The sequence below is a fragment of the Populus nigra genome, chromosome 3 (genome assembly GCF_951802175.1).
Source record: "Populus nigra chromosome 3, ddPopNigr1.1, whole genome shotgun sequence".
NCBI classification, from domain to species: domain Eukaryota; kingdom Viridiplantae; phylum Streptophyta; class Magnoliopsida; order Malpighiales; family Salicaceae; genus Populus; species Populus nigra.
The window spans coordinates 10,946,990-11,019,078 of record NC_084854.1 but is presented as its reverse complement, the minus strand read 5'-3'; the positions used below and the strand labels follow the sequence as shown (position 1 = coordinate 11,019,078).

The following is a 72,089-nucleotide window of genomic DNA, read 5'->3' as shown; positions in this document are numbered from 1 at the left end:
AAGGTGTTAAGATTCTTGCTTGAAATCAAAAACCATTATTGCATCACTTCATGTATCCATGGCATTCTTCTTTGATGATTTCCTAGAATGATTTTATTCTCTTAAATCCTGTCTAAATTATTATAAAGCTTGTGCCACATACAAATGCAAGTAATATATTTTTTACTATATCTCTTACACATGCCTAGACATTAGATTTAATCATCATTTAACTTAAGCACTAACACATTTTCATATAGGCATAAACATGTATAACTTGTATTTATACATCATCAATCAAATATTTTGTTATCATCAAAACAACTAACACATGTTTTGTACAAGCATGTTTCATATAAGCATAAACATGTATAACTCGTATTTATACATTATTAATAAAATATATTTTTTTTATCATCAAAACCTTAGATGATTAGTGTGCATCCAAGACTAAGAAAGCCTAATTTGGTTTTTTTTTTTTTTTGCAAGAAAGAAGTTCTAAAATACCTCAATAGCATTCATCTTGTCAAAAGAAATTCATTGAGCTTTTTGTTGTTGGAATATAGCCATTAAATACTTTTTGTGTCCTTTAATTTTTATGATTTTCTCTCTCCTCTCCCAAAACTTAGGCCTAATGGTAAAAGTCTAAAACAAAAGGAATAAAAGGGACCAAAGATGTATAAATGAAGTCTGTTAGGATGAAAATGACATTCTCTGCACAAAAGTAAGAAAAGCTTTGTAATTAATATTTTGTTTAATTTTTTATCCTTCTTCTTCTAATTATTTTTGTTTCTATAAATTGAGATTTTATTTTATTAAATTGACCTCTAATTCAACTATGTAATCTCTCTAAATATGTTGAATTCCTTAGAATGTTAAAAAAAAATCTCAATACTTCAAATAACACAAACACCACATACAAGGATGAAATTGAGAAGCATACAAGTTTGATGATAAAAAAAAAATTTCAGCATTGTTTATCAATAGTAGATAAACAATGAAAAATCAAAATCTTTAAGCTTATTAGATAATCTCTTTTTATAGAATAATGTTGATTATTTCAAATTCTTAATAACAAACATTAGATTTCTATATCTTCTATTTTCATTATATATCGAAATTAAAGTTCAAATAGGGTATATACTTATTATTATCAAAGGGTTATAACATCACAAGTTAAACCCAAACTCTATGATGAGGTATTTGAGCATTGGTTAGCCCTTGTTGATATTTGTTTAGAAAATAAACTAGGATACTTCCCATGCTATGATACGGGTTAGACTAATTTTTTTTCAACGTAACAAAATAATGTTTAGGTTGAAAAAAACTCTTTATCATTGTCATTAAACCCAGTCCAACAAGTCAAATTTGAAAAAAAACCCCCATTTTTTATTTACACAAATTTGTTTATTTTTTTTAAAGAAGAAAAAGCAGACGACATGTCACGTCCTAAGGTAGTAAAAACAAATAGCCCTAGAAACTCATTTTTAACTCATTTTCATCTAAAAAACCTAATAAACAATCTAAGAACTTAAAAAATAAACTAATTTATCAACCTAAGAAACCCAAAAAAGTCTAAAAGTATGAATTCAAACCTTGTAAAATGTTTTTCTTTCTCGATCTCGATATGTTTTCTCGCAATATTATTGTTAAAAAAAATCACCATTGAACACTTTTCATCAAATAGAACTCGTTGACATTGAAATTGACTTTTTTATGGTTAAAATCAATGACAACTAATGACAATTCTCTCATTGCAGAAATTTGGTCACTTTCTCGCTTCTCTGTCTAATCTAAGGACTAAAAAATAAGAAAAACAAATTTTTAGACCAAAATTAAATAAAACAAAACAATAAGGGCTTTCAAGGAAGAAAAAAACAAAGTAGAATGTTTAAAATAAACTTTTCCTAAAAAATCAGATTGACCATGGGAGTTCTTATTTTACATTGTTGTCCTCTTAGTTTTAATTTTTCCTATCTTGAATAAATTTTGATTGATTGGTTGTTAATTTGTCTATAGAAGGATACAATTGAAAAATAATATATGAAAAAAAGGTCAATTAAGCTACAATGAAATACCTAGACATTTATGTTTTAATATATTTATTAAATATATTAGCCATTTAACCCGTGTTTCGACGTGTGTTGTAATTTTGTTTTTCAAAAAAATATTGGGTATACATTCTTCTTCAATGTGTTTTTTATATAAACCTATAGACAACTAATGAAGAATGATAAGATCGCATGAATCAGAATTCCTAACAAATCAAATGTGAAAAGATGAAACTTGAAAAACAAATTAAAAAAAAATTAATTAGAAGGCAATTCAAAATTTTTAGTTCGAAGGTTAAATTGAATTGAAAAATAACTTTACAAAATAAAAAAAATCAAAAGAATGAAAGCTAAACTAGAAAAAATAAATTAAGATTTTTTAATCGAAGGACTATATTGAAAATCAATTCTATAAAAGGAATAAGAAGAGAATAAGAAATTAAAAGAATGAGGACTAAAATTAAAAACAAAACAAATAATAAATTGTAATTAAAGGACTAAATTGAAAAACTAAAAACTTCTTTAAAAGGAATAAAAATGAAATAAGCAATTAAAAAAATGAGGACTAAAACTATAAAAGGAATAAGAACAAAATTGAAAATTAAAAGAATGAGGAATGAAATTAAAAATAAAACATCTGAGAAAGTATAATTGAAGGACTAATTTGCAAAACAAAAAAAACTAATATAAAAGGAAAAAGAATGAAATAAGAAATTAAAAGAATGAGAACTAAAACTAACAAAAAAACTAACAAAAAGGATAATGGTGCTCTTTAGCTATAAGGATAGAGAAAATAAGGTAAAGAAAAAAGAAAAACAATTGCCAACGACAATTTGACCACATTCAGCTACCACGCGCCACTCCAAATAGAAGAGGAGATGGTGGAGTATCTAGGGAGACAATGAAAGACCAGTTTTGGCCACTAGGTGACATTAGATGCGCAACCTGAATGGTACAGACGCCACCCATGCGCTAGCACATACAATACACGCATTAGCAGCTTTTCCCAATTAAAAATTAATAAACAATGTGAAAATACTAACACCCCCCCACCACCCCCCCTCCAAATAACTTTGGCAATTATAGAAAATACCCATATGAAAGTTTAAAAATACCCCAACATGCAAAACTTCTTTTTTATCTCATCCAAGGTTAAGTTCGCATTTATATTATACCATGACAATAAAAAAAACTGAAAAAGCCCTTGTCTAGTAGGTCACTAATTTTTTTTATTTGGGGGTAAAGAAGTATTTTTACGGTTAAGAAGTTTGTGAAAAGTCAAGAAAGTCTTTGACCAACTATTCTAAATTTTGTTGACTTTAGGGGTAAAAGGATATTTTTACTATGTAAAAAAGTGAAAAGACAACATACACCCTCAAGCAAAGCTTAAAAAAATAAAAAAGTGAATGGTAATCTCATTGTAACACATGTGAAAACTACAATCCTACCCTCAAGCTAAGCCTAAGAGAATAGAAATGATGGAAAGAAACTCTCATCAAGAGGAAATGGAGGAAATCTCGGCTAATTTTCTTTTGTTAAAAAGGAAATCATTGACTTACGCTACACTATGAGAAAATTAAAAAAAATTTAATTTTAAAAAAATCTAGGTGTCACTAACATTTTTTTCTAAAAAAAAAATTAAACTATGTGGAGGTTAACCTAATATAACCTTGTCAACTTGGAGATTTAAATACAATCCGAACAACTGATAAAAATATAGATTTAACTAAAAAAATTTAAGACGACATTTTTTTTCAATATTACGACAACAATATATTGAATTGACCTGAGTTAATGTGTCAAATACACAACCCTTATCATAAGACCATGAAACTTGAACAGAAAATAAATCAAAATAAATTATGAAACCTAATTCCCAATGAATCCAATATTGAAGAATAAAATTGAAAAAAAAATCATATGATAAAATAACCAAAAAAATGACATAAGTCAACCTATAACCTACCAAACTCGCAACTCAGGTTATGAGATCGAAATAACCTATAGAAAGTGAATCGAAACAAATCATGAAACTCAATTCCCAATCAATCCAATATTGAAGGATAAAATTGAAAAAAAAATCAATTAAAGAAAGGACACATAAAAATGATTCGAGTTAACCTAGGTTAATTCACAAAACCCATGACCTAGGTCATGAGACCGAGATACCCTCGTAAAGTGTTAAAAGATGTGCGGCATTGGAGTGATCATCTTTCTATATCAGTATTTTGGGTGTGTGTGGAAAGAACAAGGAATTCTTGTTCTTTTATGGTTAAAAGGTTTGGAGTTGCCACTGATTAGTACTTAAAAGTGTATTTTTATCAAGGTTTTATATCATCATTTTGCACTTGAAGTATCAATAACTCCTTAACTAAAGCATGTTTTATAATAACATGTCTAATAATATAAGATACCTTTAATTTATGGTAAATGTTCATATTAAATGCAGGCCTATCACATAAATGAAAGAATTGATTGATGAGTTGAAGTACTGAAATTGAAAGGACAAAGAGATGGCCAAACATAGAAAAGAGATGTTGGTGCAGTCCAAACTGGAACATTGTTTGGTAATCGGGTCATATCTGGAGCTGTAGATCTCGAATTTAGGTCTACTTTATATGGATGGAAAGGTATGACATAGGCCTACAACTTTCATTGGAGCCCAAGATTTAACAAGGCTGTTTTCAAGTCCAAATTGTAGTAACAACGAAGAAGTCCGAATATGTCCTGCAGCCCAGACACTTTTCAGTGTTCAGCCCATATCTCGAGTTCTAGAAGTCCAAATGATCTCAAATTTTTACCCTGGAAAGATGAGATAATTTCCTAGAACTTTCATGATGAATTCTGTTCATATTATGACGTTATCAATGATGTTTTTGGCAGACAAGAAGATAAGAATTGTCACCAAGTCAAGATGTGGCCACCCATTCATCAATTAGTCAACAAATCAATAGATTTGAATTTTGGCCTATAAAAGGAGGCATTTGCCATGTATTTAGGCATCTTGGTGTTGAGATCAAAATCATGCTCTTGCTTTCTCTCTTTGTATTTTTAATGTTTAAGTTTTGCTTTCATTAATATCTAGTTTATGCCTTTCATTTCCTTTTCTTTACTTAGTTAACTTCTTTCTCATTTATGTTCTTTTCTTGTTTATTTATGTTTCTTTCTTTCATTATGTTTAACAAAGTTAATTATGTCAAGGTGAAAATGGTACACTAATGGTGTAAGAATAAGTATAATATAAACTTAACATGGACCTTAATGTTGGATACTAACATGCTTTATATTTGTTATCTTGTTCACTTTTAATACTTTGCTTGTTAAATGGTTAATCTAGATTTATGTTGTATAACACTTGGTACAACAAATACTTGACACTTTCATAGCCCATACTGTATGGTATGACCGACACCTGAGCTATGAAAGAAACTTGATTTGTTGTTAACATAAGTTATAATGATGAATGCCTGACAACATTTACAAGTATTAGCATTATTCGAATAAGATAACTAATGTAATCATGTTAACAATTTATAATCTGATTGGAACCTTCTTTGTGTGTGGTTTCCAATTGAATAATAAGAATTTATACTATACTTGTTTGAAATACCATTAGTGGATCCTCTAACCTTGACATTTGTTGTTATTATTGTTTAATCCTTACGTTAATCTTCCATCTCAAAGTTCTCATCAACTTCTTCCTCTTCATCATCTTTATTATTATCATTATTAATAGTATTATTGGTATTATTACTATTACTATTACTATTACTATTACTAGTACTATTATTATTGTTATTGTTATTGTTATTGTTATTGTTATTGTTACTATTGTTGTTGAATTATTGTTGCTTATAATTTATACAATTAACCTCCCTGTGGTTCGACCTCGGTCTTGTCGGGTTATTATTACTTCGACACTCCTGCACTTGGGAGAAGACATCAATCTTTTGGTTGTGTCAAGTTTTTAGCGCCGTTGTCGGGGAAGTAAATTCTTGTACAAATTATAGTATTTATTTTCTTTTCTTTTTTCACTTTTCACTATTCTTGTATCTAACTTTGTTTATTTTTTTGTTTTGTTTTGTTTTCTTCTTCTTTTTCTTCTCTTTTTACATGTGTATTACTATTGTTATTGTTATTGTTATTGTTATTATTGTTGTTGCATTATTGTTGCTTATAATTTATACAATTAACCTCCCTGTGGTTCGACCCCGATCTTGTCGGGTTATTTATTACTTCGACACTCCTGCACTTGGGAGAAGACATCAATCTTTTGGTCATGTCAGCCACCTATATTTTATCACTAAAATCTCTGACTTATCTTAAGAGTCTGGATAAGGGGATTGGTTGTATATAGGAAGGATAATATCACCTATAATACACTCTACCTAAGATAAGATGCATTGTTCATTTGTTTAATTATTACTAAAATATTATTGTATTTTTTCTAACTGTTGGTCTATCTATTAGTTAAAGCAAGTTCACCCTAGTTGAGAGGACAATGACTTTCCCTAACCATTCTAAATTCAAAACATATTTTTTGCATTTGTTTTTTTTTTAATATTAGAAATACGTCTTACATATAAGTTCGTATGACTTTAACAATCTTGTTATTAAATCCATAATGTATGCTAAAAACTATTTTCTTGAATTTTTAGTATGCTAAATCATGCAATACTTTCCTATATATATATTTTTTAGATTTTTTTATTAAAAATGCAAGCATGATTTTTTTTGAAGAAACTTGGTCATATACAATTTAAATCATAAATGTATTTTTTAAAAAAAAAGAATTTTTGGTATTTTGAGTTTTGGTTGAGTTTATATTTTAGTTTTGGTTGCATGTGACAACACTCCATTGGGACTTAACTTGCCATTAACTAACCTAAATCATATAAAGGGGATGTAGACATGCCAATGAAGACAAACCACACTTGATTCAACATTTGATTTGGAGCTCAGTAACTCTATGTTCATTGATTGGAAGATTGGTTCCTGATAAGTTCGGATTTGTTCAACAAAGAGAAGGCTGAGTGAGGATAAGATGTTGTTAATTTCATTGAGCGAAATGAAGTGTAATGTAGGTGGCTGAAATTTGTATTGAAAGTGTTTCTTAGTAGTTTGATGTCAGTTATATCTCTTGAGATGGTCGGAGAAGGCATGTTTATTCATCTAAAGATAGCTTCTTAATCAGCTTTTTAGGTGAAGAAGAGGAAGAACAACAATCGAATGAATTTTGAATGATGCAATGCCAGTTACTAAACCCTAAAAAATAGGGTTTTTAATTAAGGTTTTTGAATTTTCTATTTTGCCCTTGTACTTCAAATTTCAGTACCTGTATCCTCAATTAAACCAAAAAACTTCTCAGTTATTGTAATTGTATTCTTGCAAATGTTGATTGGAATCCTTTAATTCATAAACCTTTTATAGCTTAATCCTTGGTTCTGACTTTCATCAATTTGATCATTAATCAACCTTCAAACTTTGTATTTCTTTTAATTAAGCCCCTAGTTGCACTAATTAGGCTCACTTTGTATTTCTTTTAATTAAGCCCCTAGTTGCACCAATTAGGCTCTCCAAAGTTCAATTAGGTCTATGATATTCTAATTATTGCAAATTGATTTGAATTAGGCCTCCAAGCTTAATTTCAATTCAATTAAGTCCTTGATTAAGTCAATGAAACTCATTACAAGTTTAATTAAGCCCTTGAACTTACTTAATTCTTTCAATTTTGGTCAAATTCACTTTTAAACTTAATTTTTGCTTCAATTAAGTCCTTAATTAAGTCAATTAAACCCATTATAAGTTTAATTAAGCCATTAAACTTAATTAATTCTTCTAATTTTGGTCAAATTGAATTTCAACCTTAAACTTTGCTTCAATGAAGTCTTTAGTTAAGTCATATAAACTCATTGGAGTTTAATTAAGCACTTGAACTTAATTAATTCTTTTAATTTTGGTCAAATCGACTTTCAAACTTAATTTTACTTTAATTAAACCCATTACAAGTTTAATTAAGTCCTTGAACTTAATTAATTCTTTTAATTTTGATCAAATTAACTTTTAAACTTAATTTTCTTTCAATTAAGTCTTTTTTTATCCTATCTTATCAACATTATTCCATTGTAACTATCTTTTTGGTGTTTTAACTTATTGCAGCTCAAAAGCTCATCTATTTGTGTTCTAAAAATATTTTGGATTTTGAAGTTATAAGTTTTTTGGATTTTTAAATGATAAAAAACAAAAATATAAAAGAATTTAGAGGGATCCAAAATTAAGTTATGACAAAAGCAAACTAAAAATCAACCCGAGTCAAGTACTCAAGCTAACTTATTAAGCCTGCAACCTAGGTTATGAGTCTGAGATAACCCCGTACAAAGCAAACAAAATATATTATGAAGCACAATTTACAGTTAATTCAATGAAATCAAAACAAAAAAACTAATTTAAAAAATGGACAAGAAAAACAACTTTGACCAACTTGGGTTAACCTGTCAAGCCTGCAATTTGGGTTATAAGATCGAAATAACCTCATAAAAGTCAAAGCAAAATAAATTATAAAGCCTAATTCCAAATCAATAAAATATTGAAAGATAAAATTAAAAAAAACTCGGGTTACCTTGTCAAATTTGCTACCCAGGTCATAAAATTGGAAACTTCATAAAAAGAAAATTAAAACAAATCATGAAGCACAATCCCTAACAAACCAAACATTAAAAAATTAAATTAAATTTTTTAAAAAATATTGATTTAAAAAAAACACTATTGAAATGAATAGTATTTTGTGAGGTGGTATATAATAAAAATAATATCTCTTTTAGTGTCTCGCGACTCTGATTAAATGACTAGAAAATCTTATAGGAAAAAAATATAAACAAATAATGAAGTAGAATCCTTAACAAATCAAGTATTAAAAAAATAAAATTATTTAAAAAAAATATTCAAACAAATAGTGTTTTGTGAGATATTACACAATAAAATTACTACCTCTTTCAATGTTTTGTTAATATATATACACACACACGTTTACTTGTCAACGTAATATACAATAAACAATTGTTTTAGCAATCAGATCAAAACCATCCAATGTTTTGATATGTTTGGTGAATATCATCACCCTTTGATCTTCACCAAAATATCATAGCCAATGGTCACATCTTCTCAAGCCTAAAAGTTACAAGTTATTTGTATTCCTTTAGCAGCAACAAAATACCCTTCACCCTTCAATTTCACACCCCTTTTATGGAGTGGGATTTTAGTCCCAGTTAACTAAAAAAGGCTCTAGCCTACCCCTCTCCTGAAGTAGGAGGACTCGGCCCTCTGCAGCCACATAGACTAGTTTTATTAAGGATATCAGATCAGATAACACGAAGGCCTTGTTTTCATGTTTTCTTCGGATTTTATTTGGCAACACAACTCCATTCCGCTCCAATTATATTTCTATATTTTTGCCTTTCCTGCATTCCTTAGTATTCCTGTTGAGTCATATGATGCTGGATTGATGGCCTTTCTTATCTTGATTAGATTCCAAGCAGTGTTGGTACAATGGCCAGTAGTCGCAAGCACATCCTCTGCAATTTCCCCTGCATTCTCACCTAACCTGATGAACATAATCCGGGAAAAAGCCATCAACAACTTGCGTAACAATTTACCTCAAGAATTGAAAAGAAAAAAGAAAGAAGCTTCGAGATTTCAAGAAATCTTATTGTTACCAATTCTTAATTAGTTTAGCGCACATCAGTAGTAGAAAATCACGAGTACTTGCATTTATCAAGAGACTCATAATTGCAAGGAACTACTTTCAGAAAGTTATTGTATCTTAGAAAATTTAGAAGAATATCTTCAATAAAAAGAAATTTAGGAAATCTATCTGATTCTGTTTCTCTTCAGAAATCCTGTATAAGATGATACAGTCAGGAATTCATTTTTTAGGTCATTTACCTGTCAGTGACAATTCTAGTGGTGGCAATGGAGGTTGCAGAAAGAACTTGTTTTTCAGCAACTTCAGCTGCGGATAGAATCTTATCTGTTTTCAAGGTTGTAAACGTAGTTACCACTTCTTTTCCTCAAACAATGTGTGCTACACAGCACTCTGAAGTCTGAACCATGAATATATACAAATTGCAAGTGTGTTTTACTTACTAACAGCATCGAGTGAAGCAAAGAGGACCTCGCCTGGAACCGAAGCTAGGAGTTTCTTTCCTGCCTGGGAATTTACCATGGGTGTCATCACAGATCCAGTGGCAGCCCCAACAACATCAAGTGTGACTTTGCTAAGATTTTCTGTCATCTTGGATAAATTTCTCACGCTATTCAATCAAATAGCAAAAGAGCAGATTCGTATCAATTTAGGCAGAATTTTGAACGATCACATAAACTGATGAAAATCTATATTGGTGCACTTATATGGGGTTAATTACTTACCGTTTTAAGCTTTGGTTGGCTCTACTCTTGTTTGTGTCCCCATCATTCGTATTTCTGTTAATCTCACGAGCTTTGAAACCATTTTCCTCCTCTGCAGCACGAGTTAAAAGCATTTCTCCAACATTGCGAACCTGGTTTTCCCAACTCTCCTCAGTATTCAGATAATTTAAGTACAGATGTGAGGTATCACGTCTAATGTTCTTCAAAGCAAAGAATTTTATAGTATGTGATGAAATTTGTGATGTTCCTTTTACCAATTTAATCATATCAGCGTATGATCTTCAATAAATTTTCAGTTACCAGAATCAAACCGTGTAGCTATGCCATTGTTCTAGTAAGAAAAACTTACCTGAGTGCTATAAATGTTGCTACATATGAAGATACCCTTGACAATCTGACCTGTACCCTGAGCAATAGCCTTGGCCAAGGCATTATTATAATCTTCAATTCTAGGAGCAAACTGTTTCCAATCAATAGTTTTAGTCCTAGTTGCTGTAGAGGCAGAGAAACATGAGTGTTCACTTAGAAATGAATCAAGCGAGGACAAACTGCTACGACACTGCTCTGAAAAAGTAACTCCGTAGCTCAGAGAACCACCATCCATCATTGGTAAAGAAAACAAATAGTTGAGAGAATCAAGCTTCACAACTGGCTCATCTTTTGTCAGTGGCCACTGGAGATCACCAGCTTTTATTCTGGTAGCAATAGAAACACTCTTGTCCAAGACACGAGCAATCGTGAATTTGCCCTTAGCAAGTTCTAGAGCTTCTCCTTCATCCATCAGATAAACTGTGCATCCTGGAAACTGAAAAAGAACTTTTTGGTTGATAGGTTTGGTTTCTGAGTTCTTCTGTTTCGGCGAGAGTGTGATTTCAGGCCCACCATGCCGGAAAAAGCCCATTTCTAATTCTACTCTTGCTTTCTGTCCGAAGAGAAAATATTTTGCTTATGAATAGACAGGAAGAAAGACAGACAAGAAACAGATGGAATGACACAAAGTTATACCCCAGGTTATAAAAAGTTATACTGCAAGGATTGATTCTCTCTATCTTCAACTAAATTATATTCTATTCCTGGTTCCTGGTGAATAATTTTATCGTCAGGTAGAGTAACCTTTTTCACTTTATATTGAAAGGCTGTGCTACTTCTGGTGGTGCAAAATGATCAGAGCTTGAAATGGAGTTTCCATACATTAGGCACAGGAAGAATGAAATAACCCAGTGGCATTGTAAGGTTTTTGTATACAAATTATTGATTCTGAGGAAGATGAGACTTCAATAGCAATCTACACTTTCTGCAGCATTAGAGCGTCGACTGTTCACATTTTGGAACACTGATCAGATTACGAATATCAATGAAATAAAATTTTTAACAGAAGAAATTCGTGGATTGTATGCAATGCTCACATTAGTAACAAGTAATTCTGGCATTTTTGTGAAGACATATCAGCAGCATGATTCTCTCCGTATAAGTTGCATGATTCTCTCAATCTTACATGGTATTAGAGACAGATTCAAGAAAATCTATTTCAAACATGTCTTCCTCTATTCCTTCTCAAATTACTGATGTGGATGAGCAAGCCCCGTTTGATCTTTTCTCTTTCAAAACTATCTACTCGACATTTCAATTAAACTAGCCTCTATACGTTATCTCTTATGCAAAGAGCAGGTTGTTCCCATTTTACATGGATATGGGCTCTTGAGCTATATTACGAATGACTCTCCTTGTCTAGCCACAACTGTTACTACCACTGATGGTACTGTAATCCAAAACCCAGCCACAACCAAATGGTTGCATATTGATCAACTAATCCTTGGCTAAATCAATAGTTCAATGTTCGGTGCTCCCTTGTCTTAAGTGATCAACAATAAGACCTCCTATGAAGCTTGAGAGGTGTTGGAAATGTTGTATAATCGACATATAAGGGATCATGTTAAACAAATAAAAAGTGAACTTCAATCCCTCATAAAAGGTACTTCTTCTAAGGAAGATTACCTTCACAAGGCAACATCTTTGGCTCTCGTACCTCATGGTGTTGGCAAACTGATGGAAGATGATGATTTTATCATCTGCTTACTTAGAGGATTAGGATTTGAATTTGATCCAATTATGGTTGTATCAATGCAAGAGATAGTTTACCTCCCTTGAAGCTATAATCAGCAAGCTAAGATACTTTGATCTTCGACTTCAAGCAAGAAAACATTCCACTATTGCTTTCTACACCAACAAAATTATCACCTCTCCACATCATACTATAGGAAACTCCTCTCATGGGCATTATCAAAATAATAAGACAAATCATGGAGGTGATATGTCTCAAGGTTGCATCATTTCTGGACGTCCTCAACATCTCTCCCATGGCAATAGCAAGCCTCATACACGTCATAAGCGTATAACATGTTTTTGATGTAGTTGACCTAATCATAAAACTGATAACTATTATGCTAGTGTTAAACAAGCTGAAAGCTATCGTGCCTTTCTTTCTATCCAAACTAGAGACACTTCAGTTGATGTCTGGTACCTAGATATGTGAGTAAATCAACATATGACTCCTACTTTTACTAATGTTAAAGGTATAAAACAATACTCAGGTATAAATTCTGTGATGGTTGGGAATGGTCTTGGTTTTTCTATTTTAGCTATTGGTACTTTTCAAGTTCCTTGTACTTTACTCAACATTAAAAATGTTCTTATTGATGAATTCTACATTGGTGATTTTGAGCATTAAAATTTGTCACAGATTTGGTTTTGTTAAATTATCTAGAAAAGTGCATTTTAAGAATACTATTCTTCTGATCACTTTTCTGCCATTCATGTGATATTGATTTGTTATCATGCTAACTTTTTTACAATCAATACTTTTTTTAAGGGCATCAAGCAATTGTAGATTTATCCATTTAACTGTGTGACTTGACAACATATATACCTTGAGATCTGAAATTGCAAGGTCATTAACATGAACGAACATCATAATCATCAACCAAGTTTTCAATCACTTGTGGCTTTCCATGTATCTATTTACTCTCCAGGGGAGACACTAAAATAAGACGGCCTAATTGTGTTAATTCTCTTAGACTAAAATCATGTCGTTTGCACCATCTCACTTTTAAAGATTTTTTAACTTTATAAAATTAGGGTATAAATCCATAGAAATTCAAATGATGTTTAACCTTGAAATTGTCACAAATTGCAACTACTAATGTGGTAAGACAAAGAACAAGAGATGATAAAGGCTTTGGCAATTTGAAATTATGACCATTGTTGGAATCCACTAAGGCATCAAATGCACTGTTTAACTATCCTGTTTTTATTGTTGATAAATATTGATTGTAATAGAATATGAAAAACAGAGAGAAAAATAATGCATGAAGAGAGAGAGAGAGAGAGAGAGAGAGAGAGAGAGAGAGAGATTCGGGTGAATCACTCCATTTCTATCCATTTTTCCTTTCTTTTTCTTCTTCTTCTTCTTCTATCCTTATTACATGATTTCATTAACCATTGTTAAAAAACCAGTTTCTCACTAGATTCTTTAACTCTTGGTAACATTTTCATTCAAATCATACCAAGTGGTATCAAAGCAGACCTTCCTTGGATCAAGACCATGGCACCTGACACAAGAGCAGCTGAGATTAAAAGGCTAAAATACTCTATTGACTTGGAAAAAAGAGAAGCCAGCTAAAAGTATGATCAGCTAGTAACACTCACAAAGGAACAAGGCCAAAAGCTAGACCATACCAGTGACAATCATGGAGCTCAGATTGGTGACAAAAAGAATATGATCAGTGGCCTGACATAATAGATAGAGTTTCTCATGCAAAGGTTTCCTTTCATATTAAGAGAATCCAGTCAGGGCAGAGATAAGCATACATCTCACTAGAATGAGTCAGCCTTCAAGACTAGCTATACCAATGAAGGTTTCCTCTCATCTTAGGGGAATCCAGTAAAGGCAGAGATAAGCATAAATCTCACCAGAATGAATCAACCTTCAGGACTAGGTATACCATTAAAAGGAGACCAGCTGCTTATAAGTATGATTTGAAATAAGTAGGAGATTTAAAGAGCTATATTCATGACTTTGATATCCTATGGAATAAGGTTGGCATTGGGGAGAGACAAGTCTTAGTCATCCTCTTAGGGGGTCTTAAAGTGGAAATAAAAAACAACATGAAAATGTTTGAACCTAAAGATCTTAGACAAGCCTATAACTTTACTAGGTTGCAAGCAAATACCTTAGCTCACAGATAAACTTCTGGATATCTATCAATATACTCAGTTTCCTCCACTTCTCACTTTATTCAACCTAAACCATTTAGCAACCAAACTCTACTAATACCAGCTTTACAACAACAACCAACTTAACCAAAACAAACCTTACCAATTGGCCAAATAAAACTACTCAAAACTCTTTCAATAAAAAAACTCATTAAACCCATCAAATCTATTAAAAAACATGAATTTAAAGAATGTAAGCTAAAGGGATTATGCTTTTAAAGTGATGAGAAATTTGTACACAGTCATAGATACAGGAAAAAGAAGTTGTATTCTCTAGGTATTCTAGAGGAGGAGGAAGAGGTTGTGGGTGAAGAGATTCAAGAAGAAAGGTGTCATGTTGGAGAAGTCATACCTCACATTTCTATGTAACTACAAGCATCTTTAAATGTTGTTTGATTGGCAAGGCCAGAGAGTATTGCTCAAGAGGGAGAATCCAATCAAATTTCAAGCTATTAAGCTTGAAAAACTAAACTATTTATCGGGGAATCATAAACAGGTGGCAGAATTCTATTTATGCAGTTTAAGAATCCTAGAAGAGGATAACCATTCTATTAGTTCTCTAAAAGTTAAATCACCTTCTTATCATAACAGTGATACCACATTAACATCCTTACTAGAGAATTACCAGGATAAATTTAAAGAGCCTGAAGAATTACCCCCTCCTGATCATGTTATTCCTTTGAAGGAAATGAACCAAACAATAAATTTGTGACCCTACAGGTACTCGGGGCTGAAGAAAGATGTTTTAGAAAAAAAATTATAAAAGAAATGTTGGAACATGAATTATAAGGCCTAGCAACAGTTTTTTTGCCTCTCTAGTAATGCTGGTTAAGAAAAAGGATTCTACCTGGAGGTTGTGCATGGATTATAGGGCCTTAAACAAACTCACCATCAAGGACAAATACCTTATTCATGTGGTAGAACTAGAGGATAAGAGCAATTATCTTTTCAAATATTGATCTTAGATTTGGATATCACCATATTATAATGGTTTCTAGGAGGAATTCAAAACAGCTTTTAGAATACATAGTGGCCACTAAGAGTTCTTGGTCATGCCATTTGGGTTAACCAATGACCCAATTACTTTTTAGAGTTTGATGAATGAGGTTTTTAAAGAACACCTCAGGAAATTCATCTTGGTGTTCACTATGAACACTTAAAGATAGTTTTTGAATTGTTAAGAGCACATAAGTTGGTTGTTAAGACAAGTAAATGTAGCTTTTACAGTGAACAAGTAGAATATTTAGGTCACATTATATCTAAGTATGGAATTGCTACCGACCCCAATAAAATCAAAATTATACTCGATTGGCCACTTCATAAGAACCTAAGGCAACTAAGAGGATTTTTAAGGCTTACGGGCTACTATAGAAGATTTCTTAAAAGGTACAATTCCATTTGTAAACCTTTAACATAGCTATTGAAGAAGGATGCTTTTATGTGGGATCATAAAGCTACCAAAGCTTTCAACTTGCTCAAAGAATTGATGACTAAGCCTTCAGTCTTATCCCTACCAGACCTGAATAAATTGTTCATTGTAGAGACAGATGCGTCCATGGTAGGGGTGAGAGTAGTACTAATACAAGATAGACATCGTATTGCCTACAGCAGCAAATATCTAGGCCCTAAACAACAAACAATGTCTATTTATGAAGAAGAGATGCTAGTTATCATGCATGTAGTCACCAAATTAAAGCATTACATGTAGGGAAAACATTTTAAGATTCGCACTAATCACATAAGTCTTAAATATCTCTTGGATCAAAAAATAATTACTCCTATATAGCATTAGTGGTTAGTTAAGTGATGGGGTATGATTACGAGATAGGATACAGGTTGGGAAAGGAAAATATAGCAGCAAATACCCTCTCAAGAACTTTAATCAAGAACTCTACCCAATGGTTATCTTTTCAGTCTCTTCCAATATCATGGGTGAGATTACAAGGTCTTAGGAAAAAGATCAATACTTACAAACCATCATTCAGGACTTACAAGCCACTTTAGGGTAACACCCTCATTACACCTAGGTCAATGGTCATCTGAACAGGAAAGGTAAAATTGTTGTAGGACATGATTTAGAACTACAAGTGAGGTTGATTTCATTATATCATAGCTTAGTTGTGAGAGGACATTCAAGAGTTATAGCTATTGCGAAAAGAGTGGGGAGTTTATTCTACTAGAAAGAGCAACTGAAGCACATTCGCTAGTTTGTTAGAGAATGCACTATCTGCCAGAAGAACAAATATGAAAATATGGCCACTCCTGGGTTACTACAGCCTTTGCCCATTCCCTATACTCCCTTCATTGACATTAACATGGACTTCGTCGAAGGGCTACCTAAATCTGAAATGAAGGATGTTATAATGGTAGTATTGAATCGATTCAGCAAATACGCTCACTTCATGAGCCTAAACCACTCGTATTTAGCCCCTACCATTGCTAAGCTATTCATGGATAATGTGTATAAATTACATGGCCTACTAACATCAATAGTTAGTGACAAGGATCCTGAGTTTTTTAGCAAATTCTAGAATAAAATGTTCAATGCCTAAAGGGTCAATTTGCTCTACTCATCTACATACCACCCTCAAATCGATAATCAAACAAAGGTATTTAATAAATGAGTTGAAAACTATCTCAGATGTATGACTAGGGACAACCCAAACCAGTAGGCAAAATGGCTATTATTGGTAGAATGGTGGTATAATACAAACTTTCATTTTTCTATCCAACTGACACCCTATAAGGTATTGTATGGTTTTCCTCCTCTTATCCCTATTTTCCTAATGACTCTATGGTGGAATTTGTTGATGATCTTCTAACTAGAAGGGAAGAAATGATTACACAAGTTAAGGTTCATCTTCGAACTACACGAAACAAGATGGCTCAACTTGCCAATAAAAAGAGAAGTGAAAGGAGTTTTTCTATCGGGGACTATGTATACATTATGTTACAGCAATACAAGTAGCAATTAGTGATTCGCAGATCATCACAAAAATTATTAGTTAAGTTTTTTGGGCTTTGCTTAGTGATAGACAAGATTGGAATTATGGCATACAAGCTAGAGCTTCCAGTCTGCTTTACCATCCATCTAGTAGTTCATGTATCCCAACTTAGGAGGCATGTAGGGAACCGATTAGTGCAAAGTACCCTGCCAAATCTACCTCAGGTTTTTGGCCTGCAACTACAAGCAATACTGGATAGAAGGATTGCAAAGTAAAAGGATCAAGTTGTTACCTAAGTCTTAGTTCATTGGAAGGGGCTTTCACTTATAAATGCTACCTAGGAGATTGTTGAGTAAATGACATTGTGTTTTTCTCAATTCAACCTTAAGGATAAAGTGGTTGCGAAGAGGGGAATTATCATGTATTGCAACTACAAGTGTGGCAAGAGATAAAGAACAAGAGATGATAAAGGCTGTGGCAATTTGAAATTATAACCGTTGTTGGAATTCATTGAGACACCAAACACACTTAACTTTCTTGCTTGTAGTGTTGTTAAGGCATGCTATTCCTACAATTATGGGCACATCAATTATTGTGTGATATATTAGTTGTAACAGAATATGAATAACTGAGAGAAAAATAATAAATGCATAAAGAGAGAGATTTAGGTGAATCACTCTATTTCTGTCCACTTTTCCTTTCTTCTTGTTATATTTTTATTACTTTATTTCATCAACTATTGTTAAAGAACCAGTTTCTCACTAGATTCTTCAACGGTTGGTAACATTTTCATTCCAATCATACCATAAGCAATTATAGATTTATACATTTAACTATGTAACTTAATAGCATAAACCTTGAGATCTGAAATGGCAAGGTCATTAACATGAACGAACATCATAATCATCAAACAAGTTTTTCAATCACTCGTGGCTTTCCACATCTATTTACTCTATAGGGAAGACACTAAAATAAAAAGGCCTAACTAAGAGCTTGTTTGGAATTGTGGTAGCGGTTGCAATTCAAAGTATTTTTCGCTTAGAAATATATCAAAATAATATTTTTTATTTTATTTAAAAAAATTATTTTTAAAAATCTGAAAGCATAAAATATAATAATTTTTAGTAAAGAAAATCTCGTTCCCAAACAGACTGTAAATCCATGTCGTTTGCACCATCTCATTTCTAAAGATTTTTTAACTTTATAAAATTAGGGTATAAATACGTAGAAATTCAAATGATGTTTAACGTTAAAATGAAAACCTTGCTTGCGATTGGCTTCTACTTTCTGTCACGTAACTGCTGCCTTTGCTGATGCACCTTTTTTTTTATGCAATGCTCAGATCATGCCTTCCCTTGCAAGTTGTTGCCAGTCCGTATCTAATGAAACTGGTTTCTGGCAGCATTTGAATTTTAGACTTGGGAAAAACAACAGAAGCACTATGAGTTTTGCAAACTGCAGCGAATACAAATAAATGTCATCTTAGGGCAAAACAAATGTGTGCATGTTACAAAATCAACCCAGACTGAGGGGAGATGAAGAATCAAATTTGATTGAATGGAGGAATCAAAAAATGAGACTGAATTCCTAAATTACTAAAATCAATCAATCATTGACTAATCCAACCTATCCAAGAGTACAATTTAATCCACCAAAAATATTTGTTACCCAAACCTTAACTACCCACCAGATCTTAAAAGGCGGCCAAGGAATTCACAAGATACTCCTGAACTCTAGCCATCAAATTTCTTAGGTTGTCGCCACTGTTCCAAACTTCTAAGCAAAGCACCAAGAAATGATGTTTTGGGAGGAGCTCCCTTCTTCCCATATAATTTTTTCCACGCTAGGTCTGTGTATTTGGGGCCCGTACTTCTTTCAATCTGCAGAATTTAAAAAGAACAGCAGCTGAGAGAGTGCCAACAACACAGTTTCTCTTCGTTGCTCAATCTTGTACCTTTTCTAGCCATGATAAATCTCATAATACAACCCAAGCATTGGTGTATAAAAACAGAACTAAAATAAACCAGTTCTATGGCGCTTCAAAAATTATAACAATTAAACTTCATCTAAAAAAAAGAGCGTGAACGACTTGACCTATGGAAAGTGAAGGGAATCTTTCATTTTGGACTCCCTGCCCTTTAAAAAGACCACCCCCACCAGTATACAAACTAATAAAAAGGGGCATATAACTCGTTAAAAGTTGAAACCTGAGCTACTCAAATGCAATTGCTGCTACTTAAAATGGGAAAAGATTACACTTTCGAATTTTTTGTTCTTTCTTTATAAAAAAAAATTATTTGTGGGCATACCTTGCTTATCTTTCCATCCTTCAAGTGGTACCGGATACCAGACCAATTGATAGACTGAGAAAAATGGGAACGGAATGCAGATATTGGATATAAGAAGTTATCCACAAGCATTGCAATAAATACCTGCCCAAGACAAATCATTTTGCTTAATAACAAGTAAACTGTCAGATTGGCCCAAGTACAGTACTTGGAAATATAATTAGCCTAATTGGTTATTAGCCTTCAATGTTTAATTGGTGAATCTTTGATACAAATTTAGTGCAATGGTTTTCTTTAGAAATATAGTCACTGCTAGCAATTGTTCACAGAAAGGGCCCATTTATACTAGGCAATACCAATTTTTTGAACCATTAATATCATGTCCACAAAGAATTTTACCAAGACTGCAATTGTGCAAAATAAACTAGAAGTACTTACTAGGACCCAGTTATAAGTAGCAAGGGAGAGTCGGGGTGCCTCAGGAGAAAGCATGTTGCATAGTTGAACTTCTATCCTCGTCAAGTTCCACATTGAAAAAAGTTCTATAAAGGTGCATGCAGCTAGGCAGGTGACTAGTAACAACCCTGGGAAAAAGCATTTTTCTTAGCTGTAAAACTGCAAAATTTTTTGTGTAAGAACCATGTCAATGCCCTAACATAACAATGGGATCTAGCTCTAGCTTTCTATTCCTAGTATTATGTACTTTTTTTCAGGGCAAATTGCAACCTGTGCATGTGAAAGGAAAGATGAAAATTCTTAATTATCGGTTCCATAGACAAAGGAAAAAGGTGCCAATGTTGTTTAGTACCCTGGTTTCAAAAGCCAGAAACCCAACCCATTATATCTGAGCTAGACTTTATGGGTGTTTGTAATGGCTTTGTAAAGTAATTATTATTCCAATATAGAATAAATATGGTTGTAATAAAATTAAATGCATGGAGATGCATTGCCTATACAATAAAAAAGCATATGTCACCATCATTGCTAATGCATTACCAAATGCTAATAATCCACCATAAGGTCTAAAAGGCCTATCATTAAAAACAATCCAAAACTTAACCATATTAGTATCTTGGTAGATTCCAACCTAAGCCCCCAACCCACGTCACATGAAAAGAAAAAGGTAGAGAGGGAAAAGTTGATGTGCTCACCATTAGAAACAAATGTAGTTTCCTCACGTGCATATCCTTGGATATAGATTTGCAGTGCCGCTGCAACATGGGTCATGGCCATCAAGTATGGCACTACGAATCCCCATGATAAATAGCAGTGAGAAGAAAATAATGCACGGTTCATTATCCAGTTAACCTTAGATGTATATGATTCTAAAACAAATGTTTGCTTCCTCAAGTAATTCCAGTACCTACACAAAGTCAGCAAGTCAACACTAAATGAAATATAGTACATTTAAGCCTAAGCTAGCAAATATCACAAACCTTGAAAAGCTAAGATCACTAGAAAGGGGGTGAGGAAAAACAGCAACAGGAGGAGATGTAATGAGCCTCTTATGAGCCCCTAAGGAAAAATCAGAAAGTAGTGATCAGAAAGTTGATACCGAATGATAGGATAAAGTTTTGAAGTGGAGACTGAGAGAGGCTGATTTTAAGTCCAAAACAACTGTCTTCAAAGAAAATTAGTTCATTACCTGCTAAAGCTGCAAGAGTCATATCATCTGAATATCCACCATCTCGAAGACCAGATACCACACCACAGCGGTCATACCTAAAATCATCAGCATGCATCTGAAAAGAAAAATCTAGACCAATCAAAAAGCATTCAATCTTCTGTACAGATTCTTAATAAGGTAGTAGAAGCCACTTGCCATCATGCAACCACCCCATAGAAAGAATGTTTTTCCACCAGTGGCAAACCCCATCGAACAAGGCTGTGACAGAAAATATTCGACATGTGAACAAGTTATGACCATATTAACTCCATGAAAACCAAGAAAGCTTCTCTAATATCAAAAGCAAGGTAGCAATATTAAGTCATAACAGCATCAGCCTACAAATTCAGAGTTCCACACACTCCAGTAGTTTGCTAGAAAGAAATTCGTGTCCGTGTGCCAAAGAAAATTAAATTCCAGTTACTTGCATCCCCCCCACCACCCCACCCCCCCCCCCCCCAAAAAAAAAAAAAAAAAAAAATTGATGCTGTGACTGGGGTCAGCAATCATGTGTTCCTCGCTTCACCAAGTTTAAGTAAATAATGCCACAAGTTAACTTGCTAGCATTTAGTGGTTAAAAAAAACTGCAAGACTGGAATGAAGCAGCAACTTCGCTTGAAATACCATAATGAAATAAATAGAAAGAGGAAAAATATGGAAAGGTCATTAAGGTGCTGTACCATGTGATATTCATAGATGCAGTAACTTCCTAAGCTCCCAGAAGGTAGATCAAGAGGATAGCCAGTTTGAATAAATATCTGCATTCCATTGCACAAAACTTGAGATTATAAAATGAATATAGTTTACATCATTACAACCATAACAAAGACCCATACCTCAGGATTTTTTTCCATCTCGGCAGTTAGGGCACCAATTGAACCAGGGTGCAGCCTAGCATCATCATCCAAAAACAATACATACTTGCTGTCTTTGTGCATTTGCTCCACACCAATCTTGACAACAGCAGAATAACGCACTTGTGAAACGCTAACCAAAAGTGTTGTTCTAGAGGAGACCAATGAAGAAAATTTATGCGAAGTATAGAATGGATCAACTTTTGTATAAACTTGCAATATCCTGGTTTTCTAAAATACAATTTGTAAAAGCATCATGTGATGACAGACCTTTTTGGCAACTAATCTATGCATAGGACTCCTACTTCATAAAAAAATTAGAATTCATATATAGCCATGTGCATTATATTGTAAGATGAAGAAAAAGAGTATGAACACAAATTAAATTAAGGAACAGGTAATCAGTATTAAGGGTATTGCCAAAAACCATTAAACAAATGCTAAACATGTTACATACCAACTGGTTGTGAATTTTCTGACTACAGGTCGTTGATAAGCCAGCTACAACAATTCTAGCATCGATACTATCCTGCTCATGTGAAAAATAATTACAAGTCAGTACACAAGGTGATTCACAGAACCAACATATAATTAAAGGATGCAAGGGACAAAAATGTAGTGACAGCTTTACTGATTTTCACATCAATAAAATGAGAGCCTCCATATTTCTGTGCAAGTCTATATATCTGGGTTCATTCTTTATACTTTGATACTTGCTGTGCAAGTCTATATATCTGGTAGTTCATACTTTATACTTTGATACTTGCCAAATTGTTTGTTGACTTGGAGACTAAACTTATGATTTTGGTTAACTCTACGAGGTTATCTCAGATATTTCACAAAGAAACGAAGATTATCACATTTTACTATGAATAATAATTAATGAGTTTCCACTATATTGATGGGATTTCAAAGATGGACCAATAAATTGGGAACTAAGGAACCAATTACATAGGTGTCAAATCATATACTGCATGTGCAGTTTATTTCTCTCAGTACTAGTGTTGGAATAAACCAATGAAAACAAATATACCTTGAAATCTGATATCAAGCTAGAAACAGCATAGTAAGCAGGGTCTTCTGTACTGTCCACAACAAAAAGGAATTCTAGCGGACCTCCATAAAGAGATGTTACCTGCACTTAACAATACCTACGTCATAAACAATGGCTCTCTTAACATTGTATAACTTTTCACAATCAAAAGGAGAGTTTGAGCATAATTACACCAAGCAGGAAGATATATACCTTTAAAAAAAAAAAAAGCGCTCTATGAGGATGCCTATGTATCAGCTCATAGCAGAAAATGAAAACAACAGTGCATATATCAAACTAGAATATGAAATATACAGCACATACTCATTTGACCCCAACTCTTCTCTTCCCAAACAAGGAATGGAAAAATCAGCGGTTTAACTAATTTAATGAAAACCTCAGCAAAACAGAAAAGGGTTGAACAGCTTCCCTCTCTGTCAAGGGGAAGAGAGAAAAGAAAGCCGGCAGTGAACAACTCACTTGACTTCTCCAATTGTGCAGATTATGTTCTCCAAACCCCTTTAAAGGCATAACTACTGTAACCCTAGGCAGATTGGTCTGATAAGAGTGCTCAAGTTCAGTAATGTCATGGCAAAGAAATGAAAAGCTGTTGCCAGCTCTCATACTATCTTTTATCCGTTTGATCTCTCTATTCCTGCGAGAAAGGAGAAGATGTAGGTGACGTCTCAAAGAACAACACATTACAAATCATTTTCAAAACTAAATTCGCTAGATCTCAATACCTGACATAGGCAGCACAAGCCCACCCAAGAGCCAGAAGTAAGCAAATTGCACATCCCTGCAGCAGGAGAAAAGAGGGCGTAGAGCTGGTAAGATTTATATACAAAAGAAAACGGGAAACCTTTTTGCTTCTTGACGAGTGATACTTAGAGAGGGTAAATAGCTATCCAGCCAAGTTTGATGGAGAAAGCAAACCCAGAGGAGCCCAGAATCCAAATGTAGGACTTCCATAACCCAGCTTATTATTCATTTATGCATGAATTAAAATTGAAAGCTTTAAGACCCAATCCAGCTAATCCATAAACCTATAAAAATGAATGACAAGCGACAAGGAAAGAAAAGAAGCAGTGTGTTGCGACAGCAATGTGAGAAATGAAGCAGTGCGCTGCGGGATGGATCTAAAAATAAGAAGGAAGAAACACACCTGGATCTGAATAAAAACAGCGAGAGGACTACAGAACGCTTTACTCATGGAGAAGAGGAAGGCACTATCCATCGCCTCTTTCCCCGTCATTGCTTCCTCTTCCCCCCCTCTCTCCGTCAATCTTATTTATTCAATATTTGGAGGAGAGGAGAAGCGAGGAAGGAGACGAAGAGGATTGAGAGACCGCGTGATTTTTACAGTAATAATAATTGTTGGAGGAGCAGACAAAACAGAGGGAGAGACCGTTAGACAAGGGTGGGTTCTAACAAGAGTGACGGAATATATTGAATTTGAAACATGAATAATGTTTTTGCCCCTTGTACTTTCACCACTGTTTTATTTTGAACCCTATAGTTTAAGATGTCCCATTTTGTCCTTGTTATACGCTCGAATTGGCTACACCTTATTTTATGTTATGTTGCCGAGGATTGTGGCCTTGTCATTGCCCATTTTAGCTTCAAGGCATGCTGTAGATATAATTACCAAAATCCAAAGAGATTCTCCTTTGTGTTGCTTTTATTAAGTATTGCTTTCAGCTAATCTTTAAGAGGTTCTTGTCACTATTCTTATAATCATTAAAATCATTTGTATGTATACTAATGGTAAAATCACAAGGAAATTTTAGAAAATCAGCTAACATAAAATTTATATAGAGACCAAATAATTATATTTCAGATAAATCTATTGCAATTTGTCCTCTCAATCTTATCCCAACCTGACAAAAAAATCATTTGTGGCTTCATGTCTTTTAGGTTTCCACACAACACGGATCCCAACACTTCAAATATTTATCGTATTATATACAAATATCAATAATACAATGAACAATTATTTAAAATAAGTAGATATAGTCATTCAGCATTTGAAAACAACCTTCGAAAGCTACTAGAATTGGCTAGAAGCTATTGGAATTAGGACTAAGTAGTGGTGGTGTGTGACTTCCACATATGGATGTGTGATTGGAATTACTCAATATAGTTATATGCGCTGTGATCGAGGAAGGTATATGAATTACTAGATCGGGTACACGTCCTCATTGTCTTCTTTTATACATCATCGATGAAGTCCACCACTACTCCGAGAGAGAGATCCAACCAAGAGAGGTTTTGGTCTCTCTTTTATTTTCTCTCTCTTCACATGCTCGTTGCTTGGGGTGGTTATTGCTATTTTAGATGGCTTGTCGGTGGCCATTCGACATGAGAAGAGGGGTTGTTGAGGTGGTTGGGTAGTGCTAATAATTATTGGTGTTTGACAAATATGAGTTCATGTTAGAGATTAAAGATAGGTTTTGTGTGTTTGGTGATAGTTGTGAGTTGTGTTATCAAATTCCGACAAGGAAGAAGGGAAATGACTTGTCTTGTTTGTTTTGAGCAAATAGAAAAAGGAAGATGGAGGCTAGGGTTTTCTTTTCTTCTTTTTTTTTTTGTTTTTTTTTCTTTTCGTGGGTTTCTCTAGTCTCTTTCTATATGTTTCATTAATGTGTGCATCTTTTTTTCTTATGCTTCAATTTATAGTGTTGAGAACCCTCTCAATTTGGAAAATAAAATTAAAATATTAAAAGATTTTTATATTCTTTCATTCTTGAATGAGGATATTAAACTATAGAAATTTGTAGTCAAAGATTTTATTTTTATTTTTAAACCATGCATGATCTCTTTCTTTACTTCTTCACTTTAATGAGATACATAATTGGTAATTTTCTAAAACTATTTGTTTCTTTACTTCTACATTTTTTCTAATTTTATTTGAATCTCTACTTTATGAAATATAATCCCTCTTTTTGTTTTTTTAATATTTGAATTATATTATTTGATTCCCCATTATCTTATTTGATCTCACAAAACTTTGTTTTTTTTTATAGTCCCCAATTCTTTGCTTGCCCTTTCACTCTTTATTTTTTCCTTTTCTTTTTATTTATTTATTATTTTTTATATGAAAAATTACCACACAAAATAAGATAAGTAAAAGCACCAAAAAACATAAAATGATCATGAATTGGTTAAATCGCAATGAAAAGATAGTTTCTTAGAAACTTAAAATACATTGAGAAAAATGAAGGTAAAAATAAGTTATGACACCACATATTTATATAAATGTTTTTTAGTTTATGTTGTGTTAGGTTTTGCAAATATTTTGTGTACATATCTATTAAGTGTTTTGGTTTATGTTTGCTTATGTATCAAGTCCTCGTATAAAAGTAGTGTTAGCTAAAGTTTTGATTGGTTTTTTTAATGGATTTGAATTTTGATACAAACTTTTCAACAATTACAATTGAAAAATACATAACTAATAACATCTTCATACTCAAGTTGAATGATAAATTATAAGCTAGTTCTTTAAGATTAAATTTGATTCATATATGGTATTGTGTTTATATTTTAAATCTAATAATTAAATATGAGTTAGAAGTAATTAAGAATGAGATTGAAAGAATTAGAAAGGGTATACTTTATTGGAGAACTTCACCGAAAAGAGAAACAGTTCGATGAAAAACTCACCATGTTCATATTCTTATAACAAAAAAAAAAGGGTTTGATTGCCCAACAAGGTGGGATTCTACTTGTTTAATGTTGAAGAATGCTTTAATTTATAAGGATGTGTTTGCTCAATTTTAGCAACAAGAATCTCAATATAAGAGTCTCTTGGGTAATAAACTTGACCAAATTTTCATAGACTTTATACTATAAGTATTGTAAAGACAAAGGAGCTATCATAATTAGATTTTTTTTTACCCCTTTTAAATATCCCAAAAGAATATATATGAAACAAAAAAGAAAAAAAAACACAATTAGAGATTAAATTGAGAAGAAATTGATAGAAAATGATTGAAATTGGCTAAACATTGAAAAGCCAAAGATTGGATTGGAAAATGTGTCAATGTGCGAGGACCTTTTTAAAGCAAATAGGGATGAAATTGAGAAAACATTAAGGGAAAATGATTGAAATTGGTTAAAAAATGAAAATTGAAAAGTCATTACTGAATTGGAAAATGAAGCAACATACAAAAACTACTTTAAATATAGTTAGGGATTAAATTGAAATAAATAAAGAGAAAAAGGTTGAAATTGACTAAAAATTAAAAAAAAAGATCCAATAATCAAATTTCAAAAAAATACAGAGAAATTAAGGGATTTATTTTTAAACTTGAAAATTCTATTTAAATAAAACAATGTGTTTTGGGCAAAACGGTGTTATTTTATAGTAAAAATCAGGAAAAAAAAGAGGTCAAAGCATCAAAATGACATCATTTTAGTGCATGGCCAAAATAGTACCTTTTTCTTCTTAATGAGGTTTGCAACTTTGTCTTATTTTTTTCATAGTTTTAGCTCGAATTTGACCTTTTTTTCTCTTTCCCACACTTGTAAAAAAGACCAAACAACACACTATTCCCCTCCCTTGCATGTGTACTACATTGTCGATGATAATAAAAAAAAATACATGTTCTGACCCTCTGAAATCACTGCAAAACTAATGCAAAGAGGGCAACACAATCATGTTTGGCTAAAATTTACAACTATAATAAAGAGTTGAAATTGACCTACGAGAATTGATGGCCACAGACATTCCACCAAGAAAGGTTACAAAAGCTTCATCATTGCCCATAAATAAAGGGGCAATGCAAGAAACAATATGAGCCAACTTAGAGAGAAAATGCCAAGTTAGAAATAAAGAGAAGAAAAGGAGCTTGAGCGGAGAGAAGAGAGCCATAATATGAATTGGAAGAAAAAGGGAAGAAATGGAATGACAAAGAGAGAGAGAAAATCAAAACCTAAAAAAACTCAAAGTAGAAGCGTTATGAACCAAGAAGTAGCGGGAGGAAAAGAGAACAAGAAAGAAAGGAAAAGGAAGAGAAAATTAGGCAAAAACCAAAGAGAGAAAAGCTCAAAGTAGAGAGAGAAAACACCGAAAATCATACCATCATTGCCACACTATTGTCCTTGTCAACACAACAGCTCCTCCCTTGAACCAGCCCCAAAGTGAGACAAATCCTTCTTTTCTTCTTTTCCAGTAGGGTTTTTGCATTTTTTTATATAAATGTAAATAATGCACAATGCACTGTTCGTGCATGATTACTGTTTATCTATGCATTTTTATTTTAGTTTTGTTCACTTCGCAATCACATTAGCTTTGTTTTATAAAATTGTATTCTTTTCTTTTTACATATGCATATATGTGTAACAAAATATTTTTTACAGTAGGTTATTATTCATCCATGAAATTTATCATTTTACTTTTATGTTATTTTATTTTTATTGGTTTTATATTAGTGTTAGTTATACTTCATAAAATATACTTTCATGTGTGTATGTGTGTGTAAATATTTATTTTCAAAAAAAAAAACAACATTGATGAGTTTTCATCAAGTTATTATCATATTTTTTTTTTATTAATCTTTGGTTCTAATAATTAGGTCGAAGTGTCTCTTAGTTTTTAAAAACTGACATAGGCATAGCATGTTTTTCTTTAAAACCTTAAAACTAGTTCAACAACGAGTGGTTGCTAAGTTAGTGTCATGTTTTAAAGACTTGATTTTAATGGTTAGGTTAGTATATCTTCTAGTTTTAGAGACGAACATAAACCTAGCGCAATATTTTTAAAATAAATAACTAGGTTAATAATAAGTCCACGAGTCTCCTTTAAGTAGGGACCAACATGGAACGGGCCTAGCATTCTTTTCATCTTTTTTTTTTTTGTCATAGTCATAAAAAGGTCAAGAAATATTTATAAATAAAAAAACTAAAATAAATTGTTGTGAGACTTTTGATTTAGAGCCCGAGGCTAACTCGAAGAATATCCTTCAACAATAAACAACTTACGAATAAGCTTAGAAAATAATTTAGATAGTTAATGGCATGTGTAAATTAAATTTAGAAGAAAACACATAACAAAGGTAAGAGTGATTTTTATCTTCTCTTAGTCATAACCAATAACTTCCTTAAATCTTTGAAATCAATGTATTTTTAGGATTATTTGTTCTTTAAAAATCTAGGTGGTGACTTAATTTTTTATATTTCCCTTTAATTTTTAGAGATTCTCATTCACGTTTAGTGTGATAATCGTGATGACGATGGAAAAGGTAAATTGAAACTAATTATCAATCCTAAATTCCAATCAATACACTATTAAATAATAAAATAAAAAATAAAAAATTTAATGATCAAAATGAAAAAAAAAAAACTAATAAAAAGGACATTGTGTGAATAAATGATGATCTCTCTCATATTTTACAGTGGAAGATGTATTTTTTTTAATTTAATATCCCTCGTCGAAACAATAGAATTAAAAAAAAAAAAGAGAGTTTGATGTGAAGAAAGCCCATGTGGATTCTTGAATAATTTCGATCTCGTGTCTTTTAGGCCACGTGACTATGCCTCTAAAATTCTTGGAAAATATTGGAAGGACGTATATTAAATTCTTGAATAATTTAATATCCCTTGTCAAAAGGTTGCCAGCTTTTGCTTCCCAGGGATTAGGTTAGCAATGCCAGTCTATCATCATTTGATAATTTCAACCAAAACCTACCAGTCTATTTGTCATCTGGTTGCTCGTTCTGATGGATGATTTGTTGGCTTTTTGCCTCCTATTTCCCACTTCTCACGTTTGAAGTTTGATTTTTGTATTCTTTTTTAGCAAATGGTCAAAATATATACCATACCAGCTCTCTTAATTATCAAGACAACACACTTATCATCCCATTAGTGAAGATATAATAACAATTATACTCCAAGTGGCAGCAAGGATGCTGTTCAAGTTGAATTCGATGATGAGGCTGGCAACAAGGGGATCCATCAGGCATGGCTACTGATTTCCAGCATAGTGAAGTTTATAAAAGAAGGGGACCTCATCAAAATGCCCTTGAAACCAAACAGACAACTTCTTTTATGGATTAAGGTGGCCTACCATGCAAGAACGCTTTTCCCTTGAATGTCTGGTCCTTCTATTATCTGGGAAGCCTGGATAACTGCAGAGAATTTATTGTCCTTGTTTTTCTGATAGATCCCTTTGACTACTGTGGTATTGCTGGTTCAATTGAAGAAGGTTGCCGTATCCACACAGGACCAAAAGGCTAGACCTCCTCAGGGAACAACCTTTTGAACAAAGTGATACGGCAAATATTGATGCTTTTGATATCGCAACCACTGTAAAGGTAATGGGAGTACAAATACATGAGCACAGCTTTTGAACAAAGTGAAGCATTAAGGACCAAAACAGAAGCAAAGTTTATGTATGCATAAGCACTCAACAGCCATCGACGTTTTATAGAGATGAAGACATAATTAGTGATAGAGAGCATCCATCAATGGACGGCATTGCAAAAGCGAATTAATATACGCCTGTATGATCATATCCAGTGGGGAACAAAATAGCCCTTTCTTTTCTTTTCCTTGAGACACATGTTACTTCATATATGATGCTATCCAGGTTTCATTTTTCGGGTCAGTATTTTTATCATCATTGTAGGGATTGGATAATGGATACTCGTGCACGCATATGTCCCTGCCCCCTGTCAAAACCAAGTGAAAATTGATATATCTGGGTTGTGCCCAGCAAATTTGAAACTATCAGCATCTCAAAACATTATTTTAGAGGATTAGGGTTTGTGTAGTGAGTGTTGAATGTCATAAGACGTTCGATTTAGGATAAGGTTCCCTCGTGCTTCAGACTAGAGCTATCAAGAGCAGCGTCTCTGAAATTTAAAGCACAAGCCTAAATATTTTCTGGTGAGAGCAGGGAAAGATATCAACTATTCTAGCAAATTATTACTACAAGAAACATGATACTACGAAACTGCATAGTGAAAAGCTGGCTCATCTCCCCATTTGGTTTGGTAGGAAAAGATATTAAATTGATGTTTTTTTAAGTGTTTTTCTATTATTTTGATGTATTTTTAATTAAAAAACAATCACCTCAGCTAGATTAAATTGCAGCTTCCAGGCTTATGCTTCCTTTCCTCTACATGATATCCGTCTTCTTTCACAGCTCGCAATAACAGAGAACTTTTCAAGATAAAAGATCTAGTTGTTCAAACTTTGGAGAAGTTTTTCTCTCCTCTGGAATACTTTTCAGCAACTCAACCTGGTTTACTATAAAGTTTACCCCCTGCTAATGCCTTGTATATGTGTGTGTGTCTTAATAATACCAAAATTTACTAGCGGGGAGATTTTCGTTCCATGAAACCCACTGGCAGTTTCATATACAGGAGAAAATCCATGGGAGAAGAAACTTGGATACTGAAAATGCAGGAGCAGAAAAGGCCCAGATCCCATGGTTTACTTCTCGATGCAACATTTGTCTCTCTCTTGCTAACCAATAAAAGAGTGTCAAGCTGACCCCAGTCCCCTTGAAAATTGCTAAATATTTGCAGCAAAATGATAGACAGTTCGATCAGTAAAGCATTTGATAATTGATGAGATAACTGGAATTTGATTTTTGATGAGATAATTGATGAGATAACTCTTGCTATAGCAATTGGAGATACAAAGTGAAAGTTCTATCATGCATGTTTCCCAAATGCCATAGAAGAGCATAACTTTTAATCTACCTCAATTTTCAAAGAAATTTCGACAACGCTGATAAAATTGCAGTGTTTATATACTATACTAGGAGGGAACGAGAAAAGAACTAATTTTCTGTAACTGAAATTCAGCTGGACGTGTTATGCAAAACATCCACGGAAAGTCATTCAAGTATAACCGTGAAGTATGGCCTATGCAGAGATTCTCGTCGTTGTTCTCAATTAAATGGTGAAGAAGCACACCTGCTGCAACACTGACATTCAAGCTCTCCACGGCCAAAAAAGAACCAAACTCTGCACTCGAGCACTCAAGATTTATTTCTTCACCTCCCACTTCATCACCTCCCACAGTTGCATCCACAGGAATGTTTCCAGGGTTCCGAACGAATTGAGTACATGATCTCTCTCCACTAATGGCCTCAAACCAGTGCCCTCGCTGCCCAAAACAAGGATTGTGGGTTGACCAGGCAAAACCTCATTCAGGGGAACGGCTTTTGAAGAAACAGAACCACCAAGAACTCGCCATCCATTTTCAGCTGATGATGTAAGAACTGCATCCTATTCTTGCAACACCTAAGCTCCATTAGTTCAAGTGAACCTGCACTTGCTTTGCTCACAACTCCACTCAATAGAGCTGAATTTTTTGCACATAGCACCACCCCTGAAGCCCCAAAGAAGTAAGCAGACCTGATAATTGCCCCCAGATTCTGATGATCTGTAACCTCATCCAAGGCTCTACCCAAAGAAAACCTTTTTCTTCATCGTGTAAAACAGCATCTAATTCCTGTATTTTAACCATCTCCAGTGGAGATGCATCAAGCACAAGGCCTTGATCGGGACGATTACCAACAAACATATTAAGATCATGTTGAAACTTCCTTTGTGCTTAATCCAGTTTCTTAGCCATCCACAACACTTTCTCAAACCTTTTCTTGTCCATTTTCTTCCTATTATTGCCACTCAAATCCAACCCTTCTTGAATATACAATGCATAGAATTCTCTTCTTCCAGCTGACAAAGCAGCCAAAACAGGACCCACCCCATAAACCCCTTCATCAACAATCTTCGGAACAGTCGATTCTGTAGCCTCTTTCCATGTCTTTCTTCCCCGATTCTCCTCTTATTCCACCTTTGAAACTCAGGCTTCTCAGCCCGGCCTTCCACGCCCATCATTCCTCTGAACCTATTGTTTATCTTATCCCATCTTGGATCACCAACAACCTCTAGTTCCTCTTCTGCTTCTCCTCCTTCAACACAACACTATCTTCCCTTTCATTGTAACCATAACCACTTAGCTTGTCCTTAACAACACCTACCACTCTCCTTGTACTTTCTTTATTCCCCACCGCATGACTATTATTTTTCCCAGGAACAGCTTCTGCCAAATCTTCCCAAGAAGATCGATCAGTTTCTCAGCCACTTTTTCTAATCTTTTCTTAGACTCCTCCCAAGATAAGTAGCCAGTTTCCGCAACAGTCCCTTTCTCTAACCTCTTCCCCGATTCCACCCAAGAAGGGCCACCACCGACTTTCTCCCATCTTTTCACGGATCCCGCCCCCCCCCCCCCCCCCCCCCCCCCGCGAGAAGAATGACTACTCTTTCCACTTGACCCTTTCTCCAACCCTTTTGCTTCCTTAACTTTCTTAGAATTTAACCAAGCAAGTGACTTTCCAACTCTCACCACATCACTCCCTTCACCAACTCTCTGCGAAAACAACCTAGAAAAACTTCTAGCAGAACAATGCACTACACTTCTAATTCTAAACCCGCCTGAAATACTTCTGGCTCTAGCCAACCCACCCGTTTTTATGAACTTCCACTGAAATCCAGTATCAGTTTTTGTTGGTCTCACAAAGTTGAAAACGTTATTGGATTTGTGATCAAACCCATGTGAAAGTGTTGTAAACTGGACACATAGAGGGTTTAGTGAGGGTTTTGAATGAGACGCGATTGGCAAAGACTGAGGTTTTAGACATTTGGGTTTCTCTAGCCAAGGGAAATGCTTGACCTTTTGTTAGATTAGAATACATTGTTTTCATTGAAACTCTGAAAGAATTGAAAGCAACAACAAACAATTCAAAGAGCAAATACCTGGAGGATGGATTCAACACAAAGGCTCTTTAGTGTTCAAGCCTAATAACTCCCTTTATCTCCTTCTCTCTCAGCCTCGAACATAGATAAAGCGTTATTTTTTAAAATATTTTTTATTTAAAAATATATAAAAATAATTTAAAAATTTAAAAATTAATTTTTAAAAAATATCTATTTGGGTCAGACTCTCAAACAATAATTGAGTAATAATCTTTAATATTGTTGAAATGAACTTGTATAACGATTAATTTACAATATTGTTGAAATGAACTTGTATAATGATCAACTCATTTTTCTAACGACGTAAATATTTTTCATTTTAATTACAATATGTTTGAAATTCTCTTAATTGAATTCATTTAAAGTTTTTTAATAAAATCTCATGTTTGAAACTCTCTTTAAATGTTAAAAAATAATTTCTAAACAGAATTTAATCTCTAAAAATATTACAAAAGTAAACCAAAGGTCAAAACCTTTGATTTACAATTTTAAAAAACAAAAATTTAATATTGAAACTAACTTTTCTAGAATACTCATCTAGCACTTTATTTTAAGACCTTTAAAGAAATAAGATCAAAATAATGAGAGTAATATATAAAATAAAATGAATTGAATTTTATCTCTTTCAAATACATGAATTCAATTTATTTATGAATTGAATTCAAATTAAATACTATAATTGAATTCAATTATAGTAGAGAATTGGTTCCAAACAACTTTATTTCTTTTATCGCTTATACTTATAATTTTAAAACTCGACTCGAAAATTAACATAAGCCTAACCTTATGTCCCGAGTCAAGAGAGTCAACCTAGATTTTTTAAAAGAAAATAACATTAAAATGAAGAAAAAAATTATCAGCACTCCCTCCCTAATTTTATCTCATTTCAAAAGCATTTTGGACTTACCACACAATCATAGCCATTTCCTCTCTTATCAGCTCCCATCAACTTATTCTTGGCTGCTTACCCATCTTTCTTATGTTAACTTTCAAACCTCTGCCTCTTTTCTTCACACATAAAAGCAACCAAACCCTATATCCTTATTCTCACACTTCAACAAATATTCCTTCATTTAGAGAAAAAGAGAGAATTATCCCTCTAGGAGCATACTCTCTTAACAAACACATGTCACTCTTTTTGTTTTCTTTGTTTTTCTTCCCAATAAAAATCTATAGTCGAATTATCCTTATGAGATCAAACCCAATCATCATCACCATCACATGACTTTGATCCTTATCATAATCAATGAAGGGCAAATTATTGATTTTTAGGTCACATATTAATATTTATATATTTTAATAATAACAATTGAATGAAAATGAATTAATGATATGCTTGGTTAAGAATAAATTTAAAAATGTTTTATATAAAGATCACATCAACAAGCATGAAGAACTAAATAAAAAAATAATCAATAAGTCCAAGATACAAAGCAAGTGAAGACTTAGTTAGCATGATGGGAGAATTGAACTTCTTTATTGGATAACAAATCAAGCAGATAAAAGATGGCATTTTCATCAACCAAAGAAAGTACTTCAAGGATCTAATAAACTGATTTGATATGGAACATGTCAAAGAAGCCGACACACTCGTGGGAACATCAACCAAGCTTGATATGGATGAAAATGGTAAAAACATAGACATAACCAAATATCAAGGTATGATTGGCTCACTCTTATATTTAATTGTAAATAGACCAAATATTATTTTTAGTGTTTGTCTAGGTGCATGTTTTTAAGTATGTCCTAAAGAATACCAAGTTAGTGCTATAAAATGAATTTTTTTATAATTGCATGGTACAATTAATTTAGGGTTGCGGTCTCTAAAAGGAAGTAATTTGAGTTTGAATTGCTTTTCAGATGCTGATTTTACCGGGTGTAAGGTTGATAGAAAAGGTACTAGTGCAATATGTCATTCTTTAGGATCATTACTAGTATCTTGGGCAAGTAAGAAACAAAAATTAATAACCCTATCTACAACTGAAACATAATATATATCAGCTGGTAGTAGTTGTGCACAAAACTTATGGATGACACAAACCTTAAAAGACTTTGGACTTAATATTGATTATGTATCTATTAAATGTGATAACACTAATGCAATAAATTTATCTAAGAATCCTATACAATACTCATGTACAAAACATATAGAAGTGAGACATCACTTTTTAAGAGATTACATGATGAAGGGTGATATTGTACTTGAGTTTGTAAGAACAAAACATCAATTAGTAGTTATAAAGCTTTTAGGTAAGGATCACTTTTGCTAAAAAAAAGGAGGAATTTAGACTTTATACATGCTAATGACATTTAAGGTTTTATCTTTGTGCGTATACATTATGGAAATAAGTTGAACATATTTGAGTGATAAAATCTGTACCCCTTAGCATGAAAAATCTATTTTAACTGCGAAATTCATTGTTAGTGTTGTTACACAATTTTGGACCCCACGTGTTGGAGATGGTGTATACCCATTTTGAACCGAGTGTAAGAGTGTAGCTCATGTTTGCTGGAAATTTAACAAAAGCAGAGGAGAAAGAAATATTTTTTTTTCAAAACCTGTTTGAGTTGTTTTCTACTCTTTTTATCTTCCCCTTTTGCTGCCAAAATCATCAGGTTTCTTAGACTGACCAGGGGTCTTCATAATACTAAATTCGTTCTTTCGTTATCTTGTTTTTAAGGTTGGATAAATCCTTTAGAATTTGCATTAAAAAAAACTGATTCTGTTGCTGTCGTAATTTTTTGCGTTTTTTTAACTACAAATCAGTAGGGATTTGCATCCTAGAATTAATGCATTAAATCTTTTCTAAATAGAGATGTGTTAGACTATAAGCCCCTCTAATGACCTAGAAGAGGATGAGAAAAACGGAGAGAAAAGAGCAAGAAAAACAAGCAAAAAGAAAGACGAGAAAAAATACGATAGAGAGGCAGACAATAAGTGAGAAAAACGCAGAGAATAGAGAAAGTTTCTTTCATTCGCCAGTGTTACTGTGAGGTTGGGAAGATTGACAGTAGAAGAGAAAAAAGAAAAAAAATAGCAAAATAAAGAGAAGGAAAATGCAAGAGAGGCAGGGAGTAAAAAAAATACAGGTAATAGGGGAACAAAGGGGTTTCTTTCTTTGATCCATAGAGCATTTGGTTCTCATACATCCTTTTGTCACAATGAAAGAAAAAAAAGGAGAGGAGAAAGGAGAGGCAGGCGATGAGGAAATCAGTAAAAGCAAGAGAAGAAGAACGTTCAACTCACCAGCACATCAGCTTCAACATCTTTGTTTCTTCCGTCATCTACTAGTAGCTAAGGAGGCACACATGAGTTGTCTTTCGGTCTCTGGTCATTATTTGCTGCAAAAGGATCTGCAAGTATAGGCCCCAATCTCTCTTTCTTTGTTATTTTTTTTATAGGCATTCGTTGGTCATTCAGTTGTGAAACTTTTTCTTCCCTCTGAATAATTGATTGTTGTTTAGACAAAGCCAGCACTTGTCAATTTCTTCCATGATGTTTGAGTTAGCTACTGTCCATGTAAAAAGGGTTTGTCTTTCATGTTTAGGAACTTTTACATTTAGAAACTTTCCTTTTGTTTTCCTTACATCCGCTGGAGAAGAAATCAGCCGGCCATTGTTTTTTTTTTCTTAGTGATTGCTCCAGTTTTATTTTTGTTCTTGTTGTCTGCGTGGGATGAGTTGGCTCTGATTTTTTTAAAAAAATTGCTTTAAGCTTATTATAAATCTTAGAATATATATGACGGTTGGTTAGCTTTAATTGCGATTTTTTTTTGTGTTTAATTGTGATGCTTGTCTTTCGATAAAAAAAAATTAAAATTTTTCTTATATGTTACATACGGCCAATACCCTAACATGTTTCGAACGCTTATTTTTATACAAAAAATATTGGAAGTTTCGAAAATGTGTTTTCGCATGGATTTCTTAAACATAAAAAAAATTATTTTCTTGTATTTCTAGATTTTACAACAAGGATATTGGCCAATATTCTAAAAAACATAAAAATCTTATCTTGGGGGGGATTCATCTATTATTCACCACTAATGTTTGGATAAAGAAATCTTTAAAGGACGAATATCCAAAATATTATTGGGAATAATTTGTTGTTATTCACTGTTAATATTTGGATAAAGAAACCCTGAGTGGTAAATATCCAAAATAATTTTCTAGGAATAATAAATCCTCATACATCCTTGAAAGAAGCCTTGATTATAATCAAGGACATTTCAATTTTTTTTACTCCACGGTTTACGAGCCGTGAGAATATAAATCACTAAGGCAAAAATAGGCTTTTAAAGAGCTCTAGATTTCTAAACTTTTGTCCCTCCTCTTTGCGATTTACGAGTCGCAAACTCTTGAAATACTAAGGGAAAAATGAGCTTTTGAAGCACATGGAATCTCCTTGGATTTTTATCTTAATTAATTTAGTTTGAACCAAACCTAGGAAAACAGATAGGATTAAAAAAACAACAACACCATAGCAATTATAAGGCAAACCAAACACCAAGCAGCTTACCTTAGGTAGGGCGTACTAGGGGTGCTAATACCTTCTTTTTAGGCAACCAGTCTCTTGCTTTAGAATATCTGAAAGACCAGTTAGGTTTCCTAGTGACCATAATACTAGGTGGCGACTCCTCTTTTACACAAAACAAATAACCCAAAATCAATCGAGGATTGTCGCTCCGCCGCGAGGGTGCGACAGGAAAGCGACTCCGCTGGGGACTTAGGACTAGGCTTGGTAATTTGTTTGTTTATGCTGTGTTATTGGTTTTTGTTTTCTTATATGAATGATACTTTGTTTAAAATTTTTACAATGCATCTTTACATTCTGTCATACATGATATAGTTATGCATCACTTTATTATTATTATCTTTTTTAGGGCACACACATTTAACTTTAAGTTAAGTGCGAAACTAGCAGCTTGTCTTATGACTTGAGTCAAGGTTTAAGTTTGTGTAAACCCCAACTCTTTACTGAGTGTTTAGACTGATAGTGATTGGTACACGTGTCATCCCACTATATGTTGAACCCCCATATTGCTTTTACGAGGGCGATCACTGGGACAACAAGAGACCCTTTTTTAGAGACCAGGTAGTAAACCTACCCTATATCTCACATAAAGGAACTAGAACATATCCTTAGGGTGTATGCTCCATAATATCTGTTGCGATGTCGCGGTCGCACAAATTAATTACCCTAGCTTCAAACACAACACACAAGATAGTATAGAGCAAGCAAGGGGTCGATCCCACGAGGAAGATTCAAGTTAGATTTTTATGCTAGATGATATGTAATTTGGGGGGGGTTTGGACATTATCTAGGCTAAAGTAAAAGAAAACAGAAAACTATCAAACTAAATTTAATAAAATCAGAAAATTATCAAGAGAACAAACCTTGGTCACAAGCACACATCCACCTACAGAAATCAGAACTGATCATGGAAACGAAACATCAATTTATATTCTGAATATTTATCTCTTCTTAACATTGGTTAGTTAACGGATCCGCCGTATAACTAGCCCTAACCATCAAACATCCACAGTGTCCGCACTAGTAATTTAATTAAATGGCAGCCTTAAGAACTAAATAAGTTGATTAATCAAGAAAACATAACTGTCCGCAGTCTATGTTTGATTTGATTGAATGTTCTCCCTAAGATTAATAACGTAGATCCGCCACAATTATTAAACTCAGTTGCTTCACAAGTTCATATACCACAACTCCGGTTTTGATATCAAACTTAACAATAGATTGTCTACAATAATAACTTAGAGTCCGCTCTAGCAATTAAAATAAACGATCATAGGAAAAATAAGCATAGGAGAACAAACATATTCATCATATAAACTGAAAAGAAAAGGTAAAATAAATCTCACAGTTCTTGAAATCCGAAGGTTTCCGTGTCCTTGCAACCAAGAAAAAGTGTTTAGCCTTGCATGTTTGTTGAACAACTAATCAAAAAGAAGGAAGAATGCATAATTTAGGGTTTCTTAGAGGAAGGGGGCGTTTTTCTCTCCTTGGCTGGCTGCCCCACTTCTCTTCTCTCATTCTTTTTATATCCTAGGAAACCCTAGGTCTCTATTTTACAAAATAGTCCTCCATTAAGTAGACTGTTTACATTTAAGTACTTCAATAACTATTTTCCTAAAAAAGAAGAAATAGCCTTGCATGAAATCTTCAAGCTTTGACTTAGAGGAGCTAAATTGCTGAAATAAAAACTTGGATATCGGTTTAGATGCTTCGGAACGTAATTTGAACTCGTTTCTTCACGAAACCTGTTTGCTGGCAGAATTCAGATGTCATCTTTGAAAACTCATATCTCCCTCATATGACATCGTTTTTGGCTGCAATTTTGAGAGTTTATATAAATTTGAGTCATGAATCCAACAAAATTGAGTTTGCATCAATTGGACTTCTGTAGCTCCAGATATTCAAGTTGGAATGGTCGAAGGTCAACACTGGCAGATTGCGAGATTTGACTTTGAAGGCTGCGATTTCCATGCTCTTCCTTATTTTATTTTCTTGCCTTAGATTTTCAAAAAGGTATGGATGTTACCTTTTTAATTCCACTGGAATCACTTCATTTCAACCTTTAGAGCTCACGCTCTGCACAAAACATCTACTGAAGGTCAAATCTGCCAATTATCTCCAATTTACTCCTTTTTGCATCTTTCATCCAAAAGTGCCTTCAAAACATAAAACAAAGAATATCAAGGCATTTTATATATAAAACATAGGCAAAACACTAGTTAAATGTGGGTGAAACTATTGAATAATATGGTTGCATCAATATCCTTTGCATCAAAACAAGTCTAACCCCAAGACATTTTAAATTGCAGGACTTGTGAACAAAATGGCCACCATTGCTAAATTTTCCATTATAGAATATGGGAAAAATTTTGAACTATCACAATTGACTAAAGGAGACTGCTTTAGAAGCGATGCTAAGAAACTGTCACCAATCAAGAACCTGAATTGCATTATGAATAAGGTGAACAAGTTAACGAATCACTTTCAGAATGTGGATAAGGATGCATTTTTTAGGAAATACGGACGTTTGGTGGAAATTGCAAGGGTAGAAGTTTTAAGCCCGGCTGTGCGAGCCATAGTTCATTTTTGGGATCTAGACTACCAGTGTTTTTCTTTTGAAAGCATAGACCTATGTCCCACTATGGAGGAATATGGGATGTTGACTAAGTTTCCAAAAAATCTGTATCGGATTTATTTGCCTTTGAGATCTGACAAGATCATCCCCGAACTATCAAAACTGCTCAGAATCTCCAACTTGGAAAAGTTTTTGGAAAAGAATGCTACCGGTCTAAAATAGAGGATGCTAGAAATTAAACTAGAAAAGAAGTCAGGATTAGAAAAGGAGAGATTGATTACCTTAGGCATATTTGGCCTTGTGTTGTTCCCAAGTCAGACGGGTGTAGTGAGTTTGGAAGCCGTTGCTGCTTATGTAGAGTATGAGAATACACAAATCAATCCAGTGGCTGCTATTTTAGCTGAACCATCTTAACGCTTAATCATTGTAGGAGGACCAAAAAAGGAGCAATGAGATGTTGTGTGCAGTTGTTGTATATCTGGATGGTTAGCCATATCGAAATAAAAAAACCTGCATTCAATAATTTTTGGTGGTTCACCCAAAAACCCCTGAAGTTGGTAGAAGAAGAAGAATGGGGAGATCTAGACAACCAAGGTTGGGTTGACAAATTAGAAGGTTTGGCTAATAGTGATTTCAAGTGGAGAGCCTCATAGGTAACAACAGTGAAAGTCCTAATGAGTTGTGGACAGAGACGTTGGGTGCCATTGGTGGGGATTACAGGCTATGTGAGTTATGCTCTTGCCCTGGTGGTAAGGCAACTTGGGGGCATGCAATTTATTCCAATGACTATGGAAATTGCTCAATTCTTTGGTTTGTTCAAAGATCTCATTGCACAAGAAGTTTTGGAGATCATCAAACAAGATTGGAAGCATCTGGTTTTGGTTGAGATAGAAGGTTTAAAGGATCCAAGTGCAAGTGAAGGATATGCAAGATGGAGAGACTTAGCAACTTCAGTCATGCCTTGTGTAGGAGTCAAATCTCCCCAAACTGTAGAAGAGCCTATTAAAAGGAAAAGGATCAATAATGAAGAGGAGTTGAGAAGACAAGTGGAAAAACTTCGGATAAGTTGAGCAAAAGCAGAAAAGACAAGGCAATGTTGGAAGAAATGATGCTAAAAGAAGATAAAAAGAGAGCATTTCTAGATGAGAAAATACAATCTAGAGATGCGCGAATAACAAAGCTTGAGTTAAAGCTGGGTGATGAGAAGATTGCTAGGGAAAAGTAAGAAGGAGCTAAGAGGGATGAGTTTGGATTGGATGCAAAGTTACTCTGAACTTGAAGCAATGGAGATTGACTTTAACAATTGCCAAGGAAGTGCAAAATATTACCAAGAAAAATTTGCACAAGTTCAGTTCGAACTGATGGATAGGATTGGGAAGTATGAGGATTTGAACAAGAAATATATGGAGTTGGAAAGTCGTTCGATGGGGATTGTAAAAGAAGAAAGTAAAAGGAAAGGTTTTGAGGCTGTTGAAACAGAATTAGCGGTTAAGAAGAATGAGATAAAAGTTATGAGGATAAAACTTGACAAGGATCGTGAAAATGTGAAGTATTTGGACAAGAAGCTAACAACAATGGAAAAACACAAAGATCAAATCGATGCCAACAACACTACTTTAAACAGAACCAATATGTTGCTCATAGAAAAGATGACCAAGACAAATGAGCAAATGGACGAAGCTGCTGCACATACTCGGATTATTAGAATCAATGTGCGAAATGTGGGAGGGGACATCATTCGCTATCGCCGAAGCCTAGCTGAAACCGGTGCCTTTCTAGGGAAGATTGAGAACCGCGGCTTTGCCTTTTTACCTTTGGCTAGAGAGTTTGTGGAGGAAAGGGATTAATATATTTTGTATTTCCTTTTTATTTATAAATATAATAAACTTATCGAGCATTAATGAAAAGGGCGTTGACCCATCTTCTTATGCAAAATCTGTCTCTTGGTGAATATGATTCAAGCAAATGACTTGAAAGACAGTACTCCTAGCAATGTGACAAGAGAACCTATGTTTATAAGGTGGTGGCTATTAGTCATTCACAAGAAGGCTGCATCCATACCCAATATACAAAGCATTCTCATCACAATCATGCATTTTCTTATACATCTATACACGCATCTGCAGACTAAGAAACATAGGTCCCCCTTCTAGAATCCACAACACTCGACAAAGAAAAAGGATGGAAAACAAAGAAAGGTCACAACCAGAAGTTCAGTATCAAAGAGAACTTGAAGGAGTTTGGAATGATGTGGCGCACCTGACCAGTTTGCTCGAGCAAATGTTGAGAGCAAAAGATGGAGAGGGAACGTCTACTCAACCTGATGAAGCACCACCAGCAGCTCAAATCCTCGTCGCACCTATAAACATGGGGGCAAATACACCAAATAAGCAGCATCATAATCCCACTCAGCCCATCCAAATCCCTATTACAATGGATTTAACAAACAAGGATCCATAAGACATCAGATTCTCTAATAATGTAGGGTATGATAAGTGGACTGCGCTGGAAGAAAGGCTAAGGGCAGTTAAAGGAAATGATTTATTTGACCCAATTAGGGTCGCTGAAGTATGTTTGGTGCCTAACATCGTAATTCCAAAGAAGTTCAGAGTGCCGGAGTTTGTTAAGTATACCGAAATGGAATGCCCAAAGACCCATCTTTGTTCCTACCATAACAAGAAGGCAGAAGTTATCCACGATGATAAATTGCTAATTTACTTCTTCCAGGATAGCCTGACAGGATCGGCCCTCAACTGGTATATGAGGCTGAACAACGTTAGGATCAAGAAATGGACAAATCTGGCAAATGCTTTCTTAAAACAATACAAGTTCAATCTTAAAATTGCTCTTGATAGGACCAGTTTGATTACCATGGAGAAGGGAACTCAAGAGTCCGTGAGGGCTTATGCTCAAAGGTGGCAAGACCAAACTATCAAAGTACAACCTCCACTAATAAAGACAAAGATGGTAACACTGTTTGCCAATACTATTAGGGCCCCATACTACGAACATCTTATGGGTAGCTCAGCCCAGCATTTCTATGATGTTGTGCAAATTGCTGAAAGGATTGAGCAAGGAATCCAAAGTGGGAGAATTGCAGAACCTATAGTGAAGAGGGGTTTTATTGGGAAGAAGAAGGAAATTGAGGTGAATAACCTAGAAGACAGTTACAAAGGGAAAGGTAAAAACTACCAAAACTACCAAACACTTACCTCTCAAATCACCAGCATCAACTTTTCCAAACCCTCTGTCCCAAACCAACCCTATCAAACAAAATTCCCCACCAATAACCAAAACAGTTACCAAAAGAGAGACAACCGACAACTAGAAGAACAATTACCACCTTTGCCAATAACCCTAAAGGAGTTATATGCCAAGTTGCTAAGTATTGGGAAAATAGCTCCCCTACCATTACCTCCTATACAACCGTCTTTCCCTACCTAGTACAACCCCGAGTTGACTTGTGAATACCACGCTGGTAATACGGGTCACAGCATCGAAAACTGTGTAGCTTTTAAGAAGAGGGTATCACAGCTGATCAAAATCGGATGGGTCACTTTTGAAGATTCGCCTAATATGAATTCGAACCCTCTACCCAAACATGCTGTAGGTGGTGGTGGAGTGAATACTATGGAGGTTGATAACAAAGAGAAGGTGCTAAGAGTGACCATGGCGAGGATGTATAAAATATTGGTACAATCTGGACATTTGAAGAAACCATATGAGCATTGCATGAGGGAAGATGATTTTTGCCTATTCCATAAAAAGAAAGGGCATCACATTGAAGAATGCATTAAGTTTCATCGAAAGGTTGTGAGAATGCTGACTTTAGGAGAGCTAAAGATTGAGGCTGTAAAAGATAATGAAGAGATAGAAATGATAGAGAATCAAGGGAAATGTAGAGTCCAATCAACAGCTAATGGGCTCTTAAAATTGGTATTAACTAAGCCCTTATATGCAAACAAAGTAGACTATGGAGCGATGCCTGGAGATTATAGTTATACCTCGAATATCAAAACTCATTTTCCATTGTTTCAAAATGTGATAAGTGGGCTAACTCAGAGTGGTCATTGTTTCACACTTAAAGAACTAGAGAAGCAAAGAAAGGCTAAAGGCAAGGAGGTATTGGACCTCGATAAAGAGCTTGAGGTAAATAAACCTGTGACTGAGGAAGAAATAAATGAGTTCCTGAAATTGATGAAGCATAGTGAGTATTGTATAGTGGATCAGTTGAAGAAGACCCCTGCCAAGATCTCCATCATGTCATTAATACTCAGCTTCGAGCCGCATCGTAATGCTTTGCAAAAAGTACTGAATAAGGCCTACGTACCCCAAGATATTGAACAAAAGATTATAAGAGCATCTAGTAGGGAGGATCCATTCTGCCAATTACTTATATTTCACGAAAGATAAACTTGACACTGAAGGAACGGGACATAACAAGCCCTTATATGTCACAGTCCGATGCAAAGATTGTCTCATCGGTAAAGTTCCCATCGATAACGGCTTAGCCCTTAATGTGTTATGAAGGCATATGTTGGATGAAATACTGGTAGATCCCTCATATATGCAACCCAGTGTGATGACGGCTAGAGCGTACGATGGCTCGCCAAGGCAAATGATAGGGATAATTGAGGTCGAACTAACTGTGGGTCCACAAGTCTTTCTAGTAACCCTTCAAGTGATGGATATCCACCCTTCCTATAGTATGTTATTAGGAAGGCCATGGATACATTCTGCGTGAGCTGTCACCTCCTTGCTGCATCAATGTTTGAAGTACATTGCCAATAGTGTTCTGGTTATTGTTAAGGCTGAGGAGACTATATCAATGGTAAAAAAATATGGTGGTTCTATTCATTGAAGTTGAAGATTATAAGGATGGAAACCTTTATGCATTTGAAGTTGTGAATACCGAGTGGGTGCCCGAGAACACTATGGTGAGGAAACTAGAAATCTCTGAGGCCACCAAAATGGCCACTAAAAGCTTTTTGAAGCACAAGATTCCTTTTCCATATGACATCGAGAAAGGAAGACTTGAATGGATTGATATAATCAAGCTGAAAGCTGCAGAACAGAGGTTTAGGCTTTGATATAAGCCCAAGAAATAAGATTACAAGCGAGCTACTGGTGCAAAAAGGGAGAAAAGAATGGCCAGCATTGAAGGAAGGAAACCTGAAGAAGAAAGCTTAGCCATCCCTCCAATCAGGATTTCGTTTCCAAAGGCCGCATATGTGATACAACCTGATAAGGGACATGGAAACCTTCTTCAGAAGCTTTCTTCAATGAACATAAACACTCTGGAGGAAGATCAAGTCGAGACATTGCCAAGAAGATTGAATCCAGAAGAAGGTATGAAAAGCTGCCATAATTAACCATCTACACCCTGGAAGAATTTACCGCTAAGACTTTTGTTCGAAAGCTAACCGAAGAAGAGAAGTTCCAAAATTGGGAGACCCAAGAAGCTCCATTGGTTTTCAAAATGTAATCAATAATGATTGTTGGATTATAATTTTATCTATGTTGTTTACCTTTTTCTATTTTGTTTTGTTTTTATTCATTGACAATCGAAGCTCGAGATGTCAATTGGATTTTATTTTTGTTTTTGAGCCAATCGTTTCCTTTTAATGAGAGCATGCATTTTCAAAATTCATCTTGATGTCTTACTGTGCATTTACACATCATTTCCCGCTTTTAGGAACCCTAAAAGCGAATCCTCCACAACAACACCTCCACTTTACATTGAGAATGAATAGCCAAACTTTAAAGAATACATAGTAGCGTAGAAGATGAGGAATGGGAGGAGAAAAACATATGGGAATTCATAAAATTAATAGATCAGCACGAATAGGCTTGGAGGCCTGCTAAAGAGGAACTTGAAACCATAAATGTGGGTAATGAAGAAATCAAAAGGATCTACAGGTATAGGCCCCAATCTCTCTTCCTTTGTTATTGTTTTTATAGGCATTCGTTGGTCATTCGGTTGTGAAACTTTTTCTTCCCTCTGAATAATTGATTGCTGTTTAGACAAAGCCAGCGTTTGTCCATTTTTTCCATGATGTTTGAGTTAGCTACTGTCCATGTAAAAAGGGTTTGTCTTTCATGTTTAGGAACTTTTACATTTAGAAACTTTCCTTTTGTTTTCCTTACATCCACTGGAGAAGAAATCAGCCGGCCATTGTTTTTTTTTTCTTAGTGATTGCTCTAGTTTTATTTTTGTTTTTGCTGTCTGCGTGGGATGAGTTGGCTCTGATTTTTTTAAAAAATTTCTTTAAGCTTATTATAAATCTTAGAATATATATGACGGCTGGTTAGCTTTAATTGCAATTTTTTTTGTGTTTAATTGTGATGCTTGTGTTTCGATAAAAAAAAATTAAAATTTTTCATGTATGTTGCATACGACCAATACCCTATCATGTTTGGAACGCTTATTTTTATACAAAAAATATTGGAAGTTTCGAAAATGTGTTTTCGCATGGATTTCTTAAACACAAAAATTATTTTCTTGTATTTATGGATTTTACAACATGTATGTAAAACTCCAAAGGGTATTGGCCAATATTCCAAAAAATATAAAAATTTTATCTTGGGCGGAATTCATCTATTATTCACCACTAATGTTTGGATAAAGAAATCTTTAAAGGACGAATATCCAAAATATTATTGGGAATAATTTGTTGTTATTCACTATTAATTTTTGGATAAAAAAACCCTGAGTGGTAAATATCCAAAATAATTTTCTAGGAATAATAAATCCTCACACATCCTTGAAAGAAGCATTGATTATAATCGAGGACATTTCAATTTTTTTTTACTCCACGGTTTACGAGCCGTGAGAGTATAAAACACTAAGGTAAAAATAGGCTTTTAAAGTGCTTTAGATTTCTAAACTTTTGTCCCTCCTCTTTGCGATTTACGAGTCGCAAACTCTTGAAATACTAAGGGAAAAATGAGCTTTTGAAGCACATGGAATCTCCTTGGATTTCTATCTTAATCAATTTAGTTTGAATCAAACCTAAAAAAACAGATGGGATTAAAAAAACAACAGCACCATAACAATTATAAGGCAAACCAAACACCAAGCAGCTTACCTTAGGTAGGGCGTACTAGGGGTGCTAATACCTTCCCTTTACGCAACCAGTCCCTTGCTTTAGAATATCTGAAAGACCAGTTAGGTTTTCTAGTGACCATAATACTAGGTGGCGACTCCCCTTTTACACAAAACAAATAACCCGCACGAGGGTGCGACAGTTGGTAAAGCTCTGGGATGAATCGATTGACCGGTTTGTCATACCAAATCAAACAGGTGACCGGTTGAAATAGAGAAATAGAGTATTTGCTACTGTGTGAACAATAGCATTTTAAGGTTTCAGTTAGGTTCAATTTTTAGTCTATAAGTTGGACAAAAAGGTATAATTGAACTCACGAAACATATCTAAAAGACAAAATACAAAAAAATTTGAATTTTGTGTAAACTGGTCAACTAGTTAAGATAGAGCACAAATAAATTGGCTACTGCCCAAAATTTTAGATTTTGACCCCTTTATCTCTTTGAGTTTTGGACTTGATTTTTACATGAAAAGGAACTTTTTTAATTGTATATGATAAGAAGGATCAAAAGATAAAATTAGGAAATTTCAAGGCCGAGGTTAAACCGATCGACTGTTTTAACTAACTCAATGCAACTGGTCGATCAGTTGCTCGACAGTATAAATATTATTGTCATTTTCCAACAGTGACAGAATCCTCAAAATTGAAGAACCCTAACCCCAAACTGAAACCCTACTCTCAAATAACTTAAATTCCACCAAACTAAGCTTAATTAGGGTTAATTTCTTAAAGATTCAAGCTATATGACACCTAAGAAACATTATAGAGATGCGAAATCAAAGAGAAAACAGGCAAATGATCTTGATTTTCCTTAAAGTGATATTGTAGAGAAGTTTATAATTTTTTTTGCAAATCAATCAATTATAGTTGAAAGGGGTTTAGAAAGTATGTTAAGTGATTTTGGGATTGATACAATCTTTGATTATATGGGTTGGCATAATATGTTTCATTTTAAAGAAACCTACATATCCTAAGCTTGTTAAGATGTTATTTGCAAACATGTATATCAATATAAAGCCTAGAATAGTCAGTCATTTATAAAGTAAACGAATTGAATTTAATTGTGAGACTCTAGGTAATATTTTAGGTATAAGCAATGAAGGGCTTATAGTATTTAAAGTTAAATTTATACCCACAATAAGTGATTTTGTGTATGATGAAGTTATAACATAACATATTGGTCAATTAGACTTTGCACCAGATGTTAAGATTAAGATCCAAGACTTGCTCTTATGACTTAGGCTTATTCATTGAATCATTAGAAATGACATTATAATGAAGTAACATTTATGGATATGTGCTTGATTGACTGCATGATTAAAGGTCATCAAATTAACTTATCATATTTCATGATAAAAAAATATGATCATGACACATGATAAAAATAAAAGTCTTTGCCTTATGGTCAGTGTCTCATCAAGATTTTTTAGTACTTTGAGATTTTCCTCACTGATATGGATAAGAACCCATATTCAAAGGAAATGGAAATAGACTCAAGAACCCTTAACAATATGGAATATATACTATCTAACGACAATGCTTAGGTTCCTAAAGACCAGGTTGGTGCTCATGTTAAAAAATAGCATGAGATCTAGGATGGAAGATCAAATAGCCTATATTGAGACAGATGTGAGCTATCTTTGAAACTATCGCGTGCACATCATTGCTAATCAAAAGCATATGACCGATCACTTACACGATAACAAATCTACTATGTCGATATCCACCACCCTAGGCGATTGTACCAAGAGCGTTTTCATATTTTCATGATTGTATCTTTTTATGTTTTTGTATTTTCTTTCCCTAATTGTAATGGATATTACATTTTGAACATTATAGCATGTTTGTGTATTTTATTTCTCTATTGCTTTTGGTTTATCATTCTTTCCCTATTACTTTTCATTAATTACAAAGAGGGAGAGAATTGGAAGATTTGTGATAATAGATATAAAACATAATTATATGATTAAGAGAGAGAAACATGTATGTATAGATTATTGTTAATTGTTAAAGTTTCCAAGGGATTATATTGCAAAATATAAGGGGAGATTCATCTTTTTATATCTATATGTATACATTAATTGTCATCATAAAAAATAGGAAGATTGTTAACCTTGACCTTTGAGTCATATTAATATTTATATATTTTGATGATAACAATTAAACAAAAATGGACTAATGATATGTGTAGCCGAGATTAAGTTTAAAAAGGTTTTTATAAAGATCATCAATAAGTATGAAGAAACAAATTAACAAGTCCAAGATACAAAGCAAGTGAAGACTTAGTTCTTAAGGATTCATTTTAGTGCTTATCATGTAAATCTTTATATCTTACTTGATAGAAAAAATTAAAATGAATTCATACATTTCACATTGCATGTATTATAGGATTAATATGTATCTAGTTAGTTTAAGATTCACCAGGTTTAAAACTGTTAAAACTATATTCTAAGTTGAACCGGTCGATCGCTTGTTCGTCATGAATGAACGTCTCAGAATCTATAGGAATCGGTCAACCGATTAGCTTGATCAATCTAAACCGATTTTCAACTGTCAGAGAAATAGTAACAGCTATAAAACAATTAGTTTTTGCAAAAAAAAAATGTAAAGCTTGTCTAATTGCAGAATTAGATACAAAATTTGAATACACACACACACAAACTATTTTTATCTAAAACCACCTAATAAGAATCCTTATCATGTCAATAAATAATTTCTCAACTCAAAACACTTCAAAATTAGTTAAAAAATACAAAATCAAACTGAAAAACCTCCCAACCTTGATTCACTTTATTAAGCAAGATAAAGGGAAAAAACACATCAATGGAACTTACATCATTAAATGAAATTCGTTGACATTAAGAACAATATTTTTTGTGGCCTGAATGTGGCAAACCAATGAATTTCCCTCTCATTCGTTGTTTTTCAATGATTTTCTCTATTTTCTTTAAAATTCAAGGACCGAATAAAAAACCTTTAAAATCAAAATATAAATTATGAAACTTTGAGATTAATCATATATTTTTTATTTATTTTACAAATTAAAATTTTATCTCATGGAATTAGATTAAATCCCAAAACAAGAAAATTTTGAATAATGAAGCACCTCTTTTATACCCTAGTTTTTGTCAATTCAAAAAACAATCGTAGTATATTTCAAGAACAATATCGAAGAAAAAAGTCTATAAAAATAGTACTATTCCTCTTAACAAACCGACATTACAAACCGAAATACAAAAGAAAATATAGTAATTTCAAGCACAATATCATAAAATAGTCCCATTTCCTCTAAACCCTCCTGCAAAGTTGGGAAAAAAAAATCTACCGCTGAAAAAAAGTGACTATAAAAAAGTAGTCCTATTTCTGTTAACAAACCGAATGCAAACCGACATTACAAACCGAAATACAAAAGGAAATATAGTAATTTCAAGGACAATATCGTAAAATAGACCCATTTCCTCTAAACCCTCCTTCAAAGCTGAAAACTTAAAAAAAAAAAAAAAAAAAAATCTGCCGCTCTCTTCTTTCCTGTCGAACGAACCTAACAAAACCTCCCTCTAAGAATCCTATCGCCGATATGGGAACACCTGAAACTTCTCGTGAGCCGTGTCCAGATCGTATTATCGATGATATCGGCGGCGCTTTCGGCATGGGAGCCGTCGGTGGTTCAGCTTTCCACTTCATCAAAGGCGTCTACAACTCTCCAACAGGCACGCGGCTTATCGGCGGAACTCAAGCAGTTCGCATGAACGCTCCGCGTGTTGGCGGTAGCTTTGCCGTCTGGGGCGGCCTCTTCTCTGCCTTCGACTGCTCAATGGTTTACCTCCGCCAGAAGGAAGATCCATGGAACTCGATCATCGCTGGCGCCGCCACCGGTGGCTTCCTCTCCATGCGGCAAGGGCTTGGCGCGTCGGGTCGGTCGGCTCTTTTTGGTGGCGTGTTACTGGCTTTGATTGAAGGAGCTGGAATTATGCTCAATAAGGTAATGAGTGCTCAACAGGAGATGCCTATTATGATTGAAGATCCTGTTCCTTCTATGGCTGGTGGGCATGGCTCTCCTATGGGCCAGCCCCACGCCCATGCCCAAGAGGGTGCATCTGCAAGTGGGACGAATTCGGGTTCGTGGTTCGGTGGGTGGTTCGGTGGAGGGAAGAAGGAATCAGAGGCTAATATAAGCGGAAGCAAGACTGAGATTTTAGAGAGCTTTGACGCACCACCAGTGCCAAATTTTGAGTACAAGTGAAAAAATCGAAAAAGATGAGCTTGTTTAGGGTTTTATTAACTTGTTATTAGGAGGTAATGATTTTGGAGCTTGTGAAGGTACAAACTTGTTGAACTCGATCCTTGTCCTCTTTGAAATTTTAGTTCTCTGCTTGAATTATGAAACAGAGTGGCAGCAATGTATAATAATACACTGCCAATTTTGTATTTTTTTTTTTTTTTTTTTTTTGCTGAGGTTAATGGATTTTTGCTTGGGTGACTAATTCTCAATGTTATTGGATGGGAAATGGTATCTCAATATCATGGAGGCCAAGGTCTGGCTTGTTGAAACTCGGTTTGCAAATACAGTGTTTGTGGCTGTGCCTCCATCTCTCTATATTTTGTGTCAGCTTGTGTGTTTGAATTTGATGTTTTTATGTTTACTTCTGTAACTTCATTTTGTGCCTTTGCAATGCATGTTAAGGATCTGCCTTTTTTGCTAATTGGTAGGAATGCTTTGATTGGATTTTAGTATCTTTTCTGGCTTGGGGCTTAATCCATCCTTTTATGTTCTCCTTTTATTACTCTGTGGCTGGATTTCTTATCAATGTCTGAGAAATAGTTATTGCATATGATGATGAAATATTGAGTACTTGAATAGGCATGGGGTTAGAAAACAAATTCTCCTTTTCCCTACCGTTGGAGATCTTCTATATTGATGAGATATTGTTGATGGCACTACTTTTTGGTGAGGGGGTGTTCTCTTGATCTGGCTGTAAACTGTTGCTGGACATTTTAGTTTCTTCCTCTTCGGTCATAAAAACCTAGCGATTTACTGTCAGCAGTTAATAGATGTGTTTATTTGTTGTGTGCTTCCTGCAGGCGTTAGGGATTCAGCCTACCTAGAGATATAAATATGCTGAAGAATGATGGGCGTAGCTTTAGCTAGCTAGCTGTGCTGGTTTATTGACCACCGCAGTTGAAAATTGGACAGCTCCTTTACAGATTAGACACTACCTCTTACCTTATTCATCGACTCTGCCCCCTTCTGTATTTTACATTCTTCTATATTGGAGTGGGAACAAGAATAAGGTCCGCGACCTTAGGTCAAGTTAACTCAATCGGATCTTCATCTACATTCTTCTATATTGTGTCCCGCTATCCCTACTTTATAAATTATTTTTAATATCTAACACATTACATTTCCACTGGCTGAAACTCTTGCAGGGATCATGCCTTCTGTGATTTCCAATAGTATCCTATGAAGGTATTTCAATCTAGTACACTAGGAATTACAATTGTAAAAAACACTAAAAGATGTGTTTATTGGAACCTTATAATTTGTTTCTCATCACTCTCCATGGGAGGACTGCCATCATCTTGGCAAATCATCCCACCATTCAGTTGGTTTTTAATTTTATGAGAATTTATATGATTTTATTATTTGCACAAGTTTGAAAGCTAGGAGACCAAAATTGAATGAGAAGAAAAAATGCAGCTATCTTCTTAAAAAAAACTTTTGGTCCCTCTGCTTTTTGATAATTTTTTCCTCTAAGTTTTATTAAAGTTAGTTTTTGGTCCTTTTAGTTTGAGGATCAAATGTTTTAGTTCAACATTTTATTTTCTTTCCATTTTGATCCCTAATTTAAGAGATAAGAGATAAAGTCAACAAAAAACAATGGAGAAGAGAGAGAGTTTTAAGTTGACCATGATTTCATTCATGAAAAATGTTATTTTTGGTGTGAGTTTCATTATGTGATTTTGTCTTGTGAGGTCTTTTTTTTTAATATATATATATATATATATATATATATATATATATAGATATATATATATATATTATGTGATTTTGCGCCCTGGGACCTATTCTTTCCAAGTTTAGTATCACAAATGGGTTTTTAAGACCTGCATAGTGTTTTTAGGTAAAAAAATAAATTGGTTGAAAAAAGGATTTTTAAGATCCAAAAGGTTAAACCTTAAACTATTTAAATATAATAATTGATGGTCGGAATCTAGGTTCTTTGAATTAAATGACGTGTCACTTGTTGTAACAATTACACATTATTTAAAAAACAATAAACAAAAAGGGCAAATGATATGTCCATATATCCCTTCAAAAAAAAAAAAAACAAACCTATGCATGTAGGCATAAGTTTTCAGGCCTAAATGTGCCTAGGCTTGGGCTTCTTTCCAAGTATATTAGGGTTGCAAATCAGACCCAAAAACATCTGATCTCTCTCTCTCATTTATATTCAGACCTTTCTATTTTTAATGTAGTTTTTGGTTTGCGTTAAATTTTAATTACGACCTTTCTTTTTATTTTTTTAGATTGTTAAATCAAACTATAAAAAAAAAAAGATAAGGTTATTAGGTAAAAGCTATAACCTTCGTCATAAGTTGAGGAGTTAACTCGGTTAGAAAATCATTTTATTTCAATGAAATTTAAATTATTATTATTCTTTTATATATATATATATATATATAATATCAACATTTAAATAAATAAAAAAATCTTAGCTTATTGCAGATCAAGATCATATGTTTTGATCTATATCTATCTTTTATATTTCTGACTTGATATTTAGTTTTAAAAAATAATATTATGATAATATTGACATTTATAGATGGATTGAAGCCTCAACCAATTTTATAATTTTATTACGTGTATGTATGTTTCAAATTTTAAATTCACAAATTAGAATTTTTCCTAGTACTATTTGTTGACAACAATTGCATGTTTTTTTTATTTAAATTTTGATTATGACCGTTCCTTTTATTGTTTTTAGATTGTTAATTGTTCAATAAAAAACAATCCAAAAGACATGGTTATTAAACTTGATAAGGGTTAAAATCTAGGTTGTTGCTACCAATTTTTTATTCTATTTTTTAATTTTTATTACAAAAAAGCAAAACACAATAAAAGCAAAATAAAATATGTTTTTGTGTTATTTGCAACATCTTTTTCTATGTGTTCAGTTGTTAATGTACTTTTTAAATCGATGTTGAAGTTGCTTTTTTTCAAAAAATACCAAAATGCATAAAAAATAAGAAAACACAAATTTTATAAAGGGATCAAATGTGAAAAGAAAAAAATTGAAGGATCAAAATTGTTTTTGAGTTGCTTGATCATCAAATTTTTTTTTTTTAAGATCAAATAATTAAAAATAATATTTTTTTTAGCCTATAAATAGATAGATAGTTACACGTTCAATAAATAAGTAAAAGCCAAGAAAACACCTTCTCGCATTTTCTCCCCTCTAAAAAAAAGAAAAACAACCTCGATACACGCCAAAACACTGTCTCACACAAAAGAAAACCTAATAGCCGTCGTATGTTTTTTATTTTTTTTTTAATCTTTTGGAGAACTGTCTTCGGGGATAAAAAAAAAAAATTATATTATTCTTCACTCATCTCTCTCCCTTACTGTGCAAATCATCTTCTACCAACTTACATACATTCAAAAAAACAAAACATTGGCTGGCATCACTCTCTCTCCGGACATTACACCGAATCTCCCTTATCTAATGTCAGACTCCTCCCCAACGACCCACGACCAGCCTCTCCTTTCCAAAAGCAGAAGGAGCAAATCTTGATCCACCTTGTTTTCTAGTTAACCAATGACGGCGAATGGAACCACGCGCCTACAGTGACGGTGGCACGTGGAACCCACGCGCCACCCCTGCTCACCCCCTTCCAGCACTGGTCCCAGGTTACAACAGCCTCTCCAGTCGGCTATTGCCGGTTGTTTTGGCTACATAGCTCCAGGTAAGAAGTCACTTTCCATGTCACATCCTTGTGGATTTGCTTCCTTTTCCACTACAAGTATTGAAGTTTCTTATTTTACAACTTCAATCACAGAGTATGCTCAAACAGTTAGAGTGAATGAGAAGACTGATATTTATAGCTTTGGAGTTGTCCTTCTAGAACCAACAACGGGAAAAGCAGCAACTTACGGTGATGAGCATACATGCCTTGCCAAATGGGCATTGCGTCACATGCAAGAAGGAAAGCCTATAGTCGATGCCTTAGATGAGGAGATAAAGGAGCCTTGTTAATTGGATGAAATGAGCAATGTTTTCAAATTGGGGGTTTTCTGGATCAACACATTGCCTTCTGCTAGACCTAAACATGGAGGAGGTTTTGCAAGTCTTATTAGGAAGCAGCCTCCCATTGGTATATGGGGTGAAGAACAATGGGAGTGAGTATGATTCTACTAGTTTGCTCAAGAACTCAAAACGCAAGAGGTCATCAGAAAGTGACGGCACTTTGGCATCCGATGTTTGATCGCTCTGCTGAATGCGCTGAAATCACCACTAGACTTACTGTTCACCTAAAGAATAAAGTGTCATTTCTGGAGTTCAAATTGTAAAACATGTATAGCTAGGCGCATAATGAACTAGTATAAGATAGTGGATACCCTCTAAACCTATTGAGAAGGAAATCGGAACCTGCAATGCTGTGGCTTGTACGATTTTGAGTCCAGTGTCCAAGCAAGGATGCAATTTCTAGTTTACTACAGCAAACAAGCACTGCCCAACAGTCGTCCGAGGTGTTGATAATGAGGCACAGATTTGGGCGAACCACCTTCACAATAAATGTACCCGCGAGTTTCTCCCACACGCCACAAGCTACATTATTTAAAATTGCACACGAATATGAAGGCAAAAACCGAAACACTCGGCTGACCACTCCACCAGCAACAAAAAATCAACAAAGAACATGATCCCTGCATGCATGCCAGGAAAGAGTTCATCTAATGAACACAACATATTCGGCAGAGTTAACCCCCATCTAATCAAGCTTACCTTACTGGGAAATCTACACCACACAAATTAATGCTGGAAATAAATCATAATAGTAGAATTACACTTTATTTCTGTTTGGAACCATAGAAAAATATTCCGCTAAATGTAGCAAATCAAATCATTGTTGTAAATCCCACACTTTATTGTGTAATTCAAGTAAATGCCAAAAGGAAGTAAAAACAGGGCAGCGTGTCAGACTGCCACTCTGGGCTAATGGCACTTTGTCAAAAGAGTATTTGATACACTGCTCAACTTACAACCACGAAATATGGATTTCGCTGGCATCATCCTAAGAACTACAAGGCTTGAAAAGCTCTAGATGATTTGAAGTCAACTGGAAAGGGATAATATACACAGAAAAAATAATAATAATAATAATGAAAAAGTAACACTACTTTCATCCGATGGGTTATTATCAAGATTCCTCGACCTCAAGGTATTGGGAATGCGAGGCTGCTAGGAGAGCAGCTCCAATGCCCGAGCCATCGTTGGAGTGCTCAATGACAACGTTGTCAGAAACTTCCTCTCCCAACAAGTCTTTGAGTGCACTTTCCATGCAGGTACTAAATTTAAAGTAGTGTTCGTACAGCCCCCCATCCAATGCTACCACAGACTTCTGCTTTTCACCATCCTTTACCGTGTCTCTCCCCAATTTCTTGAGGATGCCTACAATCCCAGCAGCAGATAGGCGGGCACCACGAGTGGCAACAATGTCACATAACTCAACAATAGCTTTCCTCATTTTGAGGGAGGTACTAGGTATCTGGGGGGAAATGAATCAAAACTGAAACGTGCTTTTGGAGTATGTAGCTAACCAATGCAATATATTTGCAGTTTGAGAACAGCATAGATGACATTGAACATCATGACTCTTCTACAAACCGATTCACCCCAAGCCAAATGTGGCATGTTTGCAGAAAAACCAAAATTTCTTGACAGGAGATAGAGCAGGGTTACTACAAATAATGTTAACACAAACCTAACCTGACTAGTTAGTGAAATTACTTTTTTTCTCTTATACATAATGCATCACACAGATTTTGAGTCCAGAAAAAGCAAAATGAATGCCAAATGAGATATCACAAAGAAATTTTCCAAAACATGAAGATGGAATAGGGACAAACAAAACCTCCACCACATCATTTCATTATAATACCTACTTGAATACTTGAAGCAAGTAAAGAGGAAATTTCGATCTTTAAGCTCATTTTCTATTTATCTGTTTTTCTTATTAAGAAAAAGTTTCAAGATGTAAGAGGTAAAATGATACAGAAGCCAAATACAATCAGCAAAGCATAATACCTCTAAGATATCCTTTAGTTTGCTTCCAACTACTCTCAGATCTGAAGATGCATCATGGTGCATCGCAGACATGTGAGGAGTCCTGTATATTAACAGCAGTGAGAGCTTGTATTAACATCAACAACATTGGGTGGATCAAGATGCATTGATAAGCCATCTCAAATTAAAACAGGAAAAAGACCACAAACTTTAAACTCAATACATAGCAGACAGCTCACAGACAGATATATATGGCAGAACTTAATATGAATGGAATCTTCAGTTTCGGTGGACCAACATCACCAAAAAAGTCGGCCTCTTCAGCCATTTTCAGTAGAACTCTGCGTACAATTTCTCCCAAATACATACCAGAAATAATCTTTTCAAAAATATGCAAACAATAACGACAAGGGTCTTATGATTAAATTAAACAAACTCCATCAGCAGCAATGAGTCAAAACTATAAAAGAAATTGTATCACCTGTTCTCCAGGGTTCAAAGATACAGCATCCAAGTCTTTTGATCATATTCTGTTATTGGAAGGTGTGATGACCTGAAGTTACCCCATTCCATATTGATAACCTAGTAAGAAAAGCTTCAGTATGAAATAATAAGCATTCCTGTCATAAAGAAAATAAAAAGAAGAGAATCAGATCTGAAATGCCAACCATTTCCCCAGATTTGGGTAGAAGACCATGCCACTTAGGAATTGCATATGCTCGCTCTACATATGCTGCATTTGTTCCAGTACCCAATATTACAGCAGCAATGACATCAGGGTTGTAGTATCTACCTCCAGCTAATGTTCCGATAGTATCGTTGACCTACATCAGCCCAGAAAGTTGATGAATCTGTTTAGTTATGTAGACATGTGAATGCATTAAGCATTAACCACACATTGGATAAGCACTGAATTGTAAATCATTCCAAACAGAAAACCTAGGGACAACAACCAAATAACTTACCAAAGCTGAAACGCGCATGTCAAGGCCAATTCTCTCCATGGCTTTGGTTAATTCTCCCACAACATCCTGTCCAACCTAAAGATCAGGAAGAAAACAACAACGTTAAAAAGGAATTGACTGAAAAAGGAGGTACAGTTATTGACTGAAGCTATTGCAATATGTCCTGAGTTTAAGTGCTGGTAACAGTATTTTTACTTTTAACACTTGCAAGAGCAGAAATATCAGGGATGTACCATCACAAAGCTATTTATCGAGAAACTGCCTGCTTTTACAAATAAAAGTTGAGCATATGTGGCAGAATTGATAACTCAAAGTAAGATCCATGTGACCAATTTGAGTTTTCCACACTGTTGAGATATATGCTAGCTAAATTATGAAGACTAGACGTGGGCAATAAGAACTCAAGAAAGAAAATGAACGCTGGGATAGAAAATTGCTTTGCTCCTGGAGTTAGGCTGGCATGTTTGGCATGTGTTTTCCCTCAGAATTGTTGTTGTGAATATGCCTGATTGCTTAAATTTCTGAGATCAATGGAAACTCATAATGAATTCAGAGTGATAACCAGAACATCAGAAAACAAGTATGACTGAAATTAGTATACTTCAGATGCCAAAGATTGGTTTCTATATTTAAAGTGAAATAAAAAACATCAGAAATCAGGTACCACCTGTGTGTGTGCACGTGCATGCCAGCTGAATGTGTGTTGTGCAATAAAAAGACTTCTATTATTTGCACTGTAATTTAGGATGGCTCAACATAGTATGCATGCAATTTTTGACACTGCACATGACCAGTACCCCATGGGCATGCTATAATAATTTTGTGATTATAAATTGAAGAAAAAGAAAGATAAATGGAATGCAAGGAGGTGGAGTGGGTAAAGGGGATAACAGTGACATTTTTAGATAGTAAAAGAATTTCTTTAAAGTTTTTTATTCTCATACCAGATAAGGCACCAAGATCAAAAACAATAACAGTCATTGCAAAAACTGATCGTAATGCAATAATAGAAAAAGGACAGCAAAAAGAAGGGAGGAGAGAGGCATGTCAGGGTAATTAGGACTAACCGCATCTTCTATCAAGAAGCCTTTTGTCCATTTTATAAGATTTCCAGATGCTATTGATGTTTGCTAACTGGAAACGAGAAGGTAAACCCAAGCTCCCTTTGTCTCCCAGGTGAAGGATGCAGACCTTCACCTTCCGTGGCAACAAACTTAGCAAGCGCTGCAGCAATATAATCAAATAGTGCCTGAAACCACCATCATGTACAAAATATTCAGATCACCAACTATTCTAATCAGGGTCAAGTTTGTTAGCCGAGCTTGAAATGATACTCACATCTGAAGATTCCGTCATCAAGTGTGGAGGAAGTGAGACTTCCTCAAACTCTTGTTTGACAACGCCTCCATCCTTCCCACCCAGCAGTACCCATATAACATGAAAATTTGTTCCACCAAGGTCCAATGCATAGAACAACCCTTTCTCATCTCTGAAAAATCAAGCACAGAAGTGGCTATCCATAGTTAATATAAAATAAAATATTAAGACAAATGAAATTGCATTTTCTCAGGAAAAAAAAATTTACACCAAAGCAACATCTTTTGTGTTGCCTAAAGAACATCAATGCTTCTTTCGTCTTCTGTCACTCCTTAATTCTTCATTTCTTTTTCTGTAAATATATATAAAAAAAACCTTATCCACAATTTAAACAGGGCTATCTGCAGCTAAAAGGAGTTCACCAACCAATCACTCGTATGGCTCAACAATTAAAAGGAATAGCACATCCCAGAAATTTCTATACATTCATCCAAGTTGATCATTACCAAGTTAACCAGCACAGATTTGTAATTAAAGTGATAAGTTATCCAAAGACACGAAAAATCTCAAATAAATCCATCTTACATTTATTTTTTTATAAAACATAGATGTGCATCGTAAGATAATTATGTAGACCACAGAGTTAATCTTCATCAACAGTACAGTACCACCAACTGATCATAAAAATCCATATTCCGTAGGAAACACATCAAATCAGCAGCCACAAAACAAACCATGCAGAATCTATCCACTCAATACAAGCTAAACACTGTTTGCTTATCTGTTTAGTAAGCGAAATGGCCTCCCACTTCAAAAGCTCAAGATTTCATCAAACTTATCAACATGATAAGATACTAAAACAACATAAGAGAACTCGATGCCAGGAAAATTTCCTTAATCACGGGTATATGAAAAGTAAGGATTCGATATGTAAATAAGCTTTAAAAATCAAAAGGTAGTAGTAAAGCTATGAACAGTAAGTATTAAAAAAAAGGGGAAGAGAGTAAACCATTGATGAAAGAATTACAACAAAAAAAAAGGCATTTATTGATTGAAAGAAAACGAGGGAACTACAAGGTTAGCCAACTTAGAAAGCAAATGCTAAAAATATTTACGATCCCTACAGAAAACAAATGAAATATGTCAAGCTCAGTTGCAGGAAGGTAAACTTCAAGATTAGAAAAGAATATTCCTTTCACTAAGAGAAAATTTTCTTTAAACAAGTTAACAAACCACCCATTTCCACTAAATTCCACTGGACACAAAGAAAAGTCCCAAACAGGAATAATATGTTAAAGATTCTTCCTTATACACTCAGGTTCAAAATTATCACCCTTAAAAGTTCACGTATATAAAGAATGGCCACAATAAGGAAATGCATCAAGGTGCAGTTTTTCAGAACAAAAAACAATCCCATAAATTCATAAATATCACTCAAGCACATTAAAAATACACGAGTAAAGAAGTTATTATGGAATAATAGTAGTATTTAATTACCCGGAGGGAAGATTATCTACACAGCTGATTAACATCTTGAGCTTGCTACCACCCTCAGATGCAAGGCCGGCATGCATCTCAACAGTCATAGCATCAGCCACCTGTCTTAACTTCCCAATAGGAGTCCCGCAGTTTTCCTTAAACTCCCTTAGTATCGCCATAGCCCTGGCCCACTTCCCTGAACATCTCATCCTGATCCTAACCACCAACGCCGCCGCCGCACACAGTGCCGCCGCGCAAGCAACCGCTGCTCCGACCGCCACCTTCCCCATCACAGTAATAATACGAAAACGCTCCAAAACTGTCTTATTTGAGATTGAAAGAAATGAATCGGATATTTGATTTGAAGCAGATGTTTCGGTTGATGAAGCTGGATTTGTCCCGGAAAATGAGGTCGACTAGACTAGAAAATAAAATAAAAGGGTGTGGAAATAAGAGCTGGATTTGCTTTCTTTTCACTTGTCCTTTGTTCATGTATTCTTGTTTATTTGATCCTCAAACTATTTACTTTCCTGTAATTCATCCTTATTTCATCTCCTTACAATACTCCATGTGTTTGTGATAATTTAAGATAGAAATCCGTTTGTTTGTTTAAGGATATGAATTAGCCAAATCTATATGGGTTATGACTCCTTTTTCTAAATTATACTCAACATTATGATGTATATATATATATATATATATATATATATTGAGGGACCAGATCGAGAAAAATTCAAGATACAGGGACCAAATAACACTATAAATGTATTCTTGGGATTTTATTCCCTTCTTCTTATCAATACATTTATGAGTTCGAGGGGGGGGAAATAATACAAAATGCTTTGCTAGAAAGGCAGGCATCTATGCGCATTCGGACAAGACAAAAGTCCTTCGCGCTCAAAAGAGAAAAGGTCTTTTTTTTTACATCCCACAGCTTCGACAGATCGCTTAGCCCCGTTCATCTTCGCCGGAGAGAATAGCTCGGAGATGCTCTCTCTCAGGGCGGAGTTACGGGAGGGCCTCATTATGATTTCTTTAGGAATCTCAGATTAAGGAATGCCACGTGTTTGGTTTTCATTTGGAATCTTAAAAAAAAATTGCGAAAAGTATTTGACAAGATCTTCAAAAAGGACAAAATATTTTCTTATTATTGAGATTTTAGCCAAAGACTTTTTTTTTTTTTCCGTCAGATACAGTGGGTGTGGGTGTGGGTGTCTCTATATACACTAGAAGACATGACCAGCAATAACACCATTATTTTACATCAGAGAGGAGAGTTGTTTAACTTGGGACTGGTTTTATCGCCTGCACTGCAGTCTGCAGTAGTGTGTGTGGATGGAATTCCATATTAATTTAGAATATAATAAAATAGTGTCTTAATATTATGGAATAGTCATTTCTTTTAATTCACAAACACAAATATATTATCTATGAAAGTATCTTGTTACGTATAAAACTTCGAGTTACGTTTTATTATAAAAAAAAAATTATTATTATGCGATGAATATGTTTTCATGTATTATATTTTTTTTTTTAATATGAAATGTTATTTATGCTTTATAAAATAAAAAAATAAATAAATTAACTATTTTATCTTAGTGGCTAAATGTTAGTGCTAATAACAAATTGTTTTTGTTTTTTATACAAATTTCATCATACAAATAAAACTAATTCATATAAAATATAAAAAGAAAAAAAAGAAGAAATTTTTCTACTACTCAAACAAATCTCTTTAAAATATCATGAAACTAAAAATTGTAAAAAAAATCAAAATTTAAAAAAAAACAATTAATAAAAAGGGGTGAAAAAATAAAAATTAAAAGATAAAAAAAACCAGGTGCTAATTGGCCAGGGCCTTTATAAAAAAAAACTCATGCACACTTTGTCTTGGAAGCCTAAGCTCTGATTATGATTTTTTATATTTTTTATCTCTTGTATTTTTTTTTTCTAAAAGCACGCGACTTGTTACTACCTTAGCCTTTTCAATTCATCTTTAATGATCATAAATTTAAGATTTATTTTTTAGATCATAAAAACCCAGGCACACTTGGTCTTAAAAGCCTAGGCTCTTATTTAGATTTTTTTTATATTTTTCATCTCTTGTATTAAAAAAAAAACTAAAACTGCTCAGTGAATCCTTGTAGATTATGTCTAAAATCATTGTGGATTCCTGTGTTGTTTTTACTATGGATTCAAAGTATTTATCGGGGAGAGTTTTATTCATTCTCGCGATAAGTTCTGGCCTTTTTTCTTTTGTTAGTTTTGGTGGCTACGTGGCAAGCTCCCTGCCATATTTTTCCCTGTCTTTTTTTGACAGGTTACAGCTTTCCCATCTCTTTCTTTTTGCACCAGAGAATGCCTTAGAAATAAACCAAACAACAAGTTCATAGTTTTAGATCCATTTTGCAAGCATCATTGTGCAACCCTTCTATTAGAATTAGAATTATAACATATACTAAAAATGCTCAGTGTTTCACTGTGCAGTCCACTGTGAAACGCTGAGCAGTCTTTTTTTTATTTTTTATTTTTTATGCCTTTAAGGTTTATTTTTTCTTTTTCTTTGTGTTTTTTTCTTTTAATTTAGTTTGTTAATGTTAAAAAAAATTTATTTAGTAATCTGACTTTCATAACATGGATCTCGGGTTTGACGGGTTAACCTGAGTTGACGAGTGAATCCGGAATTTTTATTTTTGCTTTTTTTCTTTTTAATTAAATGTTTTTGTTTTAATTTAGTTTGATAATATTAAATTTTTTTCTATTTAATTATTAAACTTTCATGACACGTATCTCCGGCTTGACGGGTTAACCCAATTAATTCTGGGTTAACCCGTTAATTTTTTTTATTTAGTTATCAAACTTTCATGACGTGAATCTCAAGTTTGACGGGTTAACCTGGTTTGAAGGGTTAACCCAGTTAATTTAGATTTTTTTTTCTTTTTCTTCATTAGTTTTTTTTCTTCTTGTTGATTTTTTTTCTTTTAAATTAATCTATTTAATTATCACATTTTTATGACACGACTTTGCAGTCAGACCCACATCCAAGGCTTTTGAATCTGGTGTTGCAGTCAGACTCACTTAAACTTGAGTAATGTAAGTTTAATATTATTATTAATATTATAAATATTACTCCTGGGTCAATCGTTGCAGCTAGACCCAAGGCTATTGGGTATATCTTTGCATAAAGACCTAACACTCTTACATCTTAGCCTTTTTTGATATTTTTATAAAAGAAAAAAATTAACTCGTGGCGTATGCCTTTGTGTTTTTTCCTTTTCTTTTCCTTTTTAAGCTTTTTACTGTGGACAGCACAGTGCCGTCCACAATAAAAAAGCTGATGCATTTAGTTTTTTTTTGTCTTTTTTAATTATTTTTTTATTTTAGTTTGTTGGTATTAACTTTCTTTCTATTTAGTTATTAGACTTTCATGACACAGATCTCAGGTTTGACGGGTTAACCAAGTTGATTCAATTTTTTTCTTTTTCTTCATTAGTTTTTTTCTTCCTGTAGGTTTTTTTCTCTTTGCTTTTTCCTTTTTAATTAATCTTTTTTTTAAATTTAGTTCATTAATATTAAATCTTTTTTCTATTTAGTTATCACACTTTTGTGACATGAATTCCAGGTTTGATGGGTTAAACCAGTTGATTCAGATTTTTTTTCTTTTTCCTCATTAGTTTTTTTTTCTTCCGATTTCATCTTTTAATATTGTAAGAAGTCCACAATGAAAAGGCCGATGCTTTTATTTTTTTTCTTCTTTTTTTCTTTTTATGTCTTTCATTATGGACTGCACAGTGCAGTCCACGGTGAAAAAGCTGATGCTTTTTTTTTCTTTTTAATTAATTTATTTTCTATTTAGTTATCACACTTTTATGACACAAATCTCAGGTTTGACGAATTAACTCAATTAATTTTGATTTTTTTTTTGTTTTTCTTCATTAGTTTTTTTCTTCTTATAAGTTTTTTTTTCTTTTCTTTTAATTAATAATTTTTTATTTAATTTCGCTCATCAATATTAACTTTTTTTCTATTTAATTATTGGCTGATGCCTTTAGTTTTTTTTTTCTTTTTTGTCGTTTTTATACCTTTAACTATGGACTGCACAGTGTAGTCCACAATGAAAAGGTTGATGCCTTTTGTTTATTTTTTTTCCTTTTTAATTAATTTTTTTAAATTTAGTTTGTTAATGTTCAATTTTTTTCTATTTACTTATCAAACTTTCATGACATGGATCCCGGGTTTGATGGGTTAACCTGGTTTGACGGGTTAGCCCAGTTAATTCTGGGTAACCCATCAATTTTTTTTTTCTATTTAGTTATTAAACTTTCACGACACAAATCCAATGTTTAACGGGTTAACCTGGTTTAAAGGGTTAACCCAGTTAATTCAGATTTTTTTTTCTTCATTAGTTTTTTTCTTCTTGTTGGTTTTTTTTATTTGTGTTTTTTCTTTTTAATTAATCTATTTAATTATCACACTCTTATAACACGACCTTACAGCTTAAACCACATCCAAGACTATTGGATATGGTATTGCAGTCAAACCCACTTAAACTTGGGTCATGTAAGTTTAATGTTATTATTAATATTATAAATATTACTTTTGGGTTAAGTGTTGCAGCTAAACCCAAAATTCTTAAGTATAGCTTCTAAAAAAAACTTAACATTTTTAGATCTTCGTTTTTTTTAATATTTTTTATATAAAAAAAATTAACTCACGGCATCGCGCGAATTATGTAACTAGTTTTTTTTCTAAAGGCAAGCGACTTGTTACTACCCCGACTTTTTCAGGTCACCTTTCATGATCATAAATTTAGGATTCATCTTTTTAGACCATAAAAACTTGATTTTCAACTCTTTTTCACCTTAAAACACCTCCAAAACACCATTTAAACCCTGAAAATAACTTAACAACCCCTAAACATTCCCAAAAATGAAAATCAATCATATCAAAATAAATTAAAAAGATCCCGATCTACATTTTCTACCTTGTTTAGAGAAAATAATCACTTCATTGAACTCAATAAAAGGAACCCACTAACACAAAGATTATTCTTTTTAGTGGCTTTAATGTGGTTAACAAACAACTTTAATATTTTTCTATGAGTTTGGACAAAATACATTTTTGAACCCAGATAATATCTTTCTGAAAATTTCATTTTCTTTGTGTTCCATAAGTTTAATGGTGTTTTTCAATTTTCTTCTTCTTTTTGTGTTTTCAACATCTTAGTACAAAAAAGTGTTTTTGTTTTGTTTTGTTACTATCCCTGAACATATCAGCAACATAAAAAAGTTAAAAAAAAAAAAACAAGAAGAAGAATAAATGATATTCAAGCTAATTCAATTCTGTTGTAAAAAAAATAAAGAAACTGAATCAAACCATCTTGAAATCACTTCAAAATTGATATATTGGTTATGTAGGGTAAAATTTCACTATATATTAAATTTGAACTCTTTTTTATATCGTTTGATTGGGGTTTCAATTTTGAGTTAAATCATGTCATAAACTAATCATACATGGTTTTTAATTACTAGGCATAAGAGAATGATCTATAAACTAAGATTTGTTATTTATTAGGTATAAGGGCATTACATATCAAATCCAAGATTGTTCCACTGTTGTTTGGTCGAAACAATAAGTTTGAATTTTTCGAGAGTTTTAAAGATCACATTAAACAATATAGAGTTGTTTAGGGTATGAGTAAAGATTACTTGAAGATTAAATCTTCTTTCTGAAGTTTAATCAAATTCTTCAAGGTTGGACTATCACAAACCACAAGTCATCTAAGTGTCCGACCTCTAACAGCAATCCACACAAATCATCAGTGAGAAATCTCCTAAAATTCTTTTAGAAGAGATGAATCACTATGTCTTTTAGTGGTAACTCTGTCTTTTTATGTTTTCAAGTGTTTCTTATACCATATGTTCTATTACTTAGCTTGTATAACTCTCACCATATGTTCTGTAACATACTTCTCTATCTAATTATATCAGATCTTACATAAAAAATTATGAGATATGCAATTCTTTTTATAGGAAAAACCTCATAACCCTATAAATGGTAAAATACCAAATTGCCCCCTGAAAAATATAACATATATTATTTCAAGATAATTTTAAAAATTTATTCAATCAAGTCCCTACTTGATTTTTCTAGGTCTAGAATTGTAATCCCCTATATTAATTATATTTTAGTCCTTAATTTCTAAAACTTATTCAAAATCAAGTCATACTTGATTAATTATCCTAGTTTAATTTCTAACTAGTAGTTCTTAATATGTGTTACCCATTAGATTTCTAATAAGTTGACACAAATATAAATTATAATCCTAAATAAACTACGATTAAATAATTTAATTTATTATCAATTCAACAATTTAATGATTTATATTTGAAGATCAAATGCATTATCAAGCAACATATCATCATACCCCATGTAAACCCCTAATTTAAAATTTTATGGTGTTAATAAAAGAATAAAAATTAAACTCAATAATGAAATAAATTAGTGTAAAATTCAAAATGGAAGAAAAATAAATAATTGGAAATAAATTTTTATTATATAAACTTTAAGTGTGATATTTTAAAATAGTGAAACGAGATGGAATATCTAGGTAAATAAAAAATATAACACATGAACTAAACATAAAGACATTGTTGTAAATAACTTAAATTTGAACTATATAAATAGCTCTCTCTTAAGCCATTAAAGCTGAAATCTTGAAAATTGAATGGTAAAAGGTAAAGGTGAGCCTATTAGAATGTAAAGACAAAAATTTGTATGAAATATAAGAGGAGTAAGCAATATGGTTGAATTGCAACACTATGTTAAGATTGTCATGATTACCATAAAGAAATAAAGATTGTCATTACTAGAGATAATGTTGTGAATAATAAAGAAGCTACAATGACAAGGCTTATGAATGGATTAATTAAAGAGATAACTAATGTGGTTAAGTTACAATATTATATTGATTTTCAAGATATGATTAATATAGCTTTCAAAATAGAGAGACAGTTGAAAAGAAAGAGAAGTATATGTCAATGAGGCAATTCAAGTTTTTTTTTTTTACTTAGAGTTTGAATTATAGGAGAGAAATGGTTGCAACATCAAAGCTAAATTCTGTAGGTAACAAATCAAAACTATTTAAGGCTTGGAGGAAAGATTCGTCCACTAAAACAAAAGGTAAAATTGAGATCCCATGAAATAGTAACTATGATATTAAGTGTTTCAAGTGTTTTAGGAGTGGACATATAGCTCCACAATATCTAAATTAAAGGATTATGACTATAAAAGAGCATAGGGATATTGAATCAAAAAGTGACAAATCCAAGAAGGATGAAATGCCACCATTAGAAGACTATAATAATATTGAGTATCTAGTTGATGAAGAGGCTTTGGTGATTAGGAGAACACTTAATGTTCAAATTAAGAAGGATGATATAAAGCAACAAAGGGAGAAAATATTCCATGCTAAATACCATATAAATAATAAGACATATAGTATGATTATTGATAGCGAGAGTTGTGCTACTATTGCTAGTACAACACTTGTTAAAAAATTTAATACAAAAAATATTAAATATGAAAGGCCTTCTAGATTTTAATAGTTGAATGATTGTGGAGAAGTGAAAGTTACTATGCAAGTTTTGGTTGGAAAATATAAAGATGGAGTTTTCTGTGATGTTGTGTCTGTGCATGCTACTCATTTATTATTGGGGGAACTTTAGTAATTTAATAAAAAAAGCTAAGCAATATATGTTTAAGAACATGTATTTTCTTGAGAAGGATGAGAAGATATTCATAATTGTATAATTGTTCCCTAGATAAGTGTATGAAGACTGATTGAAATTGAAAGAAGAAAGTGATGCTGAAGAAAAAGATCAAACATGCGAGGTTGTGAGGAAGAGTGAAACTATAGTAAGTTAAGAGAGAGAAAGGTTAGATTAGGCCAACATAGGAATTATTAGGGATTCAACTGAGATAAGAGAAAGGAAAAGAGGAGAAGAGAAAGGAAGAGTGAGAAACAAGAATGTGAAAAAATAAAAATAAAAATAAAAATATGTTAATTTTTATACTAAGAGAAGTGAGTTTAAGAATGCTTATTTTGTCTTAACATGCCTATGATTTTACTTGTATATAATAAGACATATTTTAACACTAATAACCTTGATCGTTGTATTTCTAGTTTTGTGTTTTTTTATTACGTTATTATAAAAACATCTTTCCTAATAAAAATTCTATTGAGTTACCACCTATTAGGAAAATTGAGCACCAAATCTTGTACCTAAAACATCTATATCTAATAGTCAGCCTATAGAAATAATCTCAAGGAGACAAAGTAACTTCAAAGGTAAGTGGGAAAATTGATGATAACAAAGTACATAAAAGAAGACATGAATCCTTGTGCAGTTCTGGTGTTAACAGTACCAAAAAAGGATATGACTTTGAGGATGTGCGTTAATTATTATGCCATTAAAAATATTACAATAAAAAATAGATACCTAATTCCAAGACTTGATGATATATTAAATGAATTTCATGGGTCTTGTGTGTTTTCTAAAATTGATTTGAAAGGTGAATATCATTAAATAAGAATGAAACAGTGAGATGAATGGAAAAATGTATTTAAAACTAAATATAATTTGTATGAGTAGCTAATTATACATTTGAAATTACTACTGAACCTAGTACTTTCATGAAATTAATAAACCATGTTTTGCGCAATTATATAGGCAAGTTTGTTATGGTTTATTTTGATTTATAGCAAGAATTTAGAGGAACATGTAGAACATTTAAGAAATATGTTGGTTTGTTTTGTGAAAAGAATGTTTATATGCTAATTACTAATATAAAAAAGTATGACTTTTGCATGGAAAGTTTGTATTTCTTGGATATGTTGTTAGTGCAAAAGATATTGAGATAATGAGAAAAAAGTTAGGGCTATCTAAGAATGACCTACACCTAATTCAATTACTAAAGTAAAAAGTTTTCATGGTTTGGCTAGTTTTTATAAGAGATTTGTTAAAGATTTTAGTACTTTAGTTGCACTTTTAACTAAGATAATTAAGAAATCTGTGGGTTTTTAAATGGGATAAAGAACAAGAGCATGCTTTAAATTTATTAAAGAAAAAATTAATTTCAACTCTATTATTATCAGACATAACTTTCAACTCGACTATGGATCAAGCTGATATTTTGAAAAACGTTTCTAGACATGTTCTAAATTAAGTTAAAATATCATGTCAATTAAAGTACGGTAAGTAATTATTTCAAATGGTCAAAGTTACTAGGCAAATCTTGTCAAATTTGTATATCTGGACCTTTGTTTGTTGTTTGTTGTTTGGACTATATCTATAGCTATAGAAGGAATTATGCTGAGATTGAGTTGGAAAGTAGACATTCATACCTTTTTATCTATATAAGGGAGGATTGTTAATTCATTCAAACAAGAGAGAACCACGTGTTTGAAGTTAGGACTAAGATCCACAAGGAATATGCGAAAATAGGAGAAACATTGTTTCCTTGTGAATTATGGATTCTAATTAATA

General features: G+C 33.5%; 3 protein-coding genes, 1 long non-coding RNA gene and 2 pseudogenes across 5 annotated transcripts; 2 read left to right on the top strand and 4 right to left on the bottom strand.

Moving 5' to 3' along the window:
- Positions 1-8,997: 8,997 nt before the first annotated feature.
- LOC133689054 (senescence/dehydration-associated protein At4g35985, chloroplastic-like) lies at positions 8,998-11,443 on the bottom strand. The gene is made up of 5 exons (XM_062108770.1): positions 10,804-11,443; positions 10,455-10,585; positions 10,173-10,339; positions 9,972-10,056; positions 8,998-9,630 (listed from the first exon to the last, which is right to left on the bottom strand). The coding sequence occupies exons 1-5, from the start codon at positions 11,353-11,355 to the stop codon at positions 9,471-9,473; spliced, it is 1,095 nt and encodes a 364-aa protein (XP_061964754.1). The 5' UTR covers positions 11,356-11,443; the 3' UTR covers positions 8,998-9,470.
- Positions 11,444-19,117: 7,674 nt separating this feature from the next.
- LOC133688258 (uncharacterized) lies at positions 19,118-24,917 on the bottom strand. The gene is made up of 14 exons (XM_062107685.1): positions 24,678-24,917; positions 24,256-24,311; positions 23,993-24,167; positions 23,513-23,614; positions 22,937-23,008; positions 22,462-22,578; positions 22,306-22,383; positions 21,782-21,844; positions 21,605-21,701; positions 21,396-21,474; positions 21,111-21,322; positions 20,398-20,543; positions 19,981-20,103; positions 19,118-19,551 (listed from the first exon to the last, which is right to left on the bottom strand). Exons 1-14 carry the CDS (start codon positions 24,765-24,767, stop codon positions 19,405-19,407), a joined length of 1,557 nt encoding a protein of 518 aa, XP_061963669.1. The 5' UTR covers positions 24,768-24,917; the 3' UTR covers positions 19,118-19,404.
- A 7,165-nt stretch (positions 24,918-32,082) lies between these two features.
- Positions 32,083-34,364, bottom strand: LOC133688900 (uncharacterized; annotated as a pseudogene).
- A 17,605-nt stretch (positions 34,365-51,969) lies between these two features.
- LOC133688795 (mitochondrial import inner membrane translocase subunit TIM17-2-like) lies at positions 51,970-54,140 on the top strand. Of its 2 annotated transcripts, none has more exons than XM_062108408.1 (2): positions 51,970-52,793; positions 53,580-54,140. In XM_062108408.1, the coding sequence occupies exon 1, from the start codon at positions 52,075-52,077 to the stop codon at positions 52,738-52,740; it is 666 nt and encodes a 221-aa protein (XP_061964392.1). In that variant the 5' UTR covers positions 51,970-52,074; the 3' UTR covers positions 52,741-52,793; positions 53,580-54,140. The 2 variants fall into 2 exon arrangements, with proteins under 2 accessions (XP_061964392.1, XP_061964391.1); XM_062108407.1 differs by having other exon boundaries at positions 51,970-52,817.
- A 1,797-nt stretch (positions 54,141-55,937) lies between these two features.
- LOC133688708 (uncharacterized) lies at positions 55,938-57,122 on the top strand. The gene is made up of 2 exons (XR_009841193.1): positions 55,938-56,462; positions 56,556-57,122. It is a non-coding gene; the product is annotated as an uncharacterized LOC133688708 (long non-coding RNA).
- A 501-nt stretch (positions 57,123-57,623) lies between these two features.
- Positions 57,624-63,161, bottom strand: LOC133688707 (hexokinase-1-like; annotated as a pseudogene).
- Positions 63,162-72,089: the final 8,928 nt, after the last annotated feature.

Bases quoted from the DNA above. Each gene is read 5' to 3' on its own strand.
- LOC133688258 (XM_062107685.1), bottom strand. From the start codon at position 24,767: ATGACGGGGAAAGAGGCGATGGATAGTGCCTTCCTCTTCTCCATGAGT. The intron at 20,544-21,110 runs GTGAGCACATCA...GCTTTTTCCCAG, and splicing joins AACTACATTTGTTTCTAATG to GGTTGTTACTAGTCACCTGC. The intron at 20,104-20,397 runs GTAAGTACTTCT...TGTCTTGGGCAG, and splicing joins CTACTTATAACTGGGTCCTA to GTATTTATTGCAATGCTTGT.
- LOC133688795 (XM_062108408.1), top strand. From the start codon at position 52,075: ATGGGAACACCTGAAACTTCTCGTGAGCCGTGTCCAGATCGTATTATC.
- LOC133689054 (XM_062108770.1), bottom strand. From the start codon at position 11,355: ATGGGCTTTTTCCGGCATGGTGGGCCTGAAATCACACTCTCGCCGAAA. The intron at 10,340-10,454 runs GTAAGTAATTAA...TTGATTGAATAG, and splicing joins GCCAACCAAAGCTTAAAACG to CGTGAGAAATTTATCCAAGA. The intron at 9,631-9,971 runs GTAAATGACCTA...TATGTTCATCAG, and splicing joins ACTAGAATTGTCACTGACAG to GTTAGGTGAGAATGCAGGGG.